The following is a 60,948-nucleotide window of genomic DNA, read 5'->3' on the forward strand; positions in this document are numbered from 1 at the left end:
CTTATTCCTTCATGTCCTGACTAATGAAGAATCTATCAACCTCTGGCATAAATATATGAAATGACTTGGCCTCCACAGCTGCCTGTGGTTAAAGAAATTCTTACTCATCTCTATTCTAAATGGATGTCCTCTATTCTGAGGCTGTGTCCTCTGGTCTTAGACTCCCCCACCATAGGAAACATCCTCTCCACATCCACTCTCTCCAGGTCTTTCAACATTCGATAAGTTTCAATGAAGACCCCCCTTATTCTTCTGAACTCCAGACAGTAGAGGCCCAGAGCCATCAAAATCTCCTCATATCATAAGCCTGTCAGTCCTGGAATCATTTTCATGAACCTCCCTCGAACCCTCTCCAATGTCAGCACATCCTTTCTTTGATGAGGGCCTGAAACTGTCCACAGTACTCCATATGAGGCCTCACCAGTGCTTTATAAAGTTTCAACATTACATCCTTGCTTTTATATTCTAGTCCTCTGGAAATGAATGCTAACATTGCATTTGCCTTCCTCACCACAGACGCAACCTGCAAATTAACCTTCAGGGAATCCTGCACAAGGACTACCAAGTCCCTTTGCGCCTCAGTGTTTTGTATTTCCTCTCCAGAGAAAATAGCGTACGCTTTTATTTCTTCTACCAAAGTGCATGACCATACACTCGCCGACACTGCATTCTATCAGTAAGTCCACTTTCGTGCAAACTGGTCGATGTGATCATTGATTAACTGCTAAGGAAGTGTAGCATTCAGCGCAATGCTTTACAGCACCAGCGATTACTAATCGGAGTTCACCGTCTGTAAGGAGTTTTTACGTTCTTCCCATTTCTGTGTGAGTGTCCTCCATGTTTTCTCTTTTCTTCCCACATTCCAAAGGTGTACGGGTGAGGGTTAGTAAATCATGGGCAAACTATGAACCGATTGCGTGTTGCCCTCAGAACATCCTGAGCACAAAATTACACATTTCAATGTATGCCTCGATATTTCTAAATACATGTGACAAATAAAGCAACTCATTATTCTTTACAGTTATAAAAGGTTATGTAACTTGCATGATTATATACTCAGCTAAAAATATCAGATGAATTATCCCAACAACATCCACTTTATTACACTCGCTCAAGAGCTGTTACATAAACGACATTATACAATAAGAATTTAATTATTACAAGGCAATGGGAATAGTTTAAAAATAAACAATAAAAATATTAATAATAGAATATAACAGGATGATATAAGACCTGCTCACATCATGAAGAATTTCACCAAATATTTTCACACAAGTGTAAACTGTTTTAATTTTTGCCTGGTCCCAAATGGCATAGAGCTAAACTCGTAGACTCTCAATCTGGTAAAGTCGTGACGTGGCCACTATTAATCACAAGCGAAGTCATTCAGATCATTAAGCCTATACTGCCATGACACCAAAACAGTACTGATCTTCATCCTAAATGGAAGAGATTCTGCAGATGCTGGAAATTCAGATCAACACACACAAAATACTAGAGGAGCTCGGCAGATCAGGCATGATCTATGGAAGTAAATACGAGGTCGACCTTTCATGCCGAGACCTTTACCCTAGATTTATCTGAGCCAATTCTTTTTGATGTCTCAACAAAACTCATCCATTCCTGATTATGAATGTGAACTTCCACATTGGACATTCCACAGTGGAATCTGGTGTGACTCAAACACTTCAAGGTTTTAAGTACTGTCCATTCAGAGATGCTCTTCTGCACATCACTATAGTTATTTGAGTTACTGTTGCTTTCTTATCAGCTTGAACCAATCTGACTATTCTCTCTGATCTCTTGCACTAACAAGGCATTTTTGCCCACTGAACTGCCACTCATTGGATTTTTTTTTTTGTTTTTCACACTGTTCTCTGTTGTGCATGAAAATTCCAGGAGATCAGCAGTTTCTGAGATACTCAAAGCGCGACGTCTGGCACCAACAATCATTTCACAGGCAAAGTCACTTAGATCACATTTCTTTCCCATTCTGATGTTTGGTCTGAACAATAACTGAATCTCTTGACCATGTCTGCAGGTTTTTATGCATTAATTTGCTGCCACATGATTGGCTGATCAGATATTTGCATTAATAAGCAGGTGTACAGATGTACCTAATAAAGTGGCCTCTGAGTGTAAGTGAATTTCAGCTGACTGATATCTAGACCAACTCCACCATGGACTGTCCCAAGCCTGACTGCGAAAGGAGGGTTGGGCATGGGGCTAACAACCCCATCCCATAAAAACTCAGTGCTACAGAAACGCCAACAGAAGCTCCAAAGATCTCTTCCCCGAGAAATGAAGGTTTACCTAGAAGATGTCCTACACCTGGGATAACTTGAAAGACTAACCCAGCATAGAGGACTTTGGTGATCTGCTGCTGGCGGCCTATGCCCTAGTAAGGGTGATGGGCTTAAGACAAGAGAGGTATCTAGAAGTGTCTCCTCCATGACCAACAGTCAAGGATACTTTAAGAAAACAGACGCAGAAAATAAACAGAGGTCATTAATCACAGGTTGGTACAGGGTTCATAAATATGGGTGGTTCTGCTGATCCTGGAAATCTAAATCAACACAAATAAAACTGGCAAAGGAATTCAGCAGGTCAGGCAGCAAATGAACGAACTGGAAATGAACGAACTGTCAACGCTTTGGGCCGCGACACTTCATCATCCCTCCCATCTGTCCAACAATCTCTTTGACCCCCTGCCATCAGACAAGAGGTACCACAGCATTAGCAAGGACTATGCTAAGGGGAATGAGTACAAGCTGGCAGGTGACAGGTGAGACCTGGTAAGGGGGAAGGTGGGGAGGGGGAATGAAGTGAGAAGCTGGCAGGTGATAAGGGTAGGAGATAAAGGGCTGAAAAAGAATTAATCTGATGGGAGAGGAGAGTGGACCATGGGAGAAAGAGAAGTAGGAGGGGCTTCAGAGAGAGGTAATGGGCAGGTGAGAAGGGGCAAGAGGGGAGCCAGAAAGGGGAATAAGAGAGAAGTGGGCCATAGGACAAAGGGAAGGAGGAGGGGCACCAGAGAGAGGAGATAGCTAGGTGAAGAGAAGGGGTAAGAGGGGAGCCAGAATTGTGAATAGAGGAAAGAGAGAAGGAAGGAAGGGGGAGAAATTAACAAAAGTTGAAACAAATCTTTTTCCAAAACGTTGGACCCTTCTTTGCAGGCTAGTAGAGTACTGCATCTTCACATTCACATAATGGGATGATATTCCAAACAATTCAGAGAGTAAACAGTTTCCCAGGGGTTCAGGACCACCTATGCAGCAACCCCTGCAGTCTCGAGTCAACCATCCCTCGCTGGCACACCTTCCTGAGGGTGGCAGGGGAAAGATGGGGCATTAGCTGCTGCTTGAAGTCCCAGAATCCATCATCGGTGTCCGCCTGAGGGCTCTCAAGTTCCGCGTAGGTGGGTTCAGAAGAGGTGATGGAGAACCTGGTGTCATCGCTGTACCAGCTCATTGCCTTCTCTGCAGGAGAAAGGCAGACGGTCAAACACGGCAAAGCACCTTCACTTGATACATGACATCAGTGTGAACAGTTACTGTAAACACCAACCATGATGACCCCTAGTGTTGTCAATCAGTCCTCCCATCCATCCAACAATCTCCTTGACCCCTACCACGAGGCAGGAGGTACCGTAGCATTAGGACATGAACTATTCAGATGGGAAACAGCTTCTTACCCCAAGCCTTGAGACTACAGAACATTATACTGTTTACTTTTTAAACTTTTGTCACAAATGCACCTTATTATTTGTTAATTTAGTAGCTATAATATTACTTTATGTGTTACGTGTGTGAGTTATATGTACTGTGTTGTGCACCTAGGTATAGAGGAAAGTTGTTTTGTTTGGTGATATACATGTGTACGGTTGAATAACGATAAACTTGAACATCAAATTCTCTAACGTCCAGAATCTTCTAGACCCTCCCCCTTCTCCGTTTTTCTATTTTCCATTCTGGCTCCCCTCTTACCCCTTTTCTTCTCTTCCCTTCCTCGACCCTTCATCTTCCTCTGGGTCCCCTCCTCCTTCCCTCTCTCACATGGTCCACACTCTTCTCCTATCAGATTCCATCTTCTTCAACCTTTTATCTCTTCAAGCTCCCAGCTCCCAGCTTCTCACTTCATTCCCCCTCCCCCAGCACCCACCATCCCCCTCGCCTGGTCTCATCAATCACCTGCCAGCTTGAACTTCCTCCCCTCCACCTCCCAACCTTCTTGTTCTCATTTCTGTCCGCTTCCTTTCGAGTCCCGATGAGGGGCTTCAGCCCGAAATGCCAACTGTTTATTCCCCTCCATGGATACTACCTGACATGCTTGGGCTACCCGCCTCCTACAACTTCTTTTTAATTTTTAGAGATACAGCATGGAACAGGCCCTTTTTGTCCAATGAGCTGCACCACCAGCAACCCACTTATTTAACCCTAGCCTGATCACAGGACAATTTTCACTTATCAATTAGCTAACTAAATGGGACATCTTTGGACCCATGGCGGAAAATCACCAGGAGAACATACAAACTCCTTACAGACGGCAGAGGAATTGAACTCTGAACTCCAGAATGCCCCAAGCTATAATAGCATCATGCTAACTACTAGGCCACCACGGCGCCCTTAGGTGTAACTACCTCCCTGTAGCTCCTATCGTCTCCTCATTCTTCTTTAGAGGGGTTATGGACCAAAGGCTAGCAAATGAGTAAAGCTTGGATAAGTATGTCGGTCAGCATGGACCAGTCGGGCCGAAGGGAATGCTCCCATGCTGGATAACTCTATCACTCTGTGTGCCTGCTTTGCCAACTTTAAATATCTGTGTCCTCATCAAGATCTCAATGGGCCTAGCCCTTCCTTATACAAAGTAAATACAATGATGTGTACAGTGATTGAAAAGCCGTGGGGCCCACTAAAAGCCCCGGTCTACCAATGTGCAGAGAAAGCTCGATAGTTATCCACTGAAAATAAAAACCGCATAATTTATCACGGAGAGCATCCTAACTGGTTGCATCACTGTCTGGTATGAGAGAGGGGCCACTGCCCAGGACCAGAAAAAGCTGCAGGAAGTTGTAAACTCTGCCAACTCCATCATGGGCACCAGCCTCCCCATCATCGAGGACGTCTCCAAGGAGCGATGCCTCAAAAAAGCGGGACCCATCATTAAGGACCTCTATTACCCAGGAGATGCCCTCTTCTCATTGTTACCGTCAGGAAGGAGGTACAGGAGCCTGAAGACACACACTCAATGTTTCAGGAACAGTTTGTTCCCCTCCACCATTAGAATTTTGAAAGGACATTGAACCCATGAACACCACATCAATATTTTTCCTCTCTTTTTTCACTACCAATTTAATTTAATTTTCTTTTGTATATATACAAGATGTACTTATGGTAATTTATAGTTATTTTATTATTATGTATTGCAATGTACTGCTTCCATAAAACAACAAATTTCACAACAAATGCCAGTGATAGTAAAGCTGAATCTAATTGAAAATATTAGACACTTAACATATTCAGACGGTGTTAACCTGTTTGGAAATCTCTTCTGTCAACGGTAACTCTAGATAAACTCTTCGCCTCTTTGTGTGTTAGTAATTAAACAGAGTGTCCCGAGTCTTAAGCAAGCTCCTGGAATTGCAGTGTTTGGGTCTTCCTAATCACGGTTTCAAGTAACACAAAAGATTCTGCAGCTGCTGGAAATCTTGAGCAACACACACGAAATGCTGGAAGAATCTATCAGGCCAGGCAGCGTCACAGAGGGGAATAAACAGTCAACGTTAAGTAACTACAACCTTGTCAGAGGGATTGGAGGCTTGTGTGTCTTAATGACCGAGAGAGCTAAGTTGGCTAGAATCAGGGTCTTGTGCTTTGGCTCTTGTTACGGTCACTCATGCCAAACAAGGGTAGAGGTCAGACTAAGAGTGGTCTGCTGGTCCTCCAGGTTTGGGGGTTCAGCTCAGGGCTAACAACCCTGACTGGTCAACCAAAACTGTTACAGAAACAGCAATGAAGAATCCTGTATCTGAGTGGCAAGGACAAAGAGAGATGGAGGACCTTCAGTTTGACCTAAATAACAGAGACATTACAGGCTGTGGGTGGGTTAAGGAATGACTGCATGGTGCAGAGTTACAGAGAAGGGAGGAACCAGCATCTTGCTAGTAGCCAGTTTTAAATTTTTCCTGGGTGGACATTTGCCTCTGACCCAGATTGGAATTAAAGCTCTGCCAACCAGGACTAGTTTGGACAGGCCATCTTGCTAACATGACCAAGTTGGGCCAACGGACTGGGTTCCAGGCTGTCTTCCCTTACTGCAAACTTTACAGAGGCGGGAGGAGAAGATGGCAGCGCGACGCAGCGCGCGCAGCTCTCCGGTGAAATGATATCATTTCTGTTAAATAGGGGCCGTGGACAATTCTGATTTGATGAAGACAGACGTGAGAAGCAGAGGAACATCTGGAGAAATTTCTGAAATGCCTGGTTTGCTGCCACTGCTACTGTGTGATCGAGAATCTCCGGAGGGGATCCCCAAAATCCCCGGCTTTGCCTGCGGCTGGCGAGCGAGGCTGAGGTCGAAGCGTTCGGATAGAGATGGTGCTCAATACTCGGTGTCGGAGGGCTGATCAGAGGCTCGAAGTTTTCGGACGACTCAGAGTCCGACTGTAGTCGGGTATGGCAGGGAGAGTTTTCTTCCTTCTCCCATCTGCGAGAGATGTGGGACTTTTGAGAAACTTTGAACTTTTTTACTGTGCCATGGACTGTTCTTCATCAAGTTATGGTATTGTTGCACTGTTGTAACTATATGTTATAATGATGTGGTTTTGTCAGTTTTTCAGTCTTGGTCTGTCCTGTGTTTCTGTGATATCACACCGGAGGAATATTGCATCATTTCTTAATGCATGCATTACTAAATGACAATAAAAGAGGATGGCGTGTCCTCATAATCTAATCTAATCTAATTTGTGTTTTAGTGAGAAAAATTCTACTCATTTTTATTGCTTCGTCTCTGACACAGCCTCCGCCCACACCCTCTCACTGGTGATCAGAATCAGGCCTAACATCACTGGCGTATGTGGTGAAATTTGTTGTCTTTGCAGCAGCACAGTGCAATACATAGCAACAGAAAGATAAAAACAGAATTACGATGAGTAAGCATATATATGTTAAATTGTTAAATTAAATAAGTATGCAAAAGTAAAAATAAAGTAGTGAGGTAGTGGTTATGGTTTCATTGTCCATTCAGAAATTGGTGGCAGAGGGGAAGAAGCTGTTCCTGAATCATTGAGTGTGTGCCTTCAGGCTTCTGTATCTCCTTCCTGATGTTAGCAATGAGAACAGGGCATGTCCTGGGCGATAGGGGTCTTTAATATCAGATGCCACTTTTTTGAGGCATCACTCCTTGAAGATGTCCTGGATACTACAGATGATGGAGTGGCCCAAGTTTACAACTCTCTGCAGTTTATTTTCATTCTATGCAGTGCCCCCCACCTCCATACCAGAAGGTGATACAGTCAGTCAGAACGCTCTTCACAGTACCTCTGTACAAATTTGCAAGTGCCTTTGTGATGCGGTCTTATCAACTAACACTCAGACTTATTCAAAAAGTGGGACTGTTCCTAGAAGTCATGAGGCTTCCCATGTCACAGGAGTTGCCAGTCAACGTGGAACTCAGCGCAGGACTGCCTTAGGGACTCCAGTTCCAGGTACTTCCTCAGGAATTATCCCCAAAGCTTTCCCCGTGAGTGCGTCTAGCCGCAAGGAAGTGGAGGTTTGAGATTAGAGTTTTCCTTCTGCCAGATGAACTGGCAACCAGGGCTGATGAGCCCCATCTGCCCGGAACTGCCCCGGGGTTAAACAAGGATCATTTAGGCTCTGTGTATTCATTAATCCGTTGACATCACTACAAGGGATTTTCCGTGCAGGTGTAAACACTACTATATAATATAGAATATAAGTCACCTTCTCTGTAGCTATCTAAAACTTCCATTATTGCAAAATATTCAGAGTTGTCATCTAGAAAAAGGAGAGAAAAGCAAGCTAAGTCTCTTTTTTAATCAGATTTGATGCATCAAATTCAACTTTATAAATTTATATTTCAACACGATATAATTTTTGAGAAATCTGGGTGGCATTGGCACAAATCAGGTTATAGGTGGAATTTAAAAACGCAGACACGAGGAATTCTGCAGATGCTGGAAATTCAAGCAACACACACAAAATGCTGGTGAACGCAGCAGGCCAGGCAGCGTCTATAGGAAGAGATACAGTCGACGTTTCGGGCCGAGACGCTTCGTCAGGACTAACTGAAAGAGGAGCTAGTAAGAGATTTTAAAGTGGGGGGGGGGGGAGATCCGAAATGATAGGAGAAGACAGGAGGGGAGGGGTGGATCTAAGAGCTGGAGAAGGGAGAGGATCATGGGATGGGAAGCCTGGGGAGAAAGAGAAGGGGGAAGGGGAGCCCAGAGGGTGGAGAGCTGACAAGGAGTTATAGTGAGAGGGACAGAGGGAGAAAAAACAGAGAGAGGGAAAAAAGGGGGAAAAAAAATATATATATATATATAAAAAATGTGGAATTCATTGCCACAGATGGATATGGAGGCCAAGTCATTGAGTATATTTAAAGCAGAGGTTGACAGGTTCCTGATTATTGATATCATTTATTCGTTTAGAGATGCAGCGCTAAGTAGGCCCTTCTGGTCCTTCAGGATGCACCGCCCAGCGATCTCTGACTTAACCCCAGCCTAATCACGGGACAACTTACAATGACCAATTAACCTCCCAACTTGCACACCGTTGGCCCGTGGGAGGAAACCAGAGCACACGGAGGAAACCCACGGTAAAGGTGTCAAATGTTACAGGGAGAAGGCAAGAGAATGGGGTTGAGAGAGATAATAAATCAGCTGGGTGGAATGACAGAGCAGACTCGATGGGCCGAATGGCCTAATTCTACTCCTATGTCCTATGGGTGATATTCCGAACTTCAACCTTACTATCACTATTCTGGATTTATTTTAACATCTTGAAAGAAAACATATAGGAATTTCACGTGTTCCTCCCATACCATTTTTAGATTATCTCAGCTTGGTTAATCTAACCTTGGCTTACATAGGGTTTTCACTAACACCTAAACTGGGGTCCTGAGAGCAACTTAACGCCACCTGACCTTTGGTCCCATTTAAACGGTGGTGAGAATTTCCCAGACATTAGTCTCCAGAAATATTGGGAATTCATTCTAAATGGATCTAAGGGGACAGTGGTTCTTCCTGAATTTTAACTTCGGGATTCCTCTCCCCTCCTTCCTTTCCCACTCTATCCTGGGAACTGTTTACTGCCATATAAAGTAGGGGTTTGCCAACCTGATTTTATGCCATGGACCCCATTATACCATTTATACCATTAACCAAGTGGCCCATGGGCCCCAGCTTGGGAACCCCTGGTATGAAGGATCGTAAAATAATTCAAATCCGTGGTCATTAGAATGTCTAAAACTCTGTGAATCTTTATCTATTCTTCAGAGCCACTATACCTGACCAAGTGGATATCCCTTCCCATTGGATAATGCCATTATACTTGACCACTCTCCCATTAGATGAGATAATGGAACTTATCACTTGGACATCCCTTCCCATTGGACAACGCAATTGGACCTGACCACCTGAATACCCTCTCTCATTAGACGATGCAATAGAATTTGGCAGCGGGACATTATCTTCCATTAGGCAACACAATTGAACTCGGACACCTGAACATGCCCTCCTATTGGACAATACAATTGGACTTGACTACCTGGATATCCCCTCCCATGGACAACGCAATAGAGCTTGCCCACTTGGCCATCCCCTCCTAGTGGACAACAAAACTGGACTTGACCACCTGGACATCTCATCGCATTGGTCAGATTATTACTGTTTGGTGCGTAGCAGACACCCTGACTAGTGGACAAAACCTAATCATCCAGAGATGGCAGCCTATTGGAGAACGCACCTTCAAGCAAAATTATTCATCACTTTTTAAGGGGGTTTTGTACCTTTGGAGAAATGGACAGGAAAATCAGTACTTCCTTTCCTGGGTACCCCCTGCAAAAGATGAGACATGGTTCAGAATAGTGACACCAGACGGACTGAACAGTAAATAAGCAACATGACTATGAATACAAGCTTAACTTTAAGAGGATGTCGAAAGAAAGATATTTAGTAATAGAGTCATGGATGACTTCAACACAAAACCAGTCCCTCCAGCTCATCTAGTCCATGTTATTCTGCCTAGCCCGATCGACCCTCAACAGACCATAACCCTCCATATCCCTCCCATCGTGTACCTTTCCAAATTTCTCTGAAACCTACATCTACCACTTCCACTGGCAGCTCATTCCACACTCTGAGGGGAGAGGTTCATCTTACTTCTCCCCCTAAATGTTCCACCTTCCACCCGTAACCTATGACCTCTAGTTGTAGTTTCTCAGTAGAAAATGCCAGTTTGCACTAGCACAGACCAGATGGGCCGAAGGATTCCTCAGTTGCACAGACAACCGTCCCACAATGCAAACTCCCCTCCTTGTTGCGCACCAAATCCTCCTCCCCTTCCAAATTTCTGAGGCTCTAATGGACATCTGTATGAGGGTTTTCAACGATCGGATTCTGATGACCACCCTGTTCTTGCTGACCTAATGCCGTGCAATATTAATCTACAGGACATGACCATCAGGAATTTGGACTATATTATTTATTTATTAAAGAGACACAGTGTGGAATAGTCCCTTCTGGCCCTATGAATCGTACTGCCCAGCAACCCTAGCCTAATCACCGGACAACTTATGTCATAGTTATCTGTGCCTTGTATGACTGTTGGTTTTGTGTTTTGCACCTTGACCCCGGTGGAACACTGTTTCATTTGGCTGTATAACAATTAAACTTGAACTTGAAGGCAACTCTCTAGAATACTTACGTCTCTGACCCTGTGGCAGTCCAAGAGAAACTGAAAAGAGTTATAGGGTTCTGCATACGTAGGGGAAAGAATATCACTGAGCGGCTTTCCATCCATGTATGTACAGGAACTGTTCTCTGACACGGAAGGTGATGATAGAGAGGACCTTCCCTCTGTGGATGGGACCATGATCCTCCAATGATCTGCATCCGATGAATCTTTCTGCTTGAAGACAGGCTGTAATAAAAATAAAAACAACAGGAATTCTGCAGATGCTGGAAATTCAAGCAACACACATCAAAGTTGCTGGTGAACGCAGCAGGCCAGGCAGCATCTGTAGGAAGAGGTGCAGTCGACGTTTCAGGCCGAGACCCTTCGTCAGGACTAACTGAAGGAAGAGCTAGTAAGAGATTTGAAAGTTGGAGGGGGAGGGGGAGATCCGAAATGATAGGAGAAGACAGGAGGGGGGAGGGATAGAGCCAAGAGCTGGACAGGTGATAGGCAAAAGGGGATACGAGAGGATCATGGGACAGGAGGTCCGGGAAGAAAGACAAGGGGGGGGGGGACCCAGAGGATGGGCAAGAGGTATATTCAGAGGGACAGAGGGAGAAAAAGGAGAGTGAGAGAAAGAATGTGTGCATAAAAATAAGTAACAGATGGGGTACGAGGGGGAGGTGGGGCATTAGTGGAAGTTAGAGAAGTCGATGTTCATGCCATCAGGTTGGAGGCTACCCAGACGGAATATAAGGTGTTGTTCCTCCAACCTGAGTGTGGCTTCATCTTTACAGTAGAGGAGGCCGTGGATAGACATGTCAGAATGGGAATGGGATGTGGAATTAAAACGTGTGGCCACTGGGAGATCCTGCTTTCTCTGGCGGACGGAGCGTAGATGTTCAGCAAAGCGGTCTCCCAGTCTGCGTCAGGTCTCGCCAATATATAAAAGGCCACATCGGGAGCACTGGACACAGTATATCACCCCCGTCGACTCACAGGTGAAGTGTTGCCTCACCTGGAAGGACTGTTTGGGGCCCTGAATGGTGGTAAGGGAGGAAGTGTAAGGGCATGTGTAGCACTTGTTCCGCTTACACGGATAAGTGCCAGGAGGGAGATCAGTGGGGAGGGATGGGGGGACGAATGGACAAGGGAGTCGTGTAGGGAGCGATCCCTGCGGAATGCAGAGGAGGGGGGGAGGGAAAGATGTGCTTAGAGGTGGGATCCCGTTGGAGGTGGCGGAAGTGTCGGAGAATAATATGTTGGACCCGGAGGCTGGTGGGGTGGTAGGTGAGGACCAGGGGAACCCTATTCCTAGTGGGGTGGCGGGAGGATGGAGTGAGAGCAGATGTACGTGAAATGGGGAAGATGCGTTTAAGAGCAGAGTTGATAGTGGAGGAAGGGAAGCCCCTTTCTTTAAAAAATGAAGACATCTCCCTCGTCCTAGAATGAAAAGCCTCATCCTGAGAGCAGATGCGGCGGAGACGGAGGAATTGCGAGAAGGGGACGGCGTTTTTGCAAGAGACAGGGTGAGAAGAGGAATAGTCCAGATAGCTGTGAGAGTCAGTAGGCTTATAGTAGACATCAGTGGATAAGCTGTCTCCAGAGACAGAGACAGAAAGATCTAGAAAGGGGAGGAAGGTGTCGGAAATGGACCAGGTAAACTTGAGGGCAGGGTGAAAGTTGGAGGCAAAGTTAATAAAGGACTTCCAGGTGAGGCAACACTTCACCTGTGAGTCGACGGGGGTGATATACTGCATCCGGTGCTCCCGATGTGGCCTTTTATATATTGGCGAGACCCGACGCAGACTGGGAGACCGCTTTGCTGAACATCTACGCTCTGTCCGCCAGAGAAAGCAGGATCTCCCAGTGTCCACACATTTTAATTCCACATCCCATTCCCATTCTGACATGTCTATCCACGGCCTCCTCTACTATAAAGATGAAGCCACACTCAGGTTGGAGGAACAACACCTTATATTCCGTCTGGGTAGCCTCCAACCTGATGGCATGAACATCGACTTCTCTAACTTCCGCTAGGCCCCACCTCCCCCTCGTACCCCATCTGTTACTTATTTTTATGCATTCTTTCTCTCACTCTCCTTTTTCTCCCTCTGTCCCTCTGAATATACCTCTTGCCCATCCTCTGGGTCCCCCCCCCCCTTGTCTTTCTTCCCGGACCTCCTGTCCCATGATCCTCTCGTATCCCCTTTTGCCTATCACCTGTCCAGCTCTTGGCTCTATCCCTCCCCCTCCTGTCTTCTCCTATCATTTTGGATCTCCCCCTCCCCCTCCAACTTTCAAATCCCTTACTCACTCTTCCTTCAGTTAGTCCTGACGAAGGGTCTCGGCCCGAAACGTCGACTGCACCTCTTCCTACAGATGCTGCCTGGCCTGCTGCGTTCACCAGCAACTTTGATGTGTGTTGCTGTAATAAAAATAAAATCATTTTGTTCTGTGACTTGCATTGCGAAGATTATCCTAAGGGCAATAACATCAAGGATCAACTTTATTCACCGTATACATATAAGTACATATAATACATATTTCAGGAACAGTTATTATCCCTCAACCATCAGGCTCTTGAACCAGACGGGATAAATTCAGTCAATTTCAAATGCCCCATCATTGAACTGTTCTTACAATCTACAGACTCATCTTCAAGGTCTCTTCATCCCATTTTCTAAATATTTATTGCTTATTTATATTAATTTTTTTCTTTTAGTATTGGCACAGTTTGTGGTTGTCTGTCTGATGTGTGTGTGTGGTTTTTCATTGATTCCATTGTGTTTCTTTGTATTTACTGTGAATGCCTGCGAGACAATGAATCGCAGGGTTGTATCCGGTGACATATACTGTATGTACTTTGATAATAAATTTACTTTGAACTTTGAAGCTCTTAATGGTCTGGGACCAGAATACATCACAAAATTGCTTTATAATCTTGCTTGAGCTCTCAGCTGTTCTCTTAAATTTAAACGATCTCCCTCTAAAGATAATTGGCAAGTCAGCTTTTTTTATAGCTAAACTCCTAAACTGTGGAATTCGATACCTAAAACAATAGGAGATTCAGACACAGTTGACACCTTTAAACGTCAGCTCAAAACCTATTTATTTAACCTTGCTTTTAACCAACATCTTTTTGTCATTTATTTTCATTTTGTAATCTATCCCATTGTAAAGCCCTTTGAATGACATCATCCGTATGAAAAGAGCTGTTTACTGTTTAATGTACTGTTTACCTGTGCTACACACTAAATGAACTTTGAATTATAATATGAATCGTATTTTATGAACTAATTTGTGGTAATGTTTTGTTTTATGTGCTGTGTGAGTTATATGTTTTGTGGGTGCACTGTGGTCTGGAGGAACACTGTTTCATTCGGTTGTATCTATGTACAGTCAGATGACAATAAACCTGAACTAATCTGAATTTCACCAGGTTCCCATTTTACACCATAAGACCTTAAGACATAGAAGCATAATTAGGCCATTCAGCCCATCAAGTCTGCTCTGCCATCCCATCATAGCTGATTTATTATCCCTCTCAACCCGATTCACCTGCCTTCTTCCCATAACCTTTGATGTCCTTACTAATCAAGAAGCTATCAACCTCCGCTTTAAATATATCCAACAACTTGGCCTGCACAGCTGCCTGTGGCAATGAATTCCACAGATTCACCACCCTCTGGCAAAAGAAGTTCCTCTTCATCTCTGTTCTAAAGGGACGTCCTGGTATTCTGAGACTGTGTCCTCTGGTTCCAGGCTCACCCACTGCAGGAAACATCCTCTCAATGTCCACTCTATTTAGGCCTTTCAACATTCGATAGTTTCAATGAGATCCCTCCCCCACCCTTTAAGACTCCAGAGCTATCAAACACTCCCCTTACATTAACCCTGAATGATTTTTGATTTCCTGAATCACTCTCATGAATGCTTTGCCACACGCTTGAGTGCTCAGTGGAGGGTGGGAGAGGGTTGTTGCTCTGCTGCTTGTGTGTGGGAGGGGGGAGATGGAGGGGGGGCTTTTGGGCTCTAACGTTTCAACTGTCATTCATTCTTTGGGGCACTTCTGTTTTGGTGGACGTCTGCGAAGAAAAAGAACTTCAGGATGTATATTGTGTACATTTCTCTGATATTAAATGTACCTATTGAACCTCCTCTGGAGCCTCTTCAATGTCAGTACGTCCTTTCTTAGATAAGAGGCCCAAAACTGCTCACAATACTCCAAATGTGGTGTGACCAATGCCCTTCCACCTATCTTTACATTGTCCTAAATTTGGCCACAAAGCCATCAATCACTTCCATCCTGATGAAGGGTGTCGGTCCAAAATGTCGACTGTTTATTCCACTCGATAGACGCTGCCTGACCTGCTGAGCTCCTCCAGCATTTTGTGTGTGTTACATCAATTCCATCTTCCAGAGCATTGGCGTTGATCATTGACACTCTCTTCACACAGAGAGTGGTGAATCTGTGGAATGCTCTGCCACAGGAAACAGCTGAGGCCAGTTCATTGGCTATATTTAAGAGGGAGTTAGATATGGCCCTTGTGGCTAAAGGGATCAGGGGGTATGGAGGGGAGGCTGGTACAGGGTTCTGAGTTGGATGATCAGCCATGATCGTACTGAATGGCAGTGCAGGCTCGAAGGGCCGAATGGCCTACTCCTGCACCTATTTTGATGTTTCTAATGTACAAAGAAGCAGACTAACACGGACCAGGGCAGAACACTATTCCTCAACGGCAGCCGACCAGAGAAGGCCATGTTTTCTTGTTATGTCCTTGTTTATGGTTTTTAACTGCACCTGCCACAAACAGCTCAACTAAACTACAGTTAAAACGTGGACGCCTTTGAAATGTACCCTACCTCAGCAGCAGAGCCTCTTATAGATGGACAGTCTCTCATGATTCCCCCAAAGGGCTCAGCGTATGCTGGTGACAGAGGGGCGTCCATGGGACCAACTGTAGGTGAGTAACGGTCCTCCCTGAAACAAGCATTGTAGCTTCCAGGCTGCCGGGACAACGCAGGGGTCTTCCAAAGCGATGCTCTCTGATCACCTTCGTGGGCTGGTAATGGTGACGAACTGTGTCTGGATAAAGGCTGAAAGGCAAACAGAGAACATAGAACACTACAGCGCAGAATCAGGAATAAGGATAAGATCAACCTTATTTGCCACATATGGTTCCAAGTATTAGGAATGTGCTGTGGTGTGTTGATCAGGTCACAACATGCAACATAGAGAGATGATGGAATTAAATATGCATAAATGCCACAATGTATTTACAATGTAAACAGATTTATAAACAGTGGTTTAAAGCGTTTACAGGGCAGTACAGTGACGGGGTAATGGGACTAACTAGAATGATTGATCAGATCAACTGCATGAGTGAAGAAACTTTTAAGATGTCCCTTCCACCACAATGTTGTGCCGATCTTTTAACCTAATCTCAGATCAATCTAACCTCTCCCTCCCACATAGTCCTTCATTTTTCTATCATCCATGTGCCAATCTAAGAATCTCTTAATTTCCCTTGGGTATCTGGCTTTACCACCACCTCTAACAGGGCATTCCACGTACCCACACTCTCTGAGTAAAAAAAAAACTACTGATAACCCTTCAACTGTCACACACAAAATGCTGAAGGAGCCTATACTTTCCTCCAATCATCTTAAAATTATGCCCCCTTGTATTAGCCATTTCCACCCTAGGAAAAAGTTCTCTGGCTGTCCACTTGAACCATGCCTCTTATCATCTTGTACACCTCTATCAAGTGACCTCTCATCCTCCTCCACTCGAGACAGAAAAACACTAGATCACTCAACCTTTCCTCAAAAGAGATGCTCTAATCCAGGCAGCATCCTCTACATCTCCTCTGCACCTGATTAGCAAATTGACAAGTTATTTATCTTTCATGCTTCTCATATACAACAAAGAGCGTCACAACTTAACTGCAGTATTTAAATTATACAGTAGGATCTGAAATAATCAGAGAGAAAGCTGGAAATACTCATCAAGTCAGGCAGCATCTGGAGAGAGAGAGCGAGATGGAATCAACGTTTCAGGTTAGTTCTGATAAGAGCTCAGTAACACTAAACATTAACTAATTCTCTCTCTCTTGGGCAGATGGGGCTCATCAGCCGAGGTTGGCAGCTCATCTAGGAGAAAGAAAACTGATCTCAAACCTCCGCTGCCTTGCGGCTACACCCACTCACGGGGAAGGCTTCGGGAGTAAACCCCGAGGAAAAATACGGAGCTGGAGTCCCTAAGGCAGTCCCTCGTTGAGTTCAACACTTGCGATGCTGCTGGTGCCAAACTGTATCAGTCCCTGCTGTTCCTTTGGGTTCAACAGTTGTGTGGAGACAGGAGCTTGCTGCATGGGCAAGCTCTCAATACTGTACTGCCCTGGCTTGTGTATCTAGACAGCTAGGAAGCTACATTCATGGTGGACATACAACGGAGGCCTAAGAAATTGCTCTCTTCACCGGTACTACCTGACCTTCTGAGTGCTTCCAGATCTCTACATTCCAATCCATCTCTTCATTAACAGACCAGAGAAGTCATTGCAGTAACAGAGTGTCAGGTTTGACATTCTTCTGATGGAAACTACAGAGGTGAATCCAACACAACTCTCCCAAAGATTAACCATCAGCTTAGATTATATACTTAGAGGCCACTTTATTAGGTACCTCCTGTTTTCTGCTGTAGCCCATCCACTTCAGGGTTCGAGGTGTTGTGCATTCAGGGATGTTCTGCTGCACACCACTGTTGTAACGTGTGGTTATTTCAGTCACTGTCAGCTTGAACCAGTCTGGTCATTCTCCTCCGACCACTCTCATTAACCAGGCATTTTTACCCACAGAACTATTGCTCGCCGGATGCTTTTAGTTTCTCGCACCATTCTCAGTAAACTCTAGAGACTGTTGTGCGTGAAAATCCCAGGAGATCAGCAGTTTCTGAGATACTCAAACCACCCCGTCTGGCACCAACAATCAATCCATGGTCAAAATCACTTAGATCACATCTCTTCCCCATTCTGATGTTTGGTCTGAACAACAACTGAACCTCATGACCATGTCTGCATGCTTTTGTGCAGCGAGTTGCTACCACACGATTGGCTGATTAGATATTTGCATTAACGAGCAGATGTACAGGTGTACCTAATAAAGTGGGCACTGAGTGTACATGCCAAGTTCCAGACAGTGACCTGAATCCACAACCACTTTGCTTTACAGCGACCACATCCCTGACTGTCACAGTAGCGAAGCGATTAGCATAATGCATCACAGGGCCAGCGGGGGAGTTTGTACGTTCTCCTCGTGACCACATGGGTTTGCTCCAGATGCTCCGAAGACATAAGGGTTAGGTTTAGTAAGTTGTGGGCACACTGTAATGGCACCAGAAGCATAATGCCACCCGCCAGCTGCCTCCTGCACAATCACAGGTGCCACGGTAGCACAGCGGATAGCACAACTCTGTTACAGCTCGGGGCGTGGCAGAGTTCAGAGTTCAATTCCAGTGCCGTCTACAGGGAGTTTGTACGAGAGGGAGGAGAAGATGGCGGCGCAACGCAGCGCGTGCGGCCGTTCCAAATGAATATTTTATGTGTTAACTAGGGAGCCGTGCACAATCCGGATCTGATGGAGACAGCCGTGAGAAGCACGGAGGAACACCGGGAGTAACTTCTGAAATGCCCGCTTCGCTGCCGCTGCTACTGTGCGATCGAGAATCTCCAGAGGGGAAGGCCCCAAGTCCTTGGCTTTGCCTATTGCCTATTGTCCGGGCCGGGATCGAAGTACTTGGCAAAGATGGTGCTTGGTGCTCGGTGTCGGAGAGTTGGTTGGAGGCTCAGAGTTTTCGGACGGACTCGGAGTCGGACTGTGGTTGGATGCTTCCAGGGTGCTGCATCGGCAAGTTTGCGGCGCTGGAGGTTCATGGCAGGGAGAGTTTTTCCCTTCAACCGTCTGTGTGAGATGATGGGACTTTCGAGAGACTTTGAGACTTTTACCATGCCCATGGTCTGTTCTTATCAAATTACGGTACTGCTTTGCACAGTTGTAACTATATGTTATAATTATGTGGTTTTTGTCAGTTTTTTTAGTCTTGGTTTGTCATGTGTTTCTGTGATATCATTCTGGAAAAACATTGTATCATTTCTTACTGCATGCATTAGTAAATGACAATAAAAGAGGACTGCGTGTCCTCGTAATCTAATCTAATCTAATAATCTAATCCAATCTTCCTGTGAACATATGAGTTTTCTCCAGGTGCTCCGGTTTCCTCACACAGACATAGGAAGTACCGGTTCGTAGGTTAATTGGTCATTTTAAATTGTCTCGTGATTAAGCGCGGGTTACATAAGTGGCTCGTTGGGCCGGAAGGGCCCGGTCCACGCTCTTTCTCTAAATAAAAGTAGATCCTCAGACTGTGCTTGTTGTTAACATAAACGATGCTGAAAGCAAGATTGGGAATTATTCTACAATATACATAGGTAACAAATATGCTGGATAAATTTTTAGAATATTGCAGAGGCCATCTGCTAAAAGTTTGTAGGATTTAGTCTAAAATAACATGCTCATGTCATATGAGGGTTAACACTGTACAACCCATTTTCCAATAGCATAGTTAGTCACCTTAAACTTCCCCAGGGTTAATGCATTATTCTTGAGCGTCTGAAATTTCATCACGTCTTTCTTCAAGTACAAAGCATTGTATAAATAACCAAGCACTACTCTGACATTAGGGAATGCTTCACCTACCTCTCGGAGCCAAACTGCCTTTGCAGGGGGTGCTGGCTGCAATCTTAAAGGCAGGTATGGTTCAGCGTAGGTGGGAGACAGAGGGTTGTTGAGACATTCACCATTAGACAAACAATGATTAACACCAGTGCTGCCTGGTTGCGTTGTGACAGGAGATGGCCTGGAGTTATTGGATCCTGATCTCCGATTGGTACTCTGTTCCCAGTTCGTTAAAGGATCCTCAGCGGAGACCATCTGAAATTAGTGAAGAAAATAGTTGTGTCAGCCCAGCAGCCAGGCTTATTACACCGTATCACGAAAAACTGCGAAGTACAAAAGTGAAATCAACAGAACAGTCCAGGTTTTGGAATAGTTATCACCCTTCAGCCATCAGGCTCTTGAACCAGAGGGGATAACTTTACTCACCCCAACACTGAACAGTTCCCACAACCTATGGACTCATTTTCAAGGACTCTTCATCTCATGTTCTGATATTTTTTAAAATTCGTCTGATTGGTTGTTTTTATGTATTCATTCAGTTTATTGTCTTTGCACAATAGTTGTTTGTCCGTCTTGCGGCATAATTTCATTAATTTTATTGTGTTTTGTTGCATTTGCTGTGAACATCCACAAGAAAACGAATCTCAAGGTATTACATAGTGACATACAGTACTCAGCAAAAGTCCTCAGCACATGCAGTATAGATAGCTAGGGTGCTTGACTTTTGCACAGTACTGTACTTGTTAACGTGGAGCAGAAAGCAAGTTTGTACATCTGGCGGGAGCAAAGGATGTTGGGAATGGCGAGGGTGGAGTGCCGTGGGAGGGGTCTGGGACAGGTGTCAGAGAAGGAGTGCCAGGGGTGGTGTGGGTGCAGACACACCCAGCCCTGAGACAACAGGCAAGGTCACTTAATTCCAAACAATTGGTTTATTGATCATCACAGAATGTCTCTCCGGTGCTTCCCACTCCCTCCCCCTTTCCCAACCATGATTCCCCTCTCCCTGCCCCCTTCCCACTTTCAGTCCACAATAGACATCCATATCAGAACCGGGTTTATCATCACTCACATATGTCATGAAATTTATTTTTTCTTATGGCAGTAGTACAGTGCAGTACCTAAAATTCCTCCAGCATTTTGTGTTTGTTACTTTGGAATTCCAGCATCTGCAGAATCCCTTGTGTTTAAGTTTTGACTTAAGTTACGTTTGTCATGATCTGTTCAGATGACTCACAAAAGAAAACTGCCCACTGTATCTCGGTACAGGTTGTCTGTCAACACAAGCTCGATAGGAGGGAAGGCACAACAGTGATTATATTATCTGAGGTGCCTAAGAAGAGTTCATCTGCCCCCAATATCGTTGGCCAACATTTAGCAATGTATGCTAGAGAGCATTCTGACACACAGAATGACAAGCTGCAGCAAGCTCAAATTTGAAGTTGAGTTATTGTCATAATCATGATAAGGTCTACAGATGCTGGAAATCCAAAGCAACACATACACAAGATGCCGGAGGAACTCAGCAGGTCAGGCAGCGTCTATGGAAAAGAATAAACAGTCAACGTTTTGGGCCGAGACCCTTCTTCAGGACTGAAAAGGAAGGGGGAAGACACCAGAATAAAAAGATGGGGGGGGGGGTACCGGGAGGGAGGCTAGCTGGAAGGTGATCAGTGAAGCCACGTGGGTGGAAAAGGTCAAGGGGTGGCAAAGAAAGAATCTGATAGGAGAAGAGAGTGGACCATAGGAGAAAGGGAAGGAGGAGGGGATGTAATAGGCAGGTTTTTTTTAAGCATGTCACCCCAGACATTCAGCCATTCTTGTCTGGCACGTGGTGTCAGGATTAACCAGGTCACGTCATGAACGTTCCTGACTCGACCCTTGTATCTTTTACGAGGCCGAGTGGCTAGCTCGACACTCAACCCGGCACGGATGGAAAGCGTGCTCGGGGGCGGCCCAACCTGGATTCGAACTCAGGAACCTTCGCTCCGGAGTCCAGCACTGATCTCACTGCGCCACCAGCCGGCCAATAGGCCGGTGAGAAGAAGTGGAAGGTTAGAGTGGGGAATAGACAAAGGGGGAGGGGGTGGAATTTGTTTACTGGATGAGAAATCGAGATTGATGTTCATGCCATCAGGCTGGAAGCTACCCAGAAGGAATATAAGGTGTTGCTCCTCCACCCTGAGGGTGGCCACATCTTGGCATAAGAGGAGGCCATGGACCGACCCGTCAGAACAAGAATGGGAATGGGAATGGGAATTAAAATGTTTGGCCATTCTAAAAAGATGGGGGGTAGGGGAGTCTGGAACCAGAGACCACACCCTCAAAATTGAGAGTCTTCCATTTAGAACAGAAATGAGGAGGAATTTCTTTAACCAGTGGGTGGTGAATCCGTGGAATTCATTGCTACAGATAGATATGGAGTTCAAATCATTGAGTATATTTAAAGAAGAGCTTGACAGGTTCTTGATTAGTCAGGGTGCCAAAGGTTAGTAAGGGAGAAGGCAGGAGAATGGGGTCGAGAAGGATAGTAAATCAGACATATTGGAATGGCAGAGCTTCGCGATAGACTGAATGGCCTCATTCTGCTCCTATGCCTTATAGACGAGGAGCGTAAGGAGTAGAACACTGTGCTCTTCAAGCCTTCTCCATCACTTACTGACACTGTAGGTGATTCTGAACTTACCTGTCCATGAGATAGCACGTCCTCAGGAAGGGCTGCCTCCATCTTCAAAGCGGCAAAAGGCTCTGCGTAGCCGAACGACAGGCGATTTCCAGTAACGAGCAGGTTCTCGGAAACGCTGCTAGCCAGGGGCGAAGGCTGGGACAAAGAATGCAGCTTACGGCCCGGGGCCTTCACGCTGTTCCGGCAGGCCAGGAGGGGTGAGGATTTATGCTTCTTCACAATCTGAAGTGAATGCAGAACTCCACATTAGCATCTAATGGGACAGCTGGCATTAAGCTGATTAATATAATAGGTTATTAAGCATATCTAATGCAATAGATAATGTCATAGATAGGCATACCACCATTGAACACATCTACACTGAGCACTATTGCAGGAAAGCAGCATCCATCATCATGGACCTCCAACAGCAAGGCCCTGCTCCCATAAGGAAGGAGGCACACCACAGCGACAGGTTCAGGAACAGTTATTACCTCCCAACCATCAGGCTCTTGAACCAGAGGGGATAACTTCACTCAACTTCACCTGCCCATCACTGAAATGTTCCCACAACCTGTGGACTCGCTTTCAAGGACTTTTTATCTCACGTTCTCGATACTTCGTGCTCATTTATTTTTTGTTATTTAATTTTTCTTTTTGTGTTTGCACTTTTGTATTTGTCTTTTGCACGTTGATTGTTTGTCTATCCTGTTGGGTGTACAATTCTATTGTGATTCTTGTATTTACTATGAATCCCCGCAAGAAAATGAATCTCAGGCTTGTATATGGTGACATATATATACTTTGATACCAAATTTACCTTGAACTTTGAGATAACTCCTTCATGGCAGTCCTAAGCCCGGCTGCAAAGGGAGGAGGACTGGGCACAAGGCGAGCCACCCCAGCCCATAAAACGCCAGAGTTAACGAAATGCCAACAGTTCTATCAATTCCACACCAGGACTTAGTGAAAAATCCATTGTTGATTTACACAGTGATCATAAATGCACAAGATTCTGCAGATGCGGGAAATCTAAAGAAACACACACACAATGTGGGGGGAGCTCAGCAGGTCAGGCAGCGTCTATGGAAAGGAATAAACAGTCAACTTTTCAGGCCAAGAACCTTCATCAGAATCATAATCAGGATCCAGATGAAGGATCTCTTCCTGAAACATCGACTTGCTCCTTTCCATAGATGCTCCTGACCTGCTGCGTTCCTTCAGCAACGTGTGTGGGATAAAGTAATGTCTTCATTTAGGACCTGTTAAGCAATGAAACCCTTGTGGTCTTTTGTTTCATTTTTGTGGTGTATATATGACCTTTTTTAACAAAATGAAAAACATATTGAGGGAATTCCAATTCAGAAAATTTGTTGAAACAATATGTTATTATTTTTATGCTCGTAATGTAGAGTGGATGCAGATTTGAGATGTGATTTGGTCACTTATCTAACCTTCAGGGATGGTCTCGTAATGTAGAAATGTTTACTTACTGAAGGAAGGTTTAAATGATTAGCTGGCGCAGAGGAACGCAATGGAGGAGGAGTGTAAGGCTCTGTGTAATCGGGGGAGAGGAGCTGTTCCGTCTCGGCAACCACTGTGGGCAGATGCTCTGATACAGAGATCATTTCTATTGGCTTTTGGGGAAAGGTGAAGACTCCGTACACTTCTCCTGGACTTCCTTTTCCTCCTTGTGTTTCCAGTAAAGGATCGCTCTTGTTTACAAGCTAAAATTGAAAAATATTTTAGTCAGTGAGACGCTGAAGAAAAGGAATGACAGGGTTAACGTATCAGGAGCGTATGATGGCTCTGGGGCTGTCCTCACTGGAATTTAGAAGAATGAATGAGGATCTCATTGAAACCTATCAAATATTGAAAGGCCTAGAGAGAGTTGATGTAGGGAGTTTGTTTCCCAAGGACCAGAGAACAAAGCTTCAGAATAGAGGGACATCCATTTAGAACAGAGATGAGGAGAAATTTCTTTAGTCATTGGGTGGTGAATATGTGGAAATTATGGTCTCAGATGACTGTGGAGGCCAAATCTTTGTGTACATTTAAAGCAGAGGTTTATAGGGTTTTGATTAGTAAGGGTGTCAAAGGTTACGGGCAGAAAGCAGAAGAATGGGGTTGAGAGGGATAATAAATCAGTCACGATGGAATGGCGGAACTGGCTTGTTGGGCTAAATGACCTAATTCTGCTCCCATGTCTCACGGTCTTATAGACCATAGAAACTAACGCTGGAACTGTCCCACCAATTTCCATTTATATTGCATCAACATCAACAACTCTACCATTAGTTCCGTTTTGACATTCAGGCTCCTGGGTGTTATTATTTCACAGCACCTCATATGTGAGAACCCCATCTCTTTCATTAACAAAAGGGTCTGCAGTGCACGTACTTCTTGCCGTAGTTGGTGAAATTTCATCTTCCCCAGAATATATTGGTGCAATTTACACTGCCATCATATCACACCACGTCAGCCATTACTGTCTGGTTTGGTGCAGCATCATCTCAAAATATTTTCAAGCTACAGCGAACCATCAGGTCAGCAGAAAAGGTCATAGAGTCATAGAACACTAGAGCACGTAAACAGTCTCTTCGGCTCATCTAGTCCTTGCCAAACCATTAACTGTTTGGTCCTATCAGACTGCACCCAGACCATGCCCTCCCATCCATGCACCTATCCAAATTTCTCCTAAGTGTTGAAATCGACCCTGCATCCATCACTTGCACTGGCAGTTCATCCAGACACTCACCATCCTCTGAGTGAAGAAGTTTCCCCCTCATGTTCCCTTTATACTTTTCACCTTTCAACCTTCATCCATGACCTCTAGTTTTATTCTCACCCAACCTCAGTGGAAAAAGCCTGCTTGCATTTACCCTTTGTATACCCCTCATAATGTTGTGTACCTCTATCAAATCTCCCCTCAATCTTCTACATCCTAGGGAATAAAATCCAAACCTATTCAACTCTTCCCGAAAACTTAGGTCTTCAAGTCCCGGTAACAGCCTTGTAAATTTTCTTTTCACTCTTTCAATCTTATTTACATCTTTCCTGTAGCTAGGTGACCAAAACTGCACACAATACTTCAAATTAGGCCTCACCAGTGTCTTACACAACTTCAACACAACATCCCATCTCAATACATTGATTTATGAAGGCCAATGTGCCAATTACAACAGTGATGTGCAGAAGAGAATTTCTGAACACCAACACGTCAAACCTTGAAATGGATGGGCTACAGCAGCAGAAGACCACAAACATACATCAGTGTTCACTTTATTAGGTACAGGAGGTATTCTCCCTGTTGGATTTTTGTACCATTTTGCGTGGATTATAAGCTGTTACTACCTGTTCTCTGCGTTGCAACGAGTGTTTGCCGTCACGTTCTGTAATGACCGGGGAGTACTTGTGGACCGTGACCCCTGTAGAGCTGAGGTGATGGATTAGGCTCTGGTATACAGATCTGCTGGGGCAGGACACCACGATCTGATTGATCATTTTACCTAGCATGCAAAGAAGCAGTAAAGACAGAGAAGATGTGAGAATCATAAACACAGGAGATTCTGAAAGTGCTGGAAATCCAGTGCAACACACACAAAATGCTGGAGAAACAAGAGTCAATGTTTCATATTTTTTTTAGTTTAGAGATACAGCACAGAACAAGGTCCTTCCTACCCAATGAGCCACACAGCCCAGTGACCTACCTATTTTAACCCTAGACTAATCACAGGATCATTTACAATGACCGATTAACCTACGAAACAGAACATCTTTGGACTGTGGGAAGAAACCCACACACATACAAACTTCTCACAGATGGCGTCGGAATTGAGCCCAGAACTCCAACACCCTGAGCTGTAATAACACTGTACTAACCGCTGCTCTACCACGACTGAATGTCGTTTCTCTGTGGATTGTAGTGCCGGCATACGGTACCACAGAATTCCTAATGTATGTAAATACGTATCGCCAATAATTGATCCTTGATCCTTCGCCTGTTCAATATCTCCTGAATAGACTTCTGTAAAGCAGCTTTGCAATTTGCTGATGAGACAAGTTATTGTTCAATGTGGACATTGATACTCCACCTACCTTGCATCAGCAGCGTGCGTGAATCGCTATCAGATGGATCTTGTTCTGATATAGTTAGAGCATTAAGTGGAAGCTCCCCCTGTAAGCAAACACCAAAAAGAATAAATGCATTAAATGGGTTATTATGTTAAAGTTGTATTTGACAATTTTTGAGGTCAAATTTGGAGTACTGAGCGCAGTTCTGGTCAACTGCCTACAGGAAAGATACCAATAAGATTATAGAGAAAATTTATAAGATGTTGTAAACACACTCACATGAGTTATAATTGTATAATTCTTCAAGAAAGGATAAGTTTTGAGAGTGTGGTTCTACTTGAGTTATAGGAAAGGCTGAATTGGTTAGGACTTTTTTCCCTGCAGCGTTGGAGAATGACGGGAGATTCGACAGAGGCGTATAAAATAATGAGGGATACAGATATGGTGAATACAAGCAGGCTTTTTCCACTGAGGTTAGATTATTTATTATCTTTTTTTTTATGTTTGCACAGTTTGTTTTCTTTTGCAGATTGGTTGTTTATCAGTCTCTGCGTGTAGTTTTTCACTGATTCTATTGTATTTCTTGGTTCTACTGTGAGAACCTGCAAGGAAGCGAATCTCAGGGTAACGTATGGTGTCACATATGTACTTTGAACCTTGAACAATCCACCCTCAGCACTCCCTCTTCGGAACTGCTACCCTCACTCAGTACAACCAGACAGCCCAGGGGTCATGAGCTCCAGCTGGAGAGTGGACCCACAACTTTGTTACATCAGTAAAAATCTTACACTGAGCCACAGCTGAAACTGAATCAGTTGTGCTGGAGGATTCTGCCACGTCTTAAATCAGATGAACTTATTCTTCAAATAAACGTCAATGCCTGAAAAGAGGGGGTTAATGAGATAGAATTTACATCCAATACTACCACCGGGTTTCTAACTCAAATAAATCAAGGATAGTGGAAGTAGGCAGACAGATTGCCTTTGTTCATGCCGTGAGTTTGAAGGAATGGAGGCTGTCGATTTGTGATCTGGAGCTTCCAGGCTGAATCAGTGTTTTATGGCAGGCACAGTGATGAACGAGGTAATATGCTGGATTCGAGGTCATTTCCACTGGAAGTTATTTCTGAGATACTGTATCACATGCAGGTTTATGACTGGCGGGGTGTGCGTCTGCCCTGTGTGATTCTAGCTGGTTACTTGCTCGGAAATGGATTTACAACCAAGGGCCATAAATTACCAGTTGTCACCTAAGGTAGAGGGCAGCAAATAGATGCTGGCTTGGACCGGGGCCAATAAGGTGACACAGGTTAGTCAAACGACCTCGAGTCAATGAGATTGAAGTGTGACGTTTGAACTGATAAGAAGTTTAAAAGGAAGGAGCTTCAAATGCAAAGCAGCGACAACTGTCTGGAGACCAACTATTCTGGATGTGAAGGAACCCTTGTTGGAATGTAGACCCCTTTCCCAGGTAATATTCTTGGACTGTTCATGGAGGGTCAGGGAAAGTTAGTAGGTGTGCACACAGGTACCCAATTGCACAAATTCACACACACTTTTTAGTTGAGACAGTAAAGGTACTTGACTATAAGTACAGATTCTCTCTCTGCCTAACAGATCATTATTAATAAGGGGTAATCTTTGTAACAGTGGACTTCAAGCCGTCTTCTTCGAATAAGTGTGACTGTACGGTTGCAGAAAGGTAAGAGTATTCAATTACTGGCAAGACAAAAGCCACTGTTTACCTTGTAAACCAGGGAGTAGTCGACTTGCATTAGGATGAGAAGCGTAGTTGGGAAGAGAACCAAGAGACGGTCATGCTTCTCCTGTGGAGACAGTAGCGCTCAGCATGAATTCATTAGGAACCTACACCCAGTGGCTACTATATTAGGTACACCTACTTATTAATGCAAATATCCAAGCAGCCAATCAACAGCAGCAACTCAATCCATACAAGCATGCAGACATGGTCAAGAGGTTCAGTTGTTGTTCAGACCAAACATTAAAGTGGGGAAGAAATGTGATCTAAGTGACTTTGACTGTGGAATAATAGTCGGTGCCAGACGAGGTGGTTTGACTATTCAGAAACTGCTGATCTCCTGGGATTTTCACACACAACAATCTCTAGAACTTACAGAGAATGGTGCACAAAAAAACAAAAGTCATCCAACGAGCTCCAGTTCTGTGGGTGAAAATGCCTTTAGTGAGAGAGGTCAGATGGGTTCAATCTGACAAGAAAGTGACAGTACCTCAAATACCACACATTACAACAGTGGTGTGCAGACAAACATCTCTGAACACACAAAACGTTGAACCTTGAAGTGGACGGGCTGCAGCAGCAGAAGACCGTGACCCCAAAGAGGCCGCTGGGCGTAAAACAGGCACATACTATACCCTGACTTGTAGACAACAGCAGCAAGGCCCAGAATTTATTGCGTGTATCTGCAACTGCAAATTTTGTTATTGAGAATCTCTGCAAGTCACCAGGAAAGTTGAAGCCCAACGTCTGAGAGCCCGTGTCTACATTCTCTGGAGGCTGGAGGCTGAGGAAAGCAGTCTGTCCTGGGGTTACACGCACACACAAAGTGCTGGAGGAACTCAGCAGGTCAGGCAGCCTCTGTGGAAAAGAATAAAGAATCGACGTTTTGGGCTGAGCCCCTTCTTCAGATAGGAAAGGAAGGGGGGGGGGAGGGAAGAACCCAGAATAAGAAGGTGGGGGAGGGGAAGGAGTACAAGCTGGAAGGTGAAAGGTGAAACCAGGTGAGGGGGGAGGAAGGTGAGTAGGGGAGGGGGGATGGAGTGAAAAGCTGGGAGGGGATACATATAAAACGTAAAGGGTTGAAGAAGAAGGAATCTAATAGGAGAGGAGAGTGGACCAAGGGAAAAAGGGAAGGAAGAGGTGATAGGCAGGGGAGGAGAAGAGAAGAGGTGGGAGGGGAATCAGAATAGAAGTGGAAGAAGAGAGAAGGGGAAAGGGAGAGTAATTAATGGAAGTTAGCGAAATCGATGTTCAGTGGTTAGAGGACTGTTTGTGTGTGTGGATGGGACGGAGGAACTGGGCTTGTTCTGCTGAACTTGTTGCTTGTAACGCCCTGTTTTGTCGTGTCCTCTGTTCTGCTGAGCACCCTGGGCATGCCACGTGGCACTGGAATGTGGGGTAAGAGCCGTGGGCTGCTCCCAGCACATTCTCAGGTGTGTTGGACACATTCACTGTACGTTTCCATGTACATGTGATAAATATACTTGAATCCTGAATCGCAAACCTACCCCTCATTACCCTAAGTGACTTGTTGGGCCAATTCAGAGGGTAGTTACAAGGCAACTATTGTGCTGTGGACCTGGAGTCACGTATAGACCAGCCGATTTCCCCTCCTGAACCAGATATGTCTGGATGTTTTATGACCATTAGTTCTTCTTCCAGACTTACCAATCAGAGCAGGGGTTACCAACCTTTTTTATACCATGGACCCCTACCATTAACCAAGGGATCCGAGGATGCTAGATTGGGAACTCCTGAATTAGAAACACATGAATCCCTCAGCTGTTGTGATGTGATTTGATCTTATGTATGCAAAACAATACTCCCAATATCGGGATACTTGTTCAATAACTGAGTTGCCACACCACCGTATGCTGCATATCCCTGGGATCTCTGCAGGCTAGAGGAAACTCTGAATCATTTCAGGAGGAAAAGCACCCCACCTCATCCCAACTCAGGAGGAAAGGCATCCCATCACACCTCCATCTCTCAAAATTGTCATCAAAGCAAAAGATGTGGTCACTGGCTTCAGGAAGGGAGGGTGGTGTACATGCTCCTGTCTAGTAAATTTCTACAGATGTACCGTGGAGAGCATTCTAACTGGCTGTATCAGCGTCTGGTATGGAGGGGCCACTGCACAGGATCAGAAAAGGCAGCAGAGCATTGCAACTTCAGCAGCTCCATCATGGGCACCAGCTTCCCCCACCATCCAGGTCATCTTGGAAGGTGATGCCTCAAAAGGGCAGTGCCCATCGCTGAGGACCCCCATCACCCAGGACGTGCCCCCTCCTCATTGCTACCGTAGGGAGGTGATACAGGGGCCTGAGGACACACACTCAATGTTTTGGGAACTGCTCCTTTCCTCCACCACCAGATTTCTGAATGGACAATAAACCAACGTACACTACTTCATCAAAGTTGCTGGTGAACGCAGCAGGCCAGGCAGCATCTCTAGGAAGAGGTACAGATGACATTTCGAGCCGAGACCCTTCGTCAGGACTAACTGAAAGAAGAGTGAGTAAGAGATCTGAAAGTGGGAGGGGGAGGGGGAGATCCGAAATGATAGGAGAAGACAGGAGGGGGAGGGATGGAGCCAAGAGCTGGACAGGTGATTGACAAAAGGGAAATGAGAGGATCATGGGACAGGAGGCCTAGGGAGAAAGAAAAGGGGGAGGGGGGGAAAACCCAGAGGATGGGCAAGGGGTATAGTGAGAGGGACAGAGGGAGAAAAAGGACAGAGAGAAAAAGAATGTGTGTATATAAATAAATAACAGATGGGGTATGAGGGGGAGGTGGGGAATTAGCGGAAGTTTGAGAAGTCAATGTTCATGCCATCACGTTGGAGGCTACCGTAACGTCGACTGTACCTCTTCCAACAGATGCTGCCTGGCCTGCTGCGTTCACCAGCAACCTTTATGTGTGTTGCTTGAAATTCCAGCATCTGCAGATTTCCTCGTGTGTACACTACTTCACAATTTTTGCTCCCATTTTGCACTAATTGTTTATCTTTATATATTTCTTATTGTTGTTTTAGTTCTTTAATGTACTGCACTGCCCTGCTACCGCGTGACAACATGTCATGACGTATGTCAGTGACAGCAAACCTGACTCTGACACCAGTGGTGTTGAGCTTGAGAAGGTGGAGAGCTTCAAGTTCCTCAGAGTCAGCACCAATTGCTTGTCCTGATCCAACCAGCTAGACGTCACAGCCAAGAAAGCTCACCAGCGTCCCTACTTCCTCAGGAGCCTCAGGAAAGTCGGCATGTCTTCATCAACCCTCACCAACTTTAATCGATGCACCATGGAAAGCGACCTATCCAGATGCACAACGTCTTGGTGTGGCAACTGCTCTGCCCGTGATTCTGCAAGAAATCAACAACTGCTCTACCCAACTTAACATTATGACCCGTCGATTAGCCATTTCCGTCTGGGAAAAAGTCACTGATTGTCCACTCTATCAATGCCTCTAATCATCTTGTACACCTCTATCGAGTCTCCTCTCATACTCCTTTGCTGCGAGGAGAAAAGCCCTAGCTCACTCGACATGTCTTCATAAGACACGCTCTCTAATCCAGGCAGCATCCTGGCAAATCTCTGCACCCTCTCTAAAGCTTTCACATCCTTCTGATAATGCGGTGGCCAGAAACATAGACATAAACCTTTACACAACATGTACATAAATGGTTAACTTGCTTATCTCTGAGTAAAATGGTCTCATTGCAAAGTGGCTTGTGTATCCAATCAGTGTGTATCCAAGGTGTGTCCAGTGTTAATATGAATTCATCAGCGTGTATCCTGGCAACATTTTGGAAGTCTGGCCTGTTACTCTTTGTACTCCACTCTCAAGCAGGCTGAGCTAATAAAAACAGTGCCAGTTAAGGAATGGTATTATTGCCAACTGTATGAGTGCCAATTAAAGCACTTTTAGACTCTGATTAAGATTCATTTACTTATCATGTGTACAAGGAACTAGATGGTGAAATGTGTCATTTTCGTGAACAACCAACACAACCCAAGGATGTGCTGGGGGCAGCCTGCAATTGCTGCCACACATTCCGATGCCAACATAGCTTGCCCACAATGTTCAGCAAAACAACATAAACAACAACAATAGCGGAACAAACAACAACAACATAAACAACAACAGCAGAACAAACTCCTTTTCACCCTCCCACCCACTCACGCTCAAAGACAGGCCACCCTCATGCCTCCAGCCTTCCTTGTCACGAACAGTGCTCAAAGACATTAATTCAAAGAAAGACCTGTGAGTGTCTGAAGTGTGCGTCTAACTTCGTGTTTACTTCTAACTTCGAGGCGCGCACGGATCATGTGGTAGCGTGATGATGTAGACAATTCACGTATTTTTACATATAACTCGTAATGAATTATTTAAACAAACAAGAATGTTTAATCAACCAATATATATATATACACAAGATTACTCAAATATTACTTAAATATTATATACACAACAGATAGAATTATAGAACCACAGACTCAGGCCTTGCCATCCATGCCAACTGTGACGCCTAACTACACTAATCCTATTTCTCCACATTAGGCCCGTAACCCTCTATACCATTTCTATCCCTGTGCCTGTGCAAATCTCTCTTAGACATTGTAATCATTTCTGCTGCTGGCACTCCCTCCAGAAACTCGCTGCAAATAGTCACCATCCTGGGAAGGGACAGACTGATCGTGAAGTAGATTTATATCGGTTGGCACAACAACATAGGCCTCAAGGCTCGTAGTGCGCTGTACTGTTCTATGTTCTGATATTCAAACATCAGCATGAAAAATGTACCCTTCTTTAAACCTTTCTCATCTCACCGAAGCCCTAAGTTCTCTCATTCAGGACTCCCCTACCCAAGGAAGGAAGTTTCTGACTATCAAAGCCCCTCATAATTTTATAAACCATGATAAGGTTAGTTAGGAAGTTTGGTCAGCAGGACAAGTTGGGCGAAAGGGCCTGTTACTGAAGTTTATGGCAACTTTATAGCAAATTACAACATTGAAAACCAAGTTGGCTAAGTACACCCAGACCATTGCCCTCCCAACCATCTCATTAATGCACATCCCCGTACCTGAGCAGGCAAGTGTTGCAGCTTTGCCTGTGATATCCAGAGGATGTTACCCAGGGAACTGATGCTTGTTCTTTCCCCTCCACAGATAGGCTGGCTCAGTACCAACGTCCTCAAGTCCGTATCGTGGTTGCGTTGCCCAGGGGAGTTGGACTGTGGAAAAAGAACCTGTGATTAGCTCATCAATGGAAGTCAGAAAGCAAAAAACAAACAGCAGGAATAAATTTCGTCAACCTGAAACACTAATTCTGTCTCCCTCCACCCCCACAAATTTCTAGCAAATTCTAAGTAAAGGCATCCGTTAGTCTTACAAAACCATGGATCTGTGCCTGGAAAGTCTTCACTCTCCAGGGCGTAGGCCTGGGCAAGGTTGTATGGAAGGACAACAGTTGCCTATGCTGCAAGTCTCCCCTCTCCACGACACCGATGTTGTCCAAAGGAAGGGCATTAGGACCCATACAGCTTGGCACCAGTGTCGTCGCAGAGCAATGTGTGATTAAGTGCCTTGCTCAAGGACACAACACATTGCCTCGGATGGGGCTCGAACTCACGACCTTCAGGTCACTAGTCCAATGGACCACTTGGCCACATGCCCACAAATTCTACTAGCAAATTCTACTCTATAGATGATAGCAAATGCCTACAGATGTACCATGGAGGGCATTCTAACTGGTTGCATCACCATCTGGTAGGGAGGGGCCACAGCACAGGATCAGAAAAAGCTGCAGGGAGTTGTAAACTCAGTCAGCTCCATCATGGGCACTAGCCTCCCCAGCATCGAGGTCATCTTCAAACGGCAATGCCCCAAGAAGGCAGCATCCATCATACAGGACCAGCTGAGTTCCTCCAGTATTCTGTGTGTGTTGCTCTGGATTTTCAGCATCTACAGAATCTCTTGTGTGCCCTGATCTGTACAATCAGCAGATCTACATACCATTCTTACTGAGAATGACTGTGGCACATTGCAGCCGTTCGGAATGAGGTGAGATTTCAACATACGCGGTGCGGTCCTGAGCAGCCATATGGTGGCTTCGCGGAGAGCATAACATTATTATGTGCGAGCGATCAGCAGTCGGGCTTCAATCTCTACTGTGAGGGGCTCGTACATTTTCCCTACAACGCACAGGTTTCCTCTGGGTGCTCTGGTTCCCTCCCACTTCCAAAGCATGGGTTAAGTTTATCACAAACAAGAGGAGATCTGCTGGAAATCCAAGCAACGCACACAAAATGCTGGAGGAACTCAGCAGGTCAGTCCTCTCTCTCTTTTCCTTTCTCCCTTTACTCTCTGGTTCAGTTTCCTGATTTATTCCTCTTCACACTAACAGTCTTCAGAAACAGCCCACAGGAGTGACTACAACAAATTATAATGGCCGGATGCTGGATTCAGTGTTCTAACTTTTGTGCCGTGATAGAGTCAGGGATGGGAACGAGGTGTGTGCCCAGCTTGATAACGAGCAAAATGCTACGATGCATCCCAGCAAGATGATTACTTTGAGAAGCTTGGCGTGTTTGCAGGAAAGGACTAGTCTTCGACATATCGGGGCTGCGTAAAGAGGCTGCTTCATGCATTTCCTCTCCGGCTCACAAACCCGACAGCAACAATAGAAGACCCTTCACTCACATGCCTATTCCTGCACATCTCAAATAGCCGACAAGTCATTTAAGCTGAGGGAAAAAATCGGTAACCCTAGCTGTGAAAGCCTCCAATTGTGCTTAAGATCGCCACAAAGAGAAGGGAAGAGAAGGCCGGGTTACCATAGGAAACATCCTTTGTGAGGAAGAAGCCCCCGGTCAGGCAGAGATCAGATTTCCCAATTTATAGGGCAGCTCCACCTCCGGGTTCAACGTACTTGACCCTTTTCTCCTCCAAGCTCAAGTTCCTCAAGGCTTTTGCACCTGGCGCATTGTAACATGTTGGTGTCATTAATAAATTATCTTTAGCACTCATCAATAGAAAGGCCTCGATCTGAAATGGCAGTGTAATGTCCTTCACCATTCTACTCGGCTGTGGGCAGTTTCACCAGAGCCCCAGTCTCTCTCTGAACCACAGCTGAAGGAAGCTCACAGGTGAGCTGGCAAACCTGCCTCAGACCAGAACTCTTGCCATTGCAAGAGGCAGAGGAGCTCATTCTCCCTTGAGCCATAGGAAGAGAAACAGGCCATTCAGCCCATCGAGTCCACGTCAACAATCAGCCACCCCGTCACTAATCCTATTTTGCTTTATTCCTCCCACATTGCCATCACCTCCCCTCAGATTCCACAACCCTCAGCAGTGTAGCAGTCAGCGTGACGCTACTACAGCTCGGGCGTTGGAGTTCAGAGTTCAATCCCAGTGTCCTCTGTACGGAGTCTGTACGTCCTCCCCATGAAATGTGTGCGTTTCCCCTGGGTGCTCCAGTTTCATACCACAGTCCAGAGATGTGCTGGTTAGTAGGTTATTGGTCATTGTAAACTGCCCCATGATTAGGCTAGAGTTAAAATTGGGGATTGCTGGGCGACATGGCTCGAAGTTCTGGAAGAGCCAATTCCGCGCTGTATCTCTAACAAATAATAAATGAATAAACATAACCCCACCTATACACCAGTGAGAATTTACATTGGCCAACTTGGCCAATCAGGGTAGAGCAGCGTTTAGCATTGCCCTATTACAGTGGGTTCGATTCCCATTGCTGCCTGCAAGGAGTTTGTATATTCTCCCTGTAACTGTGCAGATTTCCTCCAGGTGCTCCTGTTTCCTCCCATGTTCCTGGTCTGTGGGACGTAGGAAGGCCCAAAGGAAAATCAGGTAGGCCCACGCACACAACACACAAATCAGGACTGAACCCTCAACTCCGGTGCTGCTGGTCAGTGACTGATTAGCTGCTCGGCTGTGCCGCCACGTCCCTGCTCTGCGTGTTACACCGATTTGCCTTCTACACTCAGTGGCCACTTTATTAGATCCGGGAGTGGAACCTGATGTGGTCTTCAGCTGCTTCAGCCCATCCACTCCAAGGTTCAATATGTTGTACATCCAGAGATGCTCTTCTGACCATTCCCCTCTGACCTCTCTCATTAACAAGGTGATTTCGCCCACAGAACTGCCATTCACTGGATATTTTGTTGTGTTTTGTACCATTCTCTGTAAACTCTAGAGATTGTTATATGTGAAAATCCCAGGAGATCAGCAGCTTCTGAGATACTCAAACCACCCCGTCTGGCACCAACAATCATTCCATGACCAAAGTCACTTAGATCACATTTCTTCCCCATTCTGATGTTTGGTCTGAACAACAACTGAACCTCTTGACCATGTCTGCATGCTTTTATATATTGAGTTGCTGCCACGTGATTGGCTGATTGGATATTTGCATTAACGAGCAGGTGTACGGGTGTACCTAATAAAGTGGCCACGGAGCGTACGTTGGAATTAGGAATTTGCTGTGGTGTGGTGGCCAGAGTTACGCATGAAACAAAAACAACATTCAATATTTATATAGAATTATAATAAAGTGAAGTTAAGAGTTAAAGTACAAATATGGAATAAAATGTGCATAAATATATAAATACCAGCATGTATTTACAATGTAAACAGCATTGTAAAAAGTGGTTTACAGTGTTTACAGTGCAGAGCAGTGACGGGGGTTCAAGGACAAAGGGGTTTCGAGGGCTAATGGTTGAACAGGCTAACTGCCTCGGGAAGAAACTTTTAAGATGCCGTGGCGTTTTTGTTTCAATAGCCCTGTCGTGCTTTCCAGAAGGGAGCTTTCGGAAATCACACTTCTTCCTAACCTTCATGGCCACCAGAGTGCAATGCAGTGATAGACTTACTAGAATGGCTGATTGGTCACAAGGAATACCCCTCATCAGTCATTCCGCTTCCAACGTGCACCCACGTTCTCACTCACAGTGATCGACAACCATCCCGCGTAACAACACCCCTGACTCATGAGAAAAATGACAGCCGAGAATAACTTACATTACTGGTTCTCAATGATCGTCCCCGACATATTGCTGGAACCTTGCTGTTCTCCTCCCTCTGTCTGTCAAGGTGATAAAGCCACTTCTTCACTTCCTCTTCTGTTGAGCAGTAGACAGTAAAAGGGTGCACCAAAGGACCTGGAACCGGAAGAAGTGAAAGATGACAGTTACCAGGGTTGTTTGTACCTCGTTTATTCACACTACTTGGGTAGACTGGGCGAGCAATTCATCAAACACCTTTGCTCCACAAAAGGTGGGGTTTCCTGTTAGCTACCCATTCCATTCCGACATGTCAGTCCACGGCCTCCTCTACTGCTATGATCAGGCCAAGCTCATGCAGAGTAGCAACACCTCATATTCAGCCTGATGGCATGAGTATCGATTTCTCCAACCTTCAGTAATCTCTCCCTCTTCTCTCTTTTCCCATTCCCCATTTTGATTTCCCTCTTACTCCTCCTCTTCTCCTCACCTCCCTCCAGTGCCCCTCCTCCTTCCCTTTCTCACATGGCCCACTCTCCTCTTATCAGATTCTTTCTTCAGCCTTTTAACTCTTCCACATATCACCTCCCAACCTCTTACTTCATCCCCCCTCCCCCAACCACCCACTTGCCTCCTCACCTGGTCTCACCTATCACCTGCCAACTTGTACACATCCCCTCTCTTCCCACCCTCTTATTCTGGCTTCTTCCCCCTTCCTTTCAAGTCCTAATGAAGAGTCTCAACCCAAAACATCGACTGATCTACTTCTGAGCAATATTCAAAGGTTTATGGCAGAGGTCAATGAACCACAATCATAAGACACTTCATCCCTAATTTTTCACCCTCCACACCACTCCACAGAACTCATAATACACCCTGTGAGCATGCTCTACCTGCCTTACAACATACACTCAGTGGCCACTTTATTAGGTACACCTGTACACCTGCTCTTTAATGCAAATATCTAATCAGCCAATCCTGTGAGAGCAACTCAAAGCATAAAAGCATGCAGACATGGTCAAGAGGTTCAGTTGTTGTTCAGACCAAACACCAGAATGGGGAAGATATGTGACCTAGGTGACTTTGACCATGGAATGATTATTGGTGCCAGATGGGGTGGGTTGAGTACCTCAGAAACTGCTGATCTACTGGGATTTTCATGCACAACAGTCTCTAGAGTTCACAGAAGATGGTGGAAAAAAACAAAAACATCCAGTGAGCAGCACTTCTGTGGGCAAAAACCCTTTGCTAATGAGAGAGGGCAGAGGAGAATGGCCAAAGTAGTTCAAGCTGACAGGAAGGCGACAGTAGCTCAAATAACCACACGTTACAACAGTGCTGTGCAGAAGAGCATCTCTGAATGCACAACATGTTGAATCTTGAAGTGGATGGGCTACAGCAGCAGAAGACCATGAACATATTCAAGTGGCCTCTTTATTAGGTACAGGAGGTAGCTAATAAAGTGGCCACTGTGTGTAAAACGCTATGGCACACAGTCATAATACAACTGTGAAGCACTTTGAGACTTTTTTCTTATATATACAGGCCTGAGACAAATCCAAGTTACTGGACAGAGACTGTGATGAAGTCTATGCTTTTCAGAAGACAAACCAGAGAAACGTACAAATGAGATCTTGCCATTGTGTTGCTGGGAGAAGATGGTGCTAGCAGACGTTACTAAAGGTGACATCCTCAAGACGGGTCATGAAGCAATCCCTTTCACTTCCTTTACATCCACTTCTTATTTCCGATGTGCTTCTGCTACAGTTGAGCGTGTAATCTACATTCTGGCATTGTAATTTCGATCCGATCAGGCGATCTGATGCTCTACTGTCACCGGGAGTACCACAAGGCCGCGACCAAGGTGTGTGGCATAGAGGCCAGGAACCCAGGGGATGGGGCGTGAGCCCACGATTGACTCTTGTCTTTCACTAATCTCACCAATTAAAGCACCAAGGAAGATCAAATTCATCAAGGCTGGTGCAGAGGGCAAGCAAGTGTTTAGCAATGTCTACCAACCTCTCGCTCACTGCTACTGGGAGGAGGGTGTCTCTGTGTGGCGGTCCGTCTCCCCCTCTCGCTCACTGCCCCCCGAGAGAAGGTCCTTTCTGTTGAGCAATCTCTCTCTCCCTCGATGCTGTTGGTGGAAGGTGCCGGAGCAAGGTTTAATCGATCATAATTTATCCTCCAAATATCCGGACCTGCCTCTCGGTTTTTTTGCACTACCTTACTTTCCCTTTTCAACTTTCTATTTATGATTTATAATATAAATTTTTAATATTTACTATCAATTTGTACTCCAGGGAGCACAAAGAGCAGAATCAAATATTGCTGTGATGATTGTATGCTCTAGTATCAATTGTTTGGCGACAATAAAGTATAAAGTATAACTTGCCTATGTTTGCTTGTATTTTTACACAGTCACCTGTATACATGTAATCGTTCAGCGAGTTTTCCAGAAATCACAGTATAGTTAGTTGCTTCTGTATCTTTCTAGAAGCTTCTCAGGTTTTCTGCAGCAGATGTCACACCAGATGAATCTGGCTATGTAACAGGTTAATCGTTGTCACTGGAATGTTGTTATCTCCAGTCTGAGTTTGAGATGAACACAATGACAATCCCTTTGCCTTTTCTTTGTTCTCTTCACTCCTCTTTGTGTATTCTTGTAACAATTAATAAAATGATTGTAAGCAACAAATTTTATGCCTCTTTCTGGACTTCTGAAGAACCTCTGGATCTTCACCAGGATCCAACCATTGTTAACGCAAACAGCGCACTTCACTGTACACGATAAATGAATGAAACTGAATCCAAATCCAAATCCGAATCTTTATCCAAGTCCGAATCCAAATCAGAGTCAGAATTGGAATTGGAATCGGAGTCTGAATCGGTATCCTAATCAGTATTAGGAGAGCTAAGGTACCGGTGACCCCTGTTTCCATCCAGGGGGTCAGTGTGGACATGGTGGAGGATTACAAATACCTGGCAATACGAATTGACAATAAACTGGACTGGTCAAAGAACACTGAGGCTGTCTACAAGAAGGGTCGGAGCCGTCTCTATTTCCTGAGGAGACTGAAGTCCTTTAACATCTGCCGGACGATGCTGAGGATGTTCTATGAGTCTGTGGTGGCCAGTGCTATCATGTTTGCTGTTGTGTGCTGGGGCAGCAGGCTGAGGGTAGCAGACACCAACAGACAACAGACAACAAACTCATCCGTAAGGCCAGTGATGTTGTGGGGATGGAACTGGTGGTGTCTGAAAAGAGGATGCTGTCTAAGTTGCATGCCATCTTGGACAATGTCTCCCATCCACTACATAATGTACTGGGTGGGCACAGGAGTACATTCAGCCAGAGACTCATTCCACCGAGATGCAACACAGAGCGTCATAGGAAGTCATTCCTGCCTGTGGCCATCAAACTTTACAACTCCTCCCTTGGAGGGTCAGACACCCTGAGCCAATAGGCTGGTCCTGGACTTATTTCCTGGCATAATTTACATATTACTATTTAACTATTTATGGTTCTATTAATATTTAATTTTTTATGGTGCAACTGTAACGAAAACCAATTTCCCCCGGGATCAATAAAGTACGACTATGGCTATGACTATGACTATCCACGATTTGCTTCTCTGTTGTAGCACTCTAAGTATCTGCTTGATTAACAGGGGAGAGACTTAAGAGTGCTACAGCAGATGTGGCACAAAGAAGACCGCTTCTGACAATCTATGGCATGGAACTTGCCACAGAGATGTTAATTCTTCAGAAATATAGAGAAAAAACAAATCATTTGTGAACAAACTGAACTAAAATTTAGTGAGAAACCAAAATCACTCAATAAGCAGAAACATCTCTGTTAATTGTGACCTTCCCCTCGGTATTAAAGGAATTTTGACTGTCAGAGACAACAAAGAATTCCTCTTTCACTGGATCATTTACACATTGGCACTTACCTGTGATTTGAAACATATGGCTCTGCCCAGAACCATCGCTAGCTCCATTCACATCGTGCACGGAAATCCCTGCTAAAGGCAGCGTGCCCTTTACAGAAAGAGAGTTACGTGTTAATTTTTTTATTCTATTTATGATTGATTCAAATCATAACTGAGGGCTTTGTCACCGACCGATTCCGATTCAGATTTATTTGTCACCTGTCCATCAAAACATACAATGAATTGCATTGTCTGCATCCATGAGGATATGCAAGTGTCGCTGCTCGCTCTGGCACCAATATAGCATGCCCACCGTGCTCGGCAGAACAACGAACAACGTAACGAGCAACAAAACAACAACAGCAAAAGAAGCCCTATCAAAGCGGTTCGATTCCAGCATTTCAGAGAAGTTTGGATAAGTACATGGATGGGAGGGGTATGGAGGACTATGGTCTGGGTATGGGTCGACGGGTCTAGGCAAAATGTACAGTCATAGAGTGGTAGAGCACTAGAGCACAGAAACAGGCCCTTTGGCCCATCTAGTCCATGCCAAACTGTTATTCTGCTTGGACCTTTCCACCTGCACCTGGACTGTCCTTTATACTCCTCGCATCCATATACTTTTCAAACTTCTCATACATGTTGAAATCGAACCCACATCTACTACTTCCACTGGCAGCTCGTTCCACACTCTCACCACCCTCTGAGTGAAGAAGTTCCCCCTCATTTTCCCCTTAAACATGTTTCACCGTTAACCCATGACCTCTAGTTGTAGTCTCACCAAACCTCAGTGGAAAAACCCTGCTTACATTTACCTGGTCTATACCCTCATAATTTTGTACAAATCTCCCGTCATTCTCCTACGCTCCAGGGAATAAAGTCCGAACCCATCCAGCCTTTCCCTCGAACTCAGTTCCTCAAGTCCCAGCAACATCCTTGACCTCTCCTCTGTTAATCAAGTTGATACTTAGAGTCTCACCCTAGAACTAGATGCATTTTCTACCTGTCCAAAAATCGAACCGGCATCCACCACTTCTGCTGGCAGCTTGTTCCTTACTCGCATTTCTCTGAGTGAAGAAGATCCCCCTCAGATTCCCCTTAAATATTTCACCTTTCATCCTTAACCATGACTTCTAGTTCTAGTCCCACCCTAGAACTAGATATAGCTCATACTTTTCCAAACTTCTGTTAAATGGGCTTGTTTTTTTCTGAAATGCCTATACTCATGAATGAATAATAAATATTTCTAATACTACTAGACGCTGTGTTTAAGCAAGACATACCTGGTAAGTGAAACCATGGAAGTCATCTGAGAGAATCACCAAGTGGTTTTGGAAGAGTACCAGACATCTGTCAGTTACTTCCTGTTAGGAAACAGCCAGATGGGAAGGTTCAAACAGAAATCATATTGGAACATGTTCTACAAACAAGTATCATTGCACTAAACTGGACACAGGAGATTGGGGTTATACCTACTTCTGTTTGAAAGTGACAGATTGTGTTTCTCAAAATTCAGCAGACCATGAAATTCTACACTCAAAGCCAAAATACAAGTTCTATGTAAACCTTTCTACAAATGCAAAAGATTCTGCAGATGCTACAAGCCCATAGCAACACACAAAAGATACTGGAGGAACTCAGCAGGTCAGGCAGCATCAATGGAGAGTGATGTACAGTCAGAGAAAATGAATTAGCTGAAGCCCAGGTGAAGGGCATTCACCTGAAATGCCAACTGTCTATTTCCTTGCACAGATTCTGCCCGACTTGCTGAGTTCCTCCAGCCTTATGCATGTGTAAAAACACAAGAGATTCTACAGATGATGTAAATCTTGAGCCATCATCGTCATCGTGATGTGCAGTGTCATATGACAGAGCCCAGCATAGTACCATGACCATGACTGTTCTTAGCAATTTTTTCTACAGAATTGGTTTGCCATTGCCTTTTTCTGGGCAGTGTCTTTGCCAGCTGGGTGACCCCAGCCATTATCAATACTCCTCAGAGTTTGTCTGTCTGATGAAGGGTCCCAGCCCAAAATGTTGATGCTTATTGTGCTCCACAGACGCTGCCCGACCTGTTGAGTTCTTCGAGCATTTTGAGTGTGTTACTCAAGATTTAGAGCATTGGGGTGGAGATATGTCTCTGCCAAAGGAGGTGTAAGACACCTTTTCCTGCCCCTAGATTGTGGGTCACTCTTCAGCAATATGTGGCAACTGATCAGGGTCACGTGAAGCCAGGGGAGCAGGTGGTGGATGGTCGTATGCACAGCTGGTGAATATCATAAGCCTTAGCTATGCAAAGAGTACTAATAATGGCTGGGGTCACCCATCTTGTAAAGGTACTGCCCAGAAGAAGGCAATGGCAAACCACTTCTGTACAACAAATTGCCAAGAACAATCATAGTCACGAGACCATGATCATCCATGTCATATGATACAGCACATAGTGAAGATGATGATGATGACGATGATGTCAAAGGAAGGAGGCTATGGGTACAAGGGTCTGACCCGATTCAAGAGGAGGAAAACTTTACCCATCATGTCCCAACCTGGTTATCCATGAGTTTGGGGTCTAATAAGTATTTCTGTTGGAATCTGGCCCTCATATAGTCTGTGCTTATTTGCCGATTCTAGATTCACTAACCATCCTCCCAACTTACAATCTCTCGAATCTTGCCAGGTCCGCGATCATGATGACCAGTCAATAATTGCCCTTGTGTCTTGTGATTAGATGAATGAAAGAAGAAAATTTAGCTGGCGCTGGGATCTTTATCACTCAGCAACTGAAAGAATTAAAGCAACGTTCTTCCAACCCCAAGAAGAGAGGAGCTAATTTCCACGTGACCCCGAGAGTTTTCTCCAGGTGCTCCGGTTTCCTCCCACAGACCAAAGACGTACAAGTTAGTGGGTGATTTGGTCATTGAAAATTGTCCTGTGATCGGGATAGGGCTAAATCGGAGGTTTCCGGGCAGCGTGGCTCAAAGGGCCGTGAGGGCCTATTCCATACTGTATCTCAATCAATTAATCAATAAATAAAACTGTCATCACAAAGCAGGCACAACAGCACTTCTACTTTCTTAGAAGCTTGTGCAGGTTTGGCAAGTCACCTCAAACTTTGACTACAGATGCACAGTGGAGAGTATCCTGACTGATTGTACACGGCCTGGTATGGAAACACCAACACCCAAGAAAAGTGATGGATGCTGCCAAGTCCCTCACAGGAAAAACCCTCCCCATCGAAAGGTGCAAGAAAGCAGCATCTATCGTGAAGGACCCCCATCATCCAGGCCATGCTCTCTTCTCTGTGCTGCCATCAGGAAGGAGGTACAGGAGGTACAGGAGCCTCTGGTCCCACACCACCAGGTTCAGGAACAGTAATTACCCTTCAACCATCAGGCTCCTGAACCTTCACTCACCTCAAGACTGAACGGATTCCACAACCTAAGGACCCACTCTTCAACTTATATACTCAACTTCAAGGTCTCTACAACTCATGTAAACAGTATTATTTATTTACATATTTACTGAGTCCAAATCCTACAATGACAAGCCCAGGATCCAGTGTTTCAATTTGATTATCTCTCCCAAGCCAGTTTCCCATTGGTAATAAGGTTCCTTTGACAGAATTCCTCATTGGTGAATTGGAAGCATCCATACTCCGAATGGGTGAAGACTTCCTTACCTTGCAGGAGTGCCAATTGATCTTGACCTTGGAGCAATGGATTATTTCCCCTAAATCTTCCAGCTCCATCCCACTTTGATCCCATTCCTTGATGGGATTGAGGAACAGTGTGCCTTCTATATTGGAACGATCATTTTGCTCTGTAACCTAATTGAAAATAAAGGGCCATCAAGTTTAAGTTTATTGTCGCCTGACTGTACATATATATAACCAAACAACGTTCCTCCGGACTGCGGTACACCCACAAAACATATATCACACACAGCACATAAGGCAAAATATCACCACAAATAAGTTTCTCTTTAACTGCCTGCTACGCACTGGTGTTCAGGGCAGCAATGGAGATCTCCATCTCTGTCTGCACATACACTTGTACACAGATATAGAAGGATTCCTCATTGCTATTTTTCTAACAATTTTGTTTGACCGTTCAAGGTTGTTAGCCCTGAGATAAACCCCAAACCTGGAGGACTGGTAGAACATTCTTATCCTGGCCTTTACCCTTTGACCTGTTTGACATGGGTGACCCTACCAAGAGCCACAGCACAAGGCCCTGACTCCAACCAATGTAGCTCTCCTGGTCACTTGGCAAGCCACCAAACCCTACGATAAGGTTGTGGTCCTCTCAAAGGGCAAATAATTTAATAAAATATAATTCAAAGCACATGCACTGCACAGAACAGGAAGACATGGTACTGTCGTGGTTAGCGTGATGCTATTCCAGCTTGGGACGTTTCGAAGTTCAAAGTTCAATTCCATTGCCATTCTGTAAGGAGTCTATGTACATCTTCCCCGTGAAATGCTTGAGTTTTCCCCCGGATGCTCCGGTTTCCTCCCACAGTCCAAAGACACGCTGGGTAGATTAATGTCACTGTAAATTGTTTCATGATAAGGTTAGGGTTAATCGGGGATGTGGGCTTGCTGAGGGAGTGTGGCTGGAAGGGCCAGAAGGGCCTACTCCATGCTGTATCACTAAATAACTAAAAAAAAGACAAATAGCTAAACAATAAACAGCTTGCTGTGCTGGTGACGAGCCCTCAGTGGTGGCAGGGTACTCATTAGCCTCACGGACTAAGGGAAGAAGCTGTTACCCAGTCTGGCAGTCCTAGTCCTGATGCTCCTGTACCTCCTTCCCGACGGTAGTGGGTCAGCTACTGTTATGGGCGGTAGGGGTCCTCAACAGTGTTTTGGGCCCTTCGTCCACAACACTCCTGGTGTGGAGGGAGTCAGAGTATTCATGTTGAAGGTTCATGATTGACCATGCAGTTAGTGATTGTTGTAGAGGAAAGAAAAATGAGGGCTAATAACTAGTAAATATTGGTATGGATTGTGCTAACGTGGTAACAGGGAGCCACAGACAAAACTAGAGACAAGGAATGCAGCATTGATGGCATCCAAGTATCAGGAACTTCACTAATCACGTTATAGTGTGCACCCATCATTGTAATAGAAAATTGGATTTGCTGTTAGACCTGCGGATAATCATTTTGCTTTTTAATCAGGATCTTTGGATGGTGGGGGGTGGGGGGGGGCATTCATCTCGACCAAAGGAGGTGTAAGATACTCTTTCCCTCCGCTAGTTTGCAGCAGACCCTTGGGCAAGGTGTAGCACCTGCTTAGCCCCCCCGATCAGGGTCACGAGAAGCCATGGGAGCAGGTATTGGCTGGTCGGACGAGCAGCCGGTGCAGATCACAAGTGCTGGTTATGTGACCACTGACCCCAGGCGGGCAATCTCTGATAATGGCTGGGGGGTCACCTGTCTTGTAGAGACACTGCCCAGAACAAGGCAATGGCAAACCACTTCTGTAGAAAAATCTGCCAAGAACAATCAGGGTCAAGGAAAGACCAGGATCATCCACGTTGTGCGACACGGCACATGACGAACAAACTAATCCAGATCTAATCTGTTATTTAATTAACCCTTCCTGTCACCACCAATCTGTTGTCTATACGTAGCTTTACCAGTAATCTCAGCAACTGAGAATGTAAGTGCTGTACCAAATTCATCGTCGTCTTTGACCGCTCTCCCGGTGCGCATCCGTTTTTAATAAATGGCCCGCTGTTTCGAACACCATCTCTGCGCAATCCTTCAGTTTGCTCCTGTAGAGATTAATCAAATTATTGATTGATTAATTGACAGTGATTGGTCAATGATAATAATCCTGGTGATTAAACAGGAAGTAAACGGGGCAGCGTCAGGGACACAGCTTCAGTTCCCGCTGCTCACTGTAAGGATTCAGTACGTTCTCCTCGTGATGCTATCTGCTAGGAGTTTGTACGTTCTCCTCGTGACCGCATGGGTTTCCTCCGGGTGCTCCGGTTTCCTCCCAAAGTCACACTTCATACAGGTTTAGGGTTGGTAAGTCATGGTTATCCTACGTTGGTGCCAGGGGCATGGCAACGCTTGTGGGCTGTTCTCAAAACGGCCTCAGGCTGGTTTGGTTGTTGATGCAAAATGATGCATTTCACCGTGTGTTTCAATGTACATGTGACAAATAAAGTTAATCTTCAATCCATTTTCATCTTTAGTTTAGTAAGCAAAATTTGTCCATCCAGTCTCTTCAGCTGTTCTCTTAATCACATAATTATTTTATTTAGAGATATAGTGTGGAATGGGTCCTTCTGGCCCCAAGAGCCTCACTGCCCACCCACCTATTTAACCCGAGCCTAATCACAGGACTATTTCAAATGACCAATTAACCTACTAACCGGTACATCTTTGGATTGCAGGAGGAAACCGGAGCACTCGGAGGAAACCCACACAGTTCACCGGGAGAACGTACAAGCTCCTTAAAAATGGCAGTGGAACTGAACTCTGAACTCTAAGCTTTAAGAGTGTTATGCCAAACGCTACACTACCATGCTGCAATGAGAGGAATATGTTAACCACGGCCACAACTACAGAGACAAATTTAATACTGGAATCAGCCAGCTTATTTGCAACAACTCAAGAAAGCTTTAAGCTGCCACCTTTAATAAAGTTATTGGAAAATCTGCTGCTGGCATTCATCAAGTAACTTGACAAATAGCAAGCCCAGTGTCTTCCCTTGGATAGAGAGGGACTGAATGCACATTAACAAACTCCTTAAGGAAATGAAGTCCAGGTGTGTCTGGTATGTATGAGAATAGAGTGTTAGCCAAGACAGTGTCTTAATTTCAGTTCTAAATCAATGTGAGCCCCACTCAAATATACAATCAGTAGCCGCATTATTAGATATACCTGTATACCTGCTTATTAATGCAAATTTTTAATCAGACATGATCAGGAAGTTCAGTTGTTGTTCAGACCAAACATCAGAATGGGGAAGAAACCTGATTTAAGTGACTTTGACGGTGGAATGATTATTGGCGTCAGATGGGGTGGTTTGAGTACCTCAGAAACTGCTGATCCCCTGGGATTTTCATGCATAACCACCTCTAGAGCAGGTTCCCACCCTTTTTTCTGCCATGGATCAAACCCATGGACCCCAGGTTGGGAACCCCTGCTGAGTTTACAGAGAATGGTGCAAAAGAAAAACCATTCAGTGAGTAGCAGTTCTGTGGGCAATGAGAGAGGTCAAAGGAGAATGACCAGACTGGTTCAGTGGTAATAAACCTGATTCTGACTCTGATTCAGCTGGTTGCTGTATTAGAAAGGGGAACATTGTGTTATTTGTCACTGAAGTCTGAGATGGCTCGACTCTGAGTGCAGATGTCTGAGGCAAGTCCCCATCAGGACGTGCTAAACCATTCAGGTTCCTCCTCAACTCTGCGTTACCAAATCACTGACCTCGTGATCTGTCCAATTCATTCATTGTGAACTGACGAACTAGAAGTTATATCTGGAATTGTTGGCGCTTGGCCAAGTGGTTAAGGCATCGGTCTAGTGACCTGAAGGTCGTTAGTTCGAGCCTCAGCTGAGGCTGCGTGTTGTGTCTTTGAGCAAGGCACTTAACCCCACATTGCTCTGCGACGACACCAGTACCAAGATGTATGGGTCCTAATGCCCTTCCCTTGGACAACATTGGTAGCATGGAGAGGGGAGACTTGCAGCATGGGCAACTGTCTGTCTTCCATACCTCCTTGCCCAGGCCTGTGCCCTGGAAACCTTCCAAGGCACAAATCCATAGTCTCATGAGACTAACGGATGCCTATATATCTGGAATAAAAATCTCTTGTCCAGAGTGTTTGATTGGGATGTGGAATTTATTTTTCTTGTGGTTTATGTTCCCTAAGCTGACTTGTATTTCTGAATGGGAATCAGGTTTAATATCATTGGCGTATGCATGAAATTTGTTATTTTGAGGCAGCAGTGCACTGTAATACATAGCAATAATTTTAAAAGCCTATAAGTTATAATAAGTATATATAAAAAGTAAATTAAATAAGTATTACAAAAAGAGATGGGAAAAGTACCGAGGTAGTGTTCATTGGTTCATTGTCCATTCAGAAATCTGATGGCGGAGGCAAAGAAGCTGTTCCTGAAACACTACGAGTGTGTCTTCAGGCTCCTCTACCTCCTCCCTGATGGTAGCAATGAGAAGATGGCATCTTGGCATCTTCCGGGTGATAGGGGTCACTAATGATGGATGCCACCTTTTAGAGGCATCGTCTTTTAAAGATGTCCTCAATGTGGGGTGATTAGTACCTGCGATGGAGCTGGCTGAGTTTACAACTTTCTGCAGCTTATTTCAATCCTGTGGAGTTGCCCCTCCCCTCCCCTCCATCCTAGACCGTGGTGCAACCAGTTGAAATGTTCTCAATGGTACGTCCGTAGAAATTTTCCATTTTCATATAATCACCGATATACATGCAATTGCTCAGTGAATTTTCCAGCAAATACAGTACAACTGCTTCTGTATTTTTGTAGAAACTTCTTAGTTTTCTGTAGCAGGTGTCTCACCACTCGAATCTGGCATTTTTATAGGGTAATTGTTATCACTGGAATGTCGTTACTTCCAATCTGAGTATGAGATGACAATGACAACATTTTCTTTGTTCTCTTGGCTCCTCGTTTTTGTTTACTCTTCATTCTTGTGATATTTAATAAAATGACCATAAGCAACAAGTATTATGCCTCATTCTTGACTTCCAAAGATCCTTTTGATCGCAAAAACACCAGGATCCAATGGTTGTTAGTGCAAAAAAAAATACATTTCACTGTATCCCACAGGTGAGGGATGTGATGGGATGTTCTCCACCTGCCTGATGAGTGATGTTCCAAAATCTCATCACCATCCAGGACGAAGTAGCACTCACCCACCGTAAATATTTAACTCCCTCCACAGTCAATACAAGCTCTTCCATGGATGGTCCCAAGCCCGGCTGCGAAAGGAGGAGGCTAGCAAACCCATCCCATGAAAACCCAGAGCCAACAGAAGCTCCAATGACTTTGTCCCCGAGGCGTATAGATGGGCTACACCTGGACTTGAAAGACTGGCCCAGGACGGAGGGCTCTGGTGAGCTGCGGTTGGCGGCCTACGCCCCGACAGGGATGACGGGCTTAAGAAGTACAGAGGGGGAAAGTTTAAAGGGGATGTGCGGGGCAAGTGCCTGCACACAGAGCAGTGGATGCTTCGAAGGGGCCGCCAGAGGCGTTGGTGGAAGTAGGTATGATAGTGGTATTCAGGAGGCTCTCAGATAGACACATGAATGTGCAGGGAATGGAGGAAGATGGATCAAAGTCAAGGCTGAGTTTACTGTCATCCGCACTACACATATGCACAGGCACAATGAAAAACACAGCAGCATCACAGGCACAAGAGTTGCAACATTCTCACAAGAAAAATATCGAGTAAACATGTTATACACAGTTTTTATAAACTAGAGTGCAGTCAAAGCAAAATAAAATACCAAGTGCAGGTTGGTGCAAACTGATCAATGTGGTTGGGCTTTGCTGTGCTGCGGTAGTGATTAACGGAGCGGTTAGCGCAATACTTTAGATAGTGGCAGCATCTAACGATCGGGGTTCAGGGGAACTCTCTCTCTTGCCCTCTTCTCATAGCTACCATCAGCGAGGAGCCACAGGAGCCTGAAGATACATACTCGATCTTTATGAACAGTTTCTTCCCCTCCGCCAGCAGATTTCTGAATGATCCAGGAAAACCTGTATGCTACTTCAGCATTTATTTTGCTACCTATTTATTTATTTTTATATTTATTGAGATACCTCACGGAACAGGCCCTTCTGGCCCTTCGAGCCGTACTGCCCAGCAACCCCTGATTTAACCCTCACCTAATCATGGGACAATTTACAATGACCAATTCACCTACTAACCGGCATGGCTTTGGACTGTGGGAGGAAACTGAAGCACCCGGAGGAAACCCACGCAGTCACAGGAAGAACGTACAAATTCCTCACAGTCAGTGGAGGGAATTTGCTGGTACTGTAAAGTGTTGTGCTGACCACTACAATACCCTGAGGTGAATTGTAACTATAATTATTAACTTATAGTTTTATTATTATGTACTGCAATGTACTACTGCTGCAAGACAACAAATCTCACGGCAGAGGCCAGGGATATTAAACCTGATTCTGAATGGTGGTGAGGAATAAGATATAGTCCATTTTTAAAAAATTTAGACCTCACAGATTGCACTAAGAATGAACAGGGGTTTCTCTGTTTCAGAGAAGGGAACACATGAAGGTGTTACGACGTTACCAGCATGTGCATTATCTCAAAGGCACAGTGTCGGGAACTGAGACACATCAGCCGCATGCTGGTTTGTTTTCAACAATAAAAGGGCTGAGAATGTATTGTGCTGCCAAGTGCCACGCCCAGCACTTGCACTTAAAATTCAGTGGCCAGGTTATTATGTACCTCGTACCTAAGGGGTGGCGGGGTGGAGCTACGTCTCTACCAAATAAAGGGTAAGGCTCTCCTTCTCTCCGCTAGCCAGCAGGTCACCCTTGGGCAAGGTGTAGCACCTGCTTAGCCCCCCGATCAGGCTCACGTGAAATTATGGGAGCAGGTGGTGGATGGTTGTATGAGCAGCTGGTGCGTATCACAAGTCCTGGTTATGCGACCACTGACACCAGGCAGACAGTCTCTGAACAATATTGATAATGGCTGGGGTCACCCGTCTTGTAAACACACTGCCCAAAAGGAGGCAATGGCAAACCACTTCTGTAGGAACATTTGCCAAGAACAATCATGGTCGTGGAAAGATCACGATCGCCCATGAAATGTCGCCACTTGAGTTACTGTTGCCTTCCTGTGAGTTTGAAGCTGTTCTCCTCTGACGTCTTTCTAATTAACAAACAATTTTCCTCCACAGAACTGCCGCTCACTGGATTTTTTTTTGTTTTTTTTGCACCTTTCTCTGTAAACTCTGAAAACAGGTTGTGTGTGAAAATCCCAGAAGATCAGCAGTTTCTGAAATACTCAAACCACCCTGCCTGACACCAACAATCATGGTCAAAGACACTCAGATCACATTTCTTCCCCATTCTGACATTTGGTCTAAACAACAACTGAACCTCTTGACCATGTCTGCATGCTTTTATGCACTGAGTTACTGCCACATGATTGGCTGATTAGATATTTTCATTAACGAGCAGGTGTACAAGTGTACCTGATAAAGTGGCCAAAGAGTGTACTTTTAATATAGTCACAGATATTAAACTTTCTTACCTTTGCTGAACATGTTTCTGCCTGCAAGCTGTAGTAATCTTGATTGTGATCAGTTTCCAACCCGTTTTGCAACTTGCTATAAATCTGTATTTGTTCGCTGAGAGACGGAGAGAGATGGGGAGGAGGGAGAGAGGGGAGAGAGAGGGGGAGAGGGGGAGAGGGGGAGAGGGGGAGAGGGGGAGAGGGGGAGAGGGGGAGAGGGGGAGAGGGGAGAGGGGAGAGGGGAGAGGGGAGAGGGGGAGAGGGGAGAGGGGGAGAGGGGAGAGGGGGAGAGGGGAGAGGGGAGAGGGGGAGAGGGGAGAGGGGGAGAGGGGAGAGGGGAGAGGGGGAGAGGGGGAGAGGGGGAGAGGGGGAGAGGGGGAGAGGGGAGAGGGGAGAGGGGAGAGGGGAGAGGGGAGAGGGGAGAGGGGAGAGGGGGAGGGGGAGGGGGAGGGGGAGGGGAGGGGGGAGGGGAGGGGGGAGAGATGGGGAAAGAGAGAGATCGTAAGCAAAGCCCATTTATTTCTGAGGGATTACAGTGGATACAGTTCACATGAAAGTAATTTCACTGACCTGCTTGGAGTGAGCTTGTGCTTGCAATTTAGAACATAAAACAGTACCGCACAGGAACAGACCCTTCAGCCATGATTTTGTGCTAAATTAATTAAATTAATGACACTTAATCCCTTCTACCTGCACATTTTTAAAAAAAATTGTCCATTCTTTACACATTCATGTGCCTCGTCATCACCTCTATTGTATCTGCCTCGACCACTACCCTGGCATCACATTCCGTAAGACCACAGGACATAGGAGTAGGATTAGGCCACTTGCCCCATCAAGTCTTCTCTGCCATTCCATCATGGCTGGTGTATTATCCCTTTCAAACCCATTCTCCTGCCTTCTCCCCGTAACCTTTGATGCCTTTACTAATCAAGAACCTATCAATCTCTACTTTAAATCTACCCAGTGACTTGGCCTCCACAGCCTTCTGCGGCAATGATAGGCAGATTCACCATTCTCTGGCTAAAGAAATTCCTCCTCATCTTCGTTCTAAATGGATGTCCTTGCATTCTGAGGCTGTGCCCTCTGGCCTTGGACTTCCCCACTTAAGGAAACATCCTCTCTACATCCACTCTATCTAGGCCTTTCAACATTTGATAGGTTTCAATCAGATCCCCCATCATTCTTCTAAACTCCAGCAAGTACAGGCCCAGAACCACCAAACACTGCGCATAAGTTAACCCTTTCATTCCCAGGATCACTTTCATGAACCTCCTCTGGACCCTCTCCAATGCCAGCACATCCTTTCTCAGATAAGGGGCCCAAAACTGCTCACAATTCCAGACTCCGATCACTCTCTGTTTAAAATACCTCCCAACACATCTCCTTTAAACATTCACTCTCTCATATTAGGTGCACAGCCTTTTGTATTAACATTTCAACCCTGAGAAAAACATTCAGACTGACTACTTATTTCTGCCTCTTATAAACTTCTATCAGATCTTCCCTCAGCTTCCGTCACTCCAGAGGAAAATCTTCCCAGTTTGTTCAACCTCACCTTGTAACATATGCTCCCTAATCCAGGTAGTATCCTGATACCTGGTAAAACCTCTTCTGCACCCTCTCCAAAGTATCCACATTCTTCCTGTAATCAGAATTGAATGCAATACTCCGGATGCGGCCTAACCGGGGTTTTCCAAATCTGCAGTTTAACTTCCTGACTCTTGGACTCAGTGCCTCAATGAACAAGTACAAGCATGCCGTGTGCCTTCCTTACCTCCCTATTGAGAGGCAGCCACTTTCAGGGAGCTATGAACCTGAACCCCATCAACTAGGGAGCCGTTCAATTGTCTTATAACAGCGGGGCAGAAGCCATCCTTGAGCCTGGGGGTACGTACTTTCAGGCTTTCGAATCTTCTGCCCAATGGGAGAGGGGAGAAGGGAGGATGTCTGGAATGGGATAGGCCTTTGATTATGCTGGCTGCCTTAGGACATCGAACATTTCAGCCCACCATGTTGTGCTGACCTTTCAACCTACTCTAAGACCAATCTAAACCTTCCTTCCCACAAAGGCCTCTATTTTTCTTATCACATAAAGTAAAGGCATCCGTTAGTCTTGCAAGACCATGGATCTGTGCCTGGAAAGTCTTCCTGTGCAGATCTGCGCAGGCCTGGGCAAGGTTGTATGGAAGATCAGCAGTTACCCATGCTGCAAGTCTCCCCTCTCCACGATACCGATGTTGTCCAAGGGAAGGGCATTAGAACCCATACAGCTTGGCACCAGCATCATCGCAGAGCAATGTGTGGTTAAGTGCCTTGCTCAAGGACACAACACGTTGCTTCGGCTGGGGCTCGAACTCACGACCTTCAGGTCGCCAGTCCAATGCCTTAACCACTTGGCCACGTGCCCACTCTTATCACATATTTAATCCATGTATGTTAAATATATATTTACTGAAGCAGTGAGAAGTGCAGACAGATTCCATGGAGGGGTGGATGGTTCCCATGGTGAGCTGAGCTGTGTCCACAACTCTGAAGTTTCATCAGCGTTTAAGGGGAACTTGAGGGGCAACTTCTTCACTCAGAGAGTGGTGAGAGGGCGGAGCGAGCTGTCAATGGAAATGGTGGATGTGGTTTCAATTTCAACATTTACCAGAAGTCTGGGTAGATAAGTGGACTGGGTGGAGTTGCATGAAGGGTTATAGTCCAGGGCAGGTCAATGGGGCTAGGCAGAATATGTATTTGGCATGGACTAGGTGGGCTGAATGGCCCACTTCAGTAGTGTATTGTCCTATGACTGAGGTTAACACGATGCTATTACGGCTCGGGGCATCGGAGATCAGAGTTCAATTCTGGCTCCGTCTGTAAGGAGGTTGTATGTACTGCATGGGTTTCCTCCGGGTGCTCCGGTTTCCCCCCACAGTCCAAAGGCATACCGGCTGGTAGGTTAATTGGTCATTGTAAATTGTCCAGTGATTAGGCTAGGGTTAGATCAGTGGGTTGCTGGGGCAGTGTGGCATGTTGGGCTGGAATGCCTGTTCCACGCTGTATCTCTAAATAAGTAAGTAATTATACTGAACTGAAATGACAGAAAGGGATCCACGTAACCCACGCAAGAGCCACTCTAAGCAACAGACTCCAGCACTAAGCTGCCATTGTACAGAACATGAAGGGGACGGGCAAACCCGAGGCAAGGGCAGATAAACGTGAGAACCAGATGTAAAAATAAGAAATGGTGGGGAAATGGGGCTGCCTACATCATTCAAGTGTCCCACAAAGGAGATTCTGCAGATGCTGGAAATCCAGAACAACACACACAAAGTACAGCTGGTCAGGCAGCGGCTAAGGAGAGGAATACACAGTCGATGTTTTCAAGCCCACACTCTTCATCAGCTCCTGAAAAAGAGTCTAGATCCAAAACACTGACTGTTTATTCCTCTCGAGGAAAGGTACATTTAGATGTAAAGACAGCAAAGGGGCAGAGGTTGTGAAGGGAATTGCCTGAATGTGGGACAAACACAAGGGGTTCTGCAGATGCTGGAAATCTAGACACAAAATACACAAGGAATTCAGCAAATCAGGCAGCGTCGATGAAGAGGAATGAACGGTCGACGTTTCAGGCCATGACTCTTCATCACAACTACGTCAAAGTGCTGACGTGATGTGCTAACCTACCCCTCCAGACCAGCCACCACTACGACTTTTATCATTTCCTGCAGGAGTCACCTTACCTACAGACACTCCTGTGCCTAGAATCACTTTATGACCATACAATCAATCTATGTTTATAAGCTATCTTACCTATTGGCCTGCTGCGTTCACCAGCAACTTTGATGTGTGTTATTTATATTTATTGCGTTTTTTATTATTATTATTTATTTATCTTTTTGAGTTTTATGTGCTGCATTCAATGGGGAGTAACGCTTTCCTTTACACTTGTGTACTGGAAATGACATTAAACGATCTTGAATCTTGAAGTAAAAGGAATCTACAAAGATAATGAGATTAATCCATTGGGGCTTAATTCATTTCCAAAAAAAAAACTGGGCGATGATGAGACTTGATGAAGGGTCTCAGCCTGAAGCATCGGCGCTTTATTCCAACCACAGGCGCTGCCTGACCTGCTGAGTTCCTCCAGCATGTTGTGTGTGTTACAGTACTTTGTTTTTCCAGTACCTGCAGAATCTCCTGAGTTGAGATTGATTTTAGAGTAGGTTACAAGTTCACCACAGCGCCGTGGGCCTGCACTGTGCTGTAATGTTCGATGAAAAATGAAGCCACGGCAGGCGATATTATGCAAAGGATGCATTGCAATTTATTTTTATTTGGAAGCGAACTGACTAACGCACTCTGATAACACGAAAGCATGCATTGTTCATCTCGTCCGCCCGCTTTAAAAATTAATCGTAAGGCAAAAGAACCCTGTAGCCCTCTCACTGCAGTTACTCACGCAGAAACTAGCCGGATCTCGGCTCGAAACGTCAACTGTTCACCCTTTTCCACAGATGCTGCCTGACCTGCTGAGTTCCTCCAGCATTTTGTGTGCGTTGCTCATGATTTCCGGCAGATTTTCTCGTGTTTGCGCAAACTATCTAATCCATGAACTGGAATGTCAGTCACTTGGGCTGGTGCGGTTCAGGTTTATCGGGGCCTGTGCTTGTTATAATTTTGTCAGCCACCCGTCTGCAATCCTACACACATTCTGTGCTTATCTCCCTCTTAAGTATTCTGCCCTGTTTCAACTTTAAAACTCAACTCGCACAGATTGAAAGCAAAACGTAAAATCGTTATATTGTGTAAAGTCAAAATCCATTAATGATTGCCCACTATAACTTCAGAACACCTTTCTCTAAAACAGTTCAATCGAATTACTTCAAAACACTCAGTGTCTGAACAATGTCTGGCTGAAATTTTATGGGTATCTTGCAGTGCATGTGGCCCCCTTTGACAGCAAAAGGTTCTCTGCCGAACTGGCTAGAAGTTAAATAAAGTGAGCGGGATTGTCTTGTGAGCGCACTAGTATATAATCGATCTACATACCGACTTTCTCTCGGTTCTTTTCTCCTCTTCTTTAATCGTTTCAACCGTTTCGGGATGCAAGAGTGCTTGTTGCCCATTCTGGCTACGGGTTGTGCCTCTGTCACACGGGGGTGGGGGGATTAACTCCTGATCCCAGGGAGAGCCACAATACCGATAGCCGAGCGCAGACGTCCGACTGCTCTGACTGTTAACACATCCACCATTTCCGCTTATAAGGTAATGATTTCGGTGGGTGGGGTTTACAGAGTCAACCTGACTCAAACCTGACCGGGGTGGGGGGGGGGGGGTGTCGGTCAAAGGTCCTATTCCCAGTCTCACGTAACGTCGAAATGCCTCAGAGGGAGAGGGGACGGCGTTAATGGGAAGTGTCCCGAGTTCATGTTCGGATCCAGGCGCGGGAGGCTCGGAGTAATAGTTTTATTAAACAAACAAACTAAATCCAACCTTGAATAATATAAGGACACAGCGTCCTGAAGAAAGGCCTCGGCTCGAAACGTTGACTGTTCATTCATTTCCAGAAATGCTGCCTGACCTGCTGAGTTCCTCCAGCATTTTTATCGTCTCACCCCAAACCAGGAGCAACATCGACCCCGAGAGGAAAGCGTCGCTCCTTCAAATGCATCTCAGGGCGCGAAAGACCCCACGCCCCGCTAACTAACCCCCCGAAACTCAGACGAAACAACAAACCCAAAAGGCCAAACAAGAGTACAAGTTCACGAGGGCCCAATGCCAGGCTAACAAGCCCCCGACTAAATGCAATTTATACATAGACAATGTATATTGTCAGAACATCAGCCGAAAAAAAAGTTATTAACTTTAACACCTTCAAGGTCACGGCGAGTGTTTGTGGAAAACAAAATTAGAGACCGTTACAAGAAACAGTCACGGCCCGAAGCAAAGCAATTATTAATTCTCAAATAAAGAAATAAATCAATGGGACTGTGTGAAAAAAATGTGAACTCTCAGAAACCATGACTAATGGCCCGAGGTTGCGACTGAGGAGTTTGTGCAGCGTTAAACTGTACAGACTTGTTTTTATTTTGCGTCCGGTCTCCACCAGTAGGGTGTTTATAATTGAATTATACTGCTTGTTTTAGGATTCTGGGACCACATGCCCTGCCCAGTTACTAATTTTACTGAGTATCGAATGACACTGGGCTGATTTACGGCCCCGAAAGTGTCAATAGATGTGACAAATGGAAGCGAGTACACTTCCGAGGTGACATTTCATCCAAGTGCTATTGTTGGCACGCCGATTAGTTTACAGCACAAGGGGAAGGAAACCCCACCAACCCATTCAAGCCCACCAGACACTTGGACAGTGAAACCTCGCACTCGATGAACTCAACAATGAGCCGGCAGTTCTTCCTAGAATGTGAAAGTATACACTAATTGTACAATAGGAAAAAAAAGATTCTGGGAAACTGCTCTGACTCACTAGAACTGCTGAGCAAAACTTGGAGAATATAAAGTTCAAGGTAACTTTATTATTAAAGTACATATATGTCACAATTTTCTACCCTGAGATTCATTTTTTTATGATGGGCATTCGCAGTAAATACAAAGAAACACAAAAGAATCAATGAAAGGCAGGAGATCGGGGCTGAGAGGGAAAATTGAATGGGCCATGATGAAATGGCAGAACAGATTTGATGGACCAGGTGGCCTAATTCTGTTCCTATATCTTTTGGTCTTATGGTCTAAAAATGTTATACAACAAATTGGATAAACAACCAATGTGCAAAAGACAGCAATCTGTGCAAATATAAAAAGAGGGGGATAATTAAAAATGAATAAGCAATAAATATTGAGAACATGAGATGAAGAGTCCTTGAGAGTGAGTCCATTGTTTGGGGGAGCTTCTCAGCGATGGGGCGAGTGAAGTTGAGTGAAGTTATCCCCTTTGGTTCAAGACCTCGGTGGCTGAGGGGTGATAAATGTTCCTGAACCTGATGGTGTGAGTCTTGAGGCTCCAGTACCTCCTTCCTGATGGCAGCAGCGAGAAAAAAGCGTGGCCTGGACAGTGGGGGTCCTTCATGACGGATGCTGCTTTCCTGTGACAGCACTCCATGTAGATTGCTCAATGTTGGGGAGGGCTTTGCCCGTGATGGACTGGGCCTTATCCAATATTCTTCAGAGACAATTTTGTTCTAGGGTATTGTACCCTGTTATCTTTCCTCAGAGAAATCTGTACAGCTCCATTCGTAAGGATGGATGAACGATATACCCAGTACAGTTGAGAGCAAGAGAGATGGGTCCTGGATCTCAAACTTCAACTGTTTCTCTCTCCACAGATGCAGTCTGACCTGCTAAGTAGGTCCAGAATTTTACATAGAACATAGAATAGTACAGCACATTACAGGCCCTTCGGCCCACAATGTTGTGCCGACCCTCAAACCCTGCATCCCATATAACCCCCCACCTTAAATTCCTCCATATACCTGTCTAGCAGTCTCTTAAACTTCACGAGTGTATCTGCCTCCACCACTGACTCAGGCAGTGCATTCCACGCACCAACCACTCTCTGAGTAAAAAACCTTCCTCTAATATCCCCCTTGAACTTCCCACCCCTTACCTTAAAGCCATGTCCTCTTGTATTGAGCAGTGGTGCCCTGGGGAAGAGGCGCTGGCTATCCACTCTATCTATTCCTCTTATTATCTTGTACACCTCTATCATGTCTCCTCTCATCCTCCTTCTTTCCAAAGAGTAAAGCCCTAGCTCCCTTAATGGTTTATGGTTTTATTTCATGGACTTTTTAAAAATTGACTTTCACAACAGCAGCAAAGTGTCATAGGCAGCAGAACTGCTGTCACTGTTCTGGTACACAGGTGTGATCCTGACATCTGTTGCTGTCCGCATAGAGTTTGCACGCTTTCTCCATCATGGAGTAGGATTCCTTCTGGCTCTCCAATTTCTTCTTCTACCACAACAATGCTGAGGTTGTTATATTAATTTTCTGCTTTAATCCACCACACCACAGGCACCACCACCACATACCCATAACCTAGAGTCACTTTATGTACCAACAGGCCATGTGTATAAGTTACTTGTACGTCGTGTTTGTAGGACAGCTTTTACATTTACATTTTAATTCCCATTCCCATTCCCGTACCAACATCTCAGTCCATGGACTCCCCTTTTGCCTTGATGACGCCTCTCTCAGGGTGGAGGACCAACACCTCATATTCCATCTAGGTATTCCAACCTGAACATCAATTTCTCCTTTAGGTAATTTTCCCCCCCCCCCGCTTCCCTCTTCTCCTGTCCCCCACTTTGGCCTCTTATCTCTTCTTCTCAAAGTTCCCTGGGTCCCTTCCTCCTTCCCTTTCTCCTATGGTCCACTCTCCTCTCCTATCACATTCCTTCTTCTCCAGCCTTTTACCTTTCCCACCCACCCAGCTTCTAGTAATCCTCCTTCCCTCCGCCCCTTCTTTATAATCTGCCATCTTCCCCCTTCCCTTCCACCCTGATGAAGGGTCTCGATCTGAAATGTTGACTGTTTATTCATTTCCATAGGTGCTGCCTGACCTGCTG

The 60,948-nt window shown here is 45.2% G+C and overlaps 1 protein-coding gene across 2 annotated transcripts; it reads right to left on the minus strand.

Moving 5' to 3' along the window:
* Positions 1-1,089: 1,089 nt before the first annotated feature.
* On the minus strand, positions 1,090-57,616 carry plekhn1 (pleckstrin homology domain containing, family N member 1). Of its 2 annotated transcripts, XM_072244785.1 has the most exons (19): positions 57,414-57,616; positions 52,392-52,488; positions 46,777-46,878; positions 44,778-44,924; positions 42,382-42,462; positions 41,120-41,207; positions 37,183-37,322; positions 33,231-33,380; positions 28,133-28,213; positions 26,413-26,491; positions 25,669-25,823; positions 23,808-24,041; positions 22,336-22,557; positions 19,674-19,907; positions 15,783-16,016; positions 10,947-11,162; positions 10,030-10,078; positions 7,962-8,015; positions 1,090-3,479 (listed from the first exon to the last, which is right to left on the minus strand). In XM_072244785.1, the coding sequence occupies exons 1-19, from the start codon at positions 57,488-57,490 to the stop codon at positions 3,259-3,261; spliced, it is 2,661 nt and encodes an 886-aa protein (XP_072100886.1). In that variant the 5' UTR covers positions 57,491-57,616; the 3' UTR covers positions 1,090-3,258. The 2 variants fall into 2 exon arrangements, with proteins under 2 accessions (XP_072100886.1, XP_072100887.1); XM_072244786.1 differs by lacking the exon at positions 28,133-28,213.
* Between the last annotated feature and the right edge of the window lie 3,332 nt (positions 57,617-60,948).

The sequence above is a fragment of the Mobula birostris genome, chromosome 27, assembly GCF_030028105.1.
Source record: "Mobula birostris isolate sMobBir1 chromosome 27, sMobBir1.hap1, whole genome shotgun sequence".
NCBI classification, from domain to species: domain Eukaryota; kingdom Metazoa; phylum Chordata; class Chondrichthyes; order Myliobatiformes; family Myliobatidae; genus Mobula; species Mobula birostris.

Bases quoted from the DNA above. Each gene is read 5' to 3' on its own strand.
- plekhn1 (XM_072244785.1), bottom strand. From the start codon at position 57,490: ATGGGCAACAAGCACTCTTGCATCCCGAAACGGTTGAAACGATTAAAG. The intron at 24,042-25,668 runs GTAGTAACAGCT...TTTCAATTTTAG, and splicing joins CGTTGCAACGCAGAGAACAG to CTTGTAAACAAGAGCGATCC. The intron at 10,079-10,946 runs GTAAGTATTCTA...CATCTTTTGCAG, and splicing joins ACTGCCACAGGGTCAGAGAC to GGGGTACCCAGGAAAGGAAG.